The following is a 72,089-nucleotide window of genomic DNA, read 5'->3' on the forward strand; positions in this document are numbered from 1 at the left end:
ATCTGTAATACTTGTCAAAATGAAGAGATGAGTATAGACAGGAGACTCCCTTATCACTGCAAATGTAGCTTGGAAAGTCCCATTTCTCATCTACAGAAGAACACAAGGGTACCAATTTCAAATACAAGCTCTTTGAAAAGCTCTTTGAGTTTCAAATGCAAAAATGTTTTTTTACATTGTCTCTGAGACACCGTCTTAGAAGAAACAGTAAAACACATAATTTCATCAAAAATCTTAGAATATACAAACTGGATGTACAGAAGCCTCTTGGGGCAGTTCTTCAAGCACTGAGTCTTGCAGAAGAAAAGGAGTGAATAGTCAAGGCAACCGTGTTAAAATCCTTACTCATCTCTGGTTCATATAGCCTAGTGGCTTGGTCACTCGCCTCCTACAAAGTGAAACACCAGGGTCACAGGTTCAAGCTACAGCCTGGGATGCTTTGTTAGCTTCTTTTGAGCCGGCAGTATACCCAGGAGGCCAGGAAGGTCAATGACATCCTAGCTTGTAGCAGGAGTAGTGTAGTCAGCAGGACTAGGGAGGTGATTGTCCCCCTGTACTCTGCTCTGGTGAGCCTGCAGCTCGAGTACTGTATTCAGTTTTGGGCCCCTCAGTACAAGAAGCACATAGAGGCCCTGGAATGTGTCCAGAGAAGGGCTAGTAAGCTGGTGAAGGGCCTGGAACACAAGTCCTATGAGGAGAGGCTGAGGGAACTGGGGTTATTTAGTATAGAGAAGAGGAGGCTCAGGGGAGACCTTCTTGCTCTCTACAACTACTTGAAAGGAAGGTGTAGGGAGCTGGGAGTTGGCCTCTTTTCCCAGATAACTCCTGATAGACTAGAGGGAATGAACTCAAGTTGTGCCAGGGGAGGTTCAGGTCAGAAATTGAGACATTTAATCTCAGAAAGAGTAGTCTCACATTGGAATGGGTTGCCCAGGCAAGTGGTGGAGTCACCATCCCTGGGAGTGTTCAAGGAAAGGTTGAACGTGGTGCTTAGGAACATGGTTTAGTGGTTGACATTAGTAGTAGGGTGATGGTTCAACCAGATGATCTTGAAGGTCTCTTCCAACCTCAATGATTTTATGATTCAATGAAAACAAAACAAAACAGAATACAAACCCACATTTCTATGACTATTTATATCTCTTGCATTAACTTGCTGAGAGGGACATTAGTTCATTCAGTCAGCTGAAGAATTGTAAGGAAGGGAATGTGATGAATTCAGGAGTGCTTATAAAAAAAAAAAAAAAACAACAAACATATTAGTGACAGAATAAGGAATTGTGTTAGATTTGCACTGCTGTTGCCTTTTGGAAGGAGAAAACACAGTATTAACAAAGTGTGCATAAGCCAAACAAGAAGAGGTGTGCCAGGCTGCAAATCAAGGAAATAGGCACAAGGAATGCAGATCAGGCAGTCATGAGAGAGAGAAAAAAAAAAAAAAAAAGGCTGAAAACTGTCTTCCATTGTCGAAAAACATCTTGTTGTAGATCATGGAAATTAAAGTGTTGAAAAGCAGCGCAGGACATCAAAAATCTTTACTGTCAAAATGTTGAGCAGATGCTAAGACTTACAGAAAAAATGAATGCTGACACTTCAGCAACTGATGGCAACTGATTGAGGAGCTAGATTAAACAATTCACTGAACAATGTTTAATTAGGCTATAATAAATGCTTGTAGTGATGGTGAGTATTCAGTCTTCTCCAACTCAGAGCTTTTTGCTGACAGCAGTTATCAAGGAAGTAATCTGAATGCCCAAAGTACAGAATTTATATGCGCATATTTGAAACAATGCTTATTACACCTACTATTGAAACAGGCCTGTAGTGCTACAAGAGTAACAGTAGAAGCCTAACTGGACTAGACTTTTTATGTCTAAAACATTTTTGTTGTTCATTTTGGTAAGCACCCTCAAAAGACCAGAAGTGCTTAAAAAAAAGTTAAAAAGTTGTATCTTAGGGTATGGTAGAACTAATAACATCAACAAGTAGAGGAAACTCAGAGGAGATAGGAATAAACTAAAAGAATGAAAGATGTCATGCTTCTTGTGCTTCTTGCAAGTTCATCCTTTCCTCCTTGCTTGTTTTACTCTGGCAACTCTTTTTTTTTTTTTTTTTTTTTTTTTTTTTTTTTTTTTCTGTGTTGGATTTTAGGCAATCACTTCTGGTTCCTAGGAATTCTCTTTCTGACACTTTGACATGCATTTTCAGCAGTATTTAAATCTTTACTGTGCTCCATACCCAAGAAATTTATCTGTTGCCTAACCTTTTCTCTTTAAAGTAGTATAATACAAATAGTATCATACAAACAAGCACTACAGGTTGCAAAAATTAAAATACATGTTGTACAATAGACCCTTCCCTCATTCACCCAATTCTCATTAAATTATATTGAGAAGCCCAGAAAACAGGGCTGGTAAACACACCAGTTAACACACCAGCTATATATAGTTAACACACCGACTATTTGTTGTTTACAGAGTCAGGCTTCTGCATCTCTATGCACTTTCCTGATCAAGGAAGGTGTATACCTTCAACCCCTTTCTACACAGGGATCTGCTTTGTAACCACAGAGTATTTATTTAATTGTTGCTAGGAATAACAAAAACCAGGACCAACAAAAAGTGATTTAGCAATCAGGTGGTTTTTTGTTATTGTTATTTTGTGTGTGTGTGTGTGTGCAGTTTTGAGTTCCACCTTTCAAGGTTCTTGAAAGCATCCAGAGGAGTGTAACAAATCTGACTAAAGAGCTAGAAGGCATGTTCTACAAGGAGAGGCTGAGGATACTCGGTTTGTCTAGTTTGGAGTAAAGGAGGCTAAGAGGTGACCTCGTTGCTCTCTACAACTTCCTGGGGAGAGGAAGTAGAGAGGAAGGTGCTGGTCTCTTCTCCCTGATAACCTATGATAGGACATAAGTGAAGAACAAAAAGCTGCTCCGGGGGAGGTTCTGGCTGATATAAGGAAACAGTTCTTAACCATGAGAGTGTTAAAACACTGGAACAGGCTTCTTAAAGAGGTGGTTGATGCCACATTCCTGTCATTGTTCAAAAAACAATTGGATAATGCCCTCAATAATATGCTTTAACTTTTGATTAGTCCTGAAGAGGTCAGCCAGATGGACTAGATGATCATTGAAAATCTCTTACAACTGAAACATTCTACTCCTATTCCATTCCATTCCATTCCATTCCATTCCATTCCATTCCATTCCATTCCAATCTTCTCCCCTTCCCCTTCCCCTTCCCCTTCCCCTTCCCCTTCCCCTTCCCCTTCCCCTTCCCCTTCCCCTTCCCCTTCCCCTTCCCCTTCCCCTTCCCCTTCCCCTTCCCCTTCCCCTTCCTCTTCCCCTTCCCCCTCCTTTCCCTTCCCTTCCCCCTTTCTTTGGTCTCTAAAGAATGAGAGAAGTTCAACGGTCAGTGGAGAGCTGGGACTATCTCCTTAATACAGACTGCTAATGTTGTATGAGACATCTTTAGGCCATTTAAGACTTCCAGAAGGGTTTGTGGCTATGATGTTCAAATTGCAAGAATTGCTCAAACTGCACTTCTTGGAAGGCACCAAGAAGCCAAACAGGATATGCTGGATCACCATGTGCATCTGTATAAGAAACAGGACCAGCCCTAGTCTTACAATCAAAATCTTGTTTATGGGCAAAGAGGAAGCACACTTTTTGCAGCTATGTAAAATCAGGAAATTATCAGTATAATTAAAATATTGAGTTTAATCATTACTAGTCCATGTCTGACTGTTGCAGAAGGATAATGAATAATAATATAGTTAAAACTGTTACACAGACTCCCTTTCTACTTCTCTTTCCGTTTCTATGCTCACCTTTACCCCACTGCTTTTGATCCTAAGGTTGATGATTTCTTGGGGGGGGGGGGAAGGGGAAGTAGAGGGGGGGCATTAGGGGCACATTATACTTTTCAGCCTCTGGAGTTCTTTGCCAAGAGGACTAAGATGTTAATGTTAATAGTTCCTTATCCGTTGGTCTAAGGTCTAGTTAGGATCTATCTTAAATGCTTGCTAACACACTTTTACATCTTCACTTGGTCTTTGGTCTGCAGCTCCATATTGCATCCAAATGTACTATATATGGTGCCTTTTAGATAATATCCTAGATATTCTTTCTTCTCTTTGTTATTCCTAAAACTAATTTTGTCCAGTTCCTGGTCCAAATTTCTTCAATGATTGTGAGTTGTTTATAATTGTGAGGCCTCTCATGCCAAGCCCATTCCACAATACATACCTGAGCTCCTCTGCAACACATCATGTGTCTCTGCCTCTGAAGGCCTCTGCCATCACACCACACATCACACCTGCCTTTCTCTGCACTATATCATTAAATTAGAGTCATACATGTTTCATTCTGCATAGAAAAACTGCCTGTTACAGCTATCTGTATAAAGCTACAGTTTAAATAACCGAAGATCTGCAAAAGTGGAACAAATTAGCCTTAGACATCTGGTCAGTTAAGAGAAATTGCTGTCACAAGTAAATCATGTAAAATAAAGCTTCAAACAGGTTGACAAAAGTTCAGATAGAGCAGGCCTGCAAATAAATAAATAAATAAATAAATAAAGAGACCTTGCAAGCTCAGCATGAAGCATGCTAATGGCAATAAGCTACACAGTTTCACAAGAGAGAAACGCAGCATTACCGCTAACGAAATGTAGGACCTCACTTCAGCTGCCCCAAAATTGGTGTGTAACAATATTTGAGAGGCTCTTGGGGTTGTCACTTTAATTTCAGTTACCATTCTAGCAGTGTACAGGCCTCCCAAGTCTTCCTCTTACCTGCTTCACATGTGCAGGTATTTTAGACACCCTAGAATATCTCAACCACCAGACTCATTGTCCAAGCAACCGAGCCCAGCCCTACTCTGTTTTATCGTTTCAGAGTGAATTAGCAACTCCCTAGTGTCTGGAGTCCCAACTCATTGCTGCATTAGAATTTGAAACAACTGATTCACTTGTGCACAGTGAATGCACACAAATGCAGGAATGCTAAGCTCTATGGTGCACACTGTACTGTTTTTAGATTATAAATATATATATACTTACATTTTAGTAAGAATATTTTTTAAGCTTTAGAATTTGTGTGTGTGTAAAACATGTAATTCCAAATGATAATGATGCATTGTGTGACTCCTAGTTAACTTCTAGTTTACAGTATAGATTGGACTTCCTTTGTAATTTTCCTTTATGGTTGCAGATGTTTATTCTGATGAAACTTGTAGAATCTTATTGTCCTTCATGTCCTCATCTCTCTGTTAAATTAGTTGTAGTTTCCAGCGGATTAAAAAACTATCCCACTCTGAAGGAATTCTTGTAGTCAAGAAGGCAGTTACATAAATACATGCACATGGGCAGTGAGATAAATGCAGGAAAAAGATATATCATGATTACGCCACTTTAGGTCCTTACAGTAAATGCTACTACCCAGGATAAGGTTTAATACAATTCAAACCGTAAATTCATTTTTTCACACATATATAAAATTATCAAGATGCCCCTAACTAAATGGAAGCTTAGTTTTTGGAACAAATACGTCTTCACCTTGAAGTATCTAATTTAAACGGGAGTATATTGTAGTGTATATCATACAATTAGATACATATTTATGTCCTCAGCCTTCCTTCCTAGGCATCTACTGATTTTTGTATTACTCTTTTGAATTTCATTAAGTTACCTGGAGGCACCATTTTACTCCTATGTTCTTCAGTTTCTCTGGAGAAATCATCACAAAAAGTGGTATGGTATCAGTTCCTCATGGTTTACATACAGTCTTCACCACCAAAATGTAACCTTTACCAGGAAGACAATGCACTGAAATTCCTTGTCATCTAGAGAAGTGTGATAGTAAATAGTGATACTTTAACCACGGTGTGGTAATTGATACTTTATTTAATGATGTTAACAAATATGCCATTTTTTTTCAGGCAGTTTCATTACACATCTCTGGCATATTTGTGAGGTTGGTGGATCAAAGACAGTATTGCTTTCACTAACCAGTCTACACTATCTGTAACAGACATATCTAGTGACCCAAAATGACGATCAGGTGAGTTTGTTGTGATGGATGAATGAACACAAATTACCAGCCTCTTTGTAACAATGCATCTTGATATAGAGTGACACGTAGTGCTATAGCACATCACCCAGAAAATCTGAATCCATGTGTCTAAATTTTCACAAACACTGAATTTGAAAGAGAGCAGCTAGCTTTTCAAAGAAGATTCTGTCAAATCAATTTTTTCTTCGGTGCTGAAAGTAAAGAGTTTACGTTACATTATCAGAGGAGATTTTAAAAGATTTACTGTAGTTACGTGTCTATATTCTGGGATACGTGGGGAGATCTTAAATTGTCACCAGTACTTTCTAAAACATGAAATTGTCTCTGGTCACTGCATATGTGTTGTGGTTGTGTGAGAAGAACCAGAAGATGTATAACAATGTCCCGTGCATTTAATGAAGACTTTGCTTATTCCAAGTTCAGTTTCCATCTACACTACAGGAAATTCAGTTTAACTACATTCATGTCCCACTTTAATGGAATGTAGTGGTTTTGCCCTACCAGGGAGCTGAACTCCACAATTGTTTTCTCACTCACATTCCTCAAGAAATGAAGAAAATATGATGGAAAAGGATCAAGGGGTGAGATAGGGACAAGGAGATCACTCAACAATTATCATGGACAAAATAGACTCAGCATAAGGAAAGATTAATACAATTTATTGCTTATCAATAGTGGACTATAACAGTGAAAGTTAGAAGCAAACTAAAAACACTTTCCCCTGATGCTTCATCTCCGTTGCTCCTTCTGCTCTTCAGTTGCTCTGACCCTGCTCTACATGAGGTCCCTCCCATAGGATGCAGTCCTTCCCAAACTGAGGGCTTCCCACAGGCAGCAGCTCTTCAAGAACTGCTCTACATATGTGTCCATACCACAGGGTCCATCCATCAGGAGCAAACTGCTGCAGCATGGGTCCCCCAGAGGCAGCAACTCCCCCTAGACCTCCTGCATGGACTCCTCTCTGCGGGCTGCAGCTCTGGCCCAGGGCCTGCTTCTGCAGGGGCTCTCCAGGGGCTGGAGCCCAGCTGGAGCTGGTGATGATCTGACATGGGGCAGCTTCTGGATTTTTCTCACAGAGGCCACCCTGCAGCCCCCCAGTATACAAACCTTGCCATGTAAACCCAATACAATAATAAATTAAATACAATGCAATAAGCTAAAATAAGTTAATTGGTTGGGTCACCTTATAGTTAGACAATTTTTAGAAGAAGCTTAGTATTTTCCTGCAAAATGCTTGGTAAGAGGCAAATACATTTAACATTTCTACTCTAAGAGACAAATAAAATCAGCATTTCTGCTGCTTGTCCATTTGCTGTTAAAACAGCTTAGGTAGGGGAAAAAAAGAAAAAAAAAAAAAGATGCATGCTGTATCAAATTAATACATGTATTATAAATAATGGAAGAACTCCTGTGATAAACAGTGATAAATTTAGTGCAAGGACAAAGACATACTTTTTTTAGCTTGCCTATTTTGCTCTAGTAAACTGATCTAATTATTAATGTAAAGAAGGTGTACACATTTAACTATTTGCACCAAAAAGTCTGTTAACTCTTCTACAATGTTTTCCTTTGAAATGAAATGAGGTAAGCATTCTTCTCACACAACAGACCTGATTGTAAGTTTGCATAATAGCTCTAAAAATGAAATCCACATATGCAGAAAGTTATTCCTTTGTCAGGTAATACAAAAGAGTCCTAACCTACTCACAAGTAGTGGATTTTACATGGCAAGGTTTTGGTAGCATGGGGCTGCAGGATGGCCTCTGTGAGAAGAGTACGGAAGATGCTCCATGTCAGATAAGAGCCAGCTCCAGCTGGCTCCAAAAGGGACCCACCGCTTGTTGGAGCAGATCCAGTGAGTGCCAGTTGTGCCTCTGTGAAAGCAGATTTAAGAAAGGGGAAAAAAATTGCTGCACAACAGGAGCTGGGAGAGTGAGGACTGAGAAACAGCCCTGCAGTGAAGAAGGAGGGCAGGAGGTGCTCCAGGCCCCAGAGCTGAAGTTCCCCTGTGGCCTGTGGAGAGGCCCTTGGTGTCCCCCTGCAGCCCATGGGTCCCACATGGAGCAGATCTCCATGCTGCAGCCCATGGAAGAGCCCCCGGTGGAGCAGGTGGATGTGGCCTGGAGAAGGCCGTGGCACAGGGAGAGCCTTCGCAGAAGCAGGCCCTGGGCCAGAGCTGCAGCCCGCAGAGAGGAGCCCACGCAGGAGCAGGGGGTCTGGGTGGAACTGCTGCCTGTGTGGGACCTGTGCTGGAGCAGTTTGCTCCTGATGGATGGACCCTATGGTACGGACACATATGTAGAGCAGTTCTTGAAGAGCTGCTGCCTGTGGGAAGCCCCGCAGGATCAGTTTGGGAAGGACTGCATCCTATGGGAGGGACCTTGTGTAGAGCAGGGTCAGAGGGTGACTGTGAAGGAGCAATGGAGATGAAGCATTAGGGACCGACCACAGTCCCCATTCCCTGTTCCCCTGCACCACTTGGGAGGAGGAAGTGGAAGACGGTGGATGGGGCAATGGTGTTCTCAGCTTCTTTCCTTTGTTTCTCACTGTTCTAGCTTGTAAGTAATAGGTATTAAATTTTATAAACATTCCTATGCTGAGTCTTTTTTGCCCATGATGATAATTACTGAGTGATCTCCCTATCCCTATCTCACCCCTTGATCCATTTCCATCATATTTTTCTCCCTTTCCCTTTGAGGAGGGGGAGTGAGAGAGTGTTTGTGGTGGAGTTCAACTGCCCAGCTTAGTAAAACCACCACAGCTGACATTACAGTATATATAGCAGAGCTCTGACAAACTTAGGTAGCCATGGTGTAAGAGCAGTAGCCTTAAACAGTAGCTTTTATGTTTAAGACAGTTTTAGACTGGGGGAAGCTGTTTTACAACAACACTCCCACTGAGAGCTCATGAGAAGGAAACACAGAAGGAAACTAACAAATAAAATAGACCCAGTCAGAGAATAAGATTTGAGGACAGGCAGTCCTTGTCTTACTACCCTCAGCTGTTGGCTGCCCCCTCTGCCACAAATTTAGACAGGCAGTCACCAGAACAGAACTGCACTTCTCCCACTGTGAACTGCCCATTTTTTTACCCAAATGGTTCAGGTGTACACAGGGTTAGATTATGAAGACTGATGGGAAAAAAAACGGCACTGCATACTTTGGCCTGTCCTAAGTACTCCATCACCTATTTTTCTCCCTCATCCATGAAACTGACTCACATTTTCCTTGGTGAAATTTTCCATTAGATTGTTGTAAAGAGAAGAGAAGCTAAACAATCTGAAGCCAAGGCAAGCCTAGAAAAATCTATGCCCTGTCAGTTCAATACAAAGTCTATAGTCTTGTACTATGGACTTACCATTTAACATGGTAAAAATCCTGTTTCTTGGGCTGCAGCTAGGCATATCCAAATCCATGAGATTGTCTGGGATTCATTCACTGGTGCTGAAACAGCAGACAAATATGATCGCAAAACTGATACAAACTATGGTGGCTGGGTGAGATTTGTGATGACTAGAAAAACAAAAACATGTTATTTTTAAATTTTACAAGGGCAAGAAGGTCTAGTGGAAAATTGTCAGTTATACCTCAGTCCATTTAAAGGCTAGGAGAACAATCTTTTGGAATCCATTTCAAAGGTCACCAGGTAAATATAACTATGTCATTTCTAGAAAAAGGATGTATTTACCTGATACTGCAGGGTCTTGGGATTTGTCTGAACTTGTCTTAGCCTGAGCTGGTATTAGTTTGTTTTAACTGTGACAATAATTGCATAGCAGTCAATGTGCTGTGGTCTGTTGTCTAACTAGTTTTAGCTTCAGAAATACAGTATTATACAGTGGAAGACAAACAAATCAATATGGTCACTGCATAACAAAGATTAGCCCTTTATGTTTTCCAAATATTCCTATTTTTACAGATACTTATTTAAAGAGGAATAGGAAACTGTAAAATTTTCAAATAAATGCAATTTAAAATTTCAGAATGAATAATTCTGAGGGGGGTGTGACAACAGTGATTAGGAGTGATAACATTAGGAGTGATAACATCTGTCTTCCCCAAAAAGCATTACACATTAGAAGCCCTACATTCCTGGAAATGGCTGAACATCTACCTGCTTGCCAATGGGAAGTAATGAAAGAATTCCTTATTTTGCTCTGTTTATGTGCAGCTTTGCTTCTGTGACACCATGTGACTCTTAAGTCAACTAGACTGTATTTTAGAACCAGTCAAGAGGACCACTTTTCTAGCATTGACATCATGTGACCAAGTATCTTCTACATGTTCTGGTCTGAGAACATACAGCTGATCAAAAACCTCACTAAGACAACAAGAATGATTTTAATTTCATCCACATTCTAAACTAAATAATCTTGTTTTCATTAAAGTAAATAAAATCCTCCTGTATCATATATTTATGTAATGTTTCAACTTTCAAACAATTCCAGATGCGTACAGATTATTACAATAGATTTATATATCTAACTCATATATTTAATGTGCTTGATTAGTTTCTAACAAATATAAGAAGACATATACCACAATCAGACAAAAATAGCAAATGGAAAGAATATTCTTGGTGATTTAGCCTGAACTCAGAGTACTCAGCAGCAGTGGATATAACAGGATACTTAAAATAATGCATTAAGACTTAAAATAGCATTAATCTACTGTCATATTTTATTTTTACTATTATCTACTATTGGAAAGGGAAGAGCTAACAGATTATCAAAGGCTAGTAACTAAAGAAGCTTTTGAAATGTCAACATTTGAAACATAATGAAATCAGAAGTTTGGAAAAGATGAAATCAGTGGTAATGAACAACCCAACAGATACGCTCACAACATCTTTCTTATGGAAGGCTAAACACAATGTATCTGAAGGTTATAAATCTTGGCTTTATATTTCATCAGTCATGTCACGTTATAATTTATGCTGTTGAAATATTACATCATGTAATTTACGAACATTTCACAATGTCACAATAATTAAAGAATTCATAGCCGCTCAAAATTACATAATGATTTTAACCTGGATTTAAGATCTTTTGGTATCCAGTGTCTTACATTCATTATTACTATGTTGAAAATATTAAATGAAATCTATTAATTTGTGGGATATCTTACTCAAGGCTTAGGCTGATGAAATCTTTAAAGATGGAAATTCCACATTTTCCTTGTAGATTGAACTTGTGCATCGATTGAAATCCAATTAGATTTTTATTTATTTTCTTCTAGTGAACTATATAGAAATTTCATCAAAAGTTTGATGTGTTTCTTATCTACAAAGAAGTCAATGTTAAAAACTATGGGGTCAGAGTAGGTACTTGATTATCCTTCTCTATCTCCTTTTCTATCATTCCTCATGAAAACCTTGAACCCACTGTCTAATTAGACTAGATTAGATATCTATACTTTAGATATCCTTTTCCTCAAAACTGGAAACCTACCTTATAGTGCAAAAACTTGTAGTTAATGTTGGATGAAAAAAAAAATAATGCAGGAGATACATGTGTATTACACAGGAAAAAAAAAATGCAAGTCCAGAATCAACTCTTTCTTTAAAACAAATATACTATTTTACAAATAAAGATGGAAAAAAAAATAATTGCATAAGGTGTTAAGGTGTCTTTAAAAATTGACTGCGAGCAATTGCTTCTTTCTTTTGAAACTTGATATCATAATCTATAACAGGCACTTCTGAGTGAAGCAACGACCATCTTGCAGGTGATCTTATTCCATAATAAAACAACAAGCTTAGCACCAAGTAAGTAAGCAAGTAATTAACTTTCTGACTTAGGTACACAAAACAATGTTGTCTTGCATGAATTCAAACATGTTATTGCTCTCCCACGCTTGTCTGTCCAGGAGAACTGCAAACTGATCGTGTAACATAACTGAGAGGGCAGGTCTTATTCTAAGGTTACAGAAAATAAAGGAAAAACTTTCAAAGATTTTGTTGTTGTTGCTGGTTTTTAGGTTGGTTAAATTATCATTATTTTTATATTTCTTTCTTTGGGTGGTCATCTTTTGCAACCACAGGTACAATTAACTATCAATAACATGTGTTCATTTTTCCAGCACACAGAACAGAAACAAATTTTTTTCATATCTTTTTTTTGCTAAATGTAAACATAAATACAGATAATAATCACTGAGATTGTTTTAATTATGATCAACTCTGATTTTCATCATTGTCATGCTAATACTTAGATGGGTGGGTTTTAATATTTCAATTTTGTTATTTGATCTGCGGAAATTGAAGTAAAAAAAAAAATAAATTTTATGAACACATGTACTGGGTGGAGTATTTCTAGCAAACATCACCAGACTACTACTTCATTGCATTACTGTAACTCTTAAAAATATATATTATGAGCATGAATAAGATCATAAAAACTCAGCCATTAAAGAGATAAGCAGAAGCATATATATTTATAAATGCCAAATGAAACTGAAATTCATTGAAATGAATTGCAAAGTTTCCAATGTTTTCTATAGATCCAAAATGTGGAAACATTCTAAACTGAGCTGGATATTCGCATAAAGATCTCATTCACAAAAGGCCTTCGGTAGATATTCTATTTATATATTCTATATAAATTCTATTCATATTGTATCATCAAATAGGATTATTACTTAAATAAGTTGACCAAATGATGATGTCTAATGTTTATATGAAGCTGCAATTCAGTCTGATTTGTCATTTGGTTGCTGTGAAAAATATCTTTAGTCCTGAAAACAAATTTAGCCTTGCTGTTCATATCAAGAGTTTCTATTTTCAATTTTCAGTTTAACATTATTAGTATTTTATTAATTATTTTAATATTATTGTATTCTTCTTCTTCTTCACGTATTCAAATTATGTTTGAACTGAAATGAATTCCTTATCTTTTATTTAATGAATTTAATGACTTTTTTTTTTTTTTTTTTTTTAAAGTCGTTAAAATACAGAGGTGTTACCTAGAACATGGCTTGAGACTGCCCGAAGGCTGGTCAATTTTGTACAGACCTTTATATGAATTTAAAATATAATAATTTAAACTAATGGTGACAATATGACTAGAGCTTTTTCTTTGGTGGATGGCAGCTGTCAGAAGAAGAAAAAAAATATATATATTTTCATGTTCTCCTTAAGTAAATTAAGCATACAAGCTGAATTAATAAAGTGAAATTCATATTTTACAAACAATCCCCCCCCCCTTTTTTTTTTCAAAATCCATCCACTGAAAATATTTTATTTCAAGAATTCTGCCACGAGAGGGAGATGTTGAACTATAAATCTAAAGCAATCTTTCCTGACTACACTTGACTTATACATTATTTTGAACAATAAAGATTTCAAAACTTTATATTTTTGCATATACTTATTTCAAGGAGGAATACGACACTGCAAGGGTTACAAATAAATGCAATTTAAAGTTTCAGAATTAATACAGAAGGAAAAATAAAATCTCTGTTGTGTTCTCTCCTTCTCAGCCCCAAAGGGTAAACATTGATAAATGAGTCACAAAAATCTGATTGGATATTATCAATGTATACATGTATGTGTATTAAACAAGAGAATTTATAGTTCATACACCAGTTTTAAAAAGTCATTAAAGATATTGTTATGTTTGTTTGTTTGATTGATTTTTTTTTCCCATTTCCTGTTTGAATCTCTTTTCTGATTTAAATTCTTATTTGGTTATGCAGGAATTACAGATTATGAAGGACATGTGAAGATATTTGGTATGGTGGTTTGTAAAAGAACAGGGCAAAATAAATTATAATGTCTGTAACATGAAAACACAGTCACAGCCACAAGCTGTCTTTGCTCTGTGCCACCACCTGACTCTCAGCAGCCTCATGCTGAGGACCTGTCAGCAACCATGTACAGATTGATCAGCGTTCTCTTTACTAATGGACAAGCAAGCTTTTGCAGAATTTATATTTCACTGATCTGTATTTAAAAACTGCACTCCTCCGAATGATATCTTTATGAAGCAGGGTAATGAGTGGAAACACATTACACTGGATGAAGAAAACAAGGTTTCTATACTCTGAATATCTCTTAATATCATTAAGAACACTGGATTGATTTTTTGATGATATTTTTCATGGTTTGGTACAGTGTTATAAAATTGAATATTAATGAAAACCACGAGTTGTTACTGTGAAAGACTTGAGTGTGCTTAATGTTGACATATTAGTTAACACTGATTTGTCAATTACTTGTTTATATCATACTATTTAAGAAATCCTGATAAATGGGTGTCTTTCCAATTGCTGCAGGGTGAGAAACGTCTTCAACAGAAATTAATGGGTGTTTCTCCTGTTTACTTAATTGTTAATCTTACTTATCTTTCAGCAGTTGACTTTTAAGCAATCCCACCTGGAAAAAAATAACAATAACACCTGCCTGGACAGTAAAATAACATTTAACTGCAATGCTTGTCTTTAAAATCACGTGTGCATCTATGTATATCTTTGTCTATGTACGATTCTAATTTTTAATTATCCACATTACATTATTTTCTTTTGTTGCTAAAAGTTAGAATTCAAAAAAAAAATATTATTTACTGCAATTAATTTCTTATCTATATAAATAATACACGAAGGTATTAATTTTCAGGCTCTTGAACAGTTGATACTTCCACAATTAAGAAACAGGCATGAAAAACATGAGCGATTAAATGTAATTCACACAAACACCATGATGCTGACAGCTTCAAAAGAAAAAAAAAAAAAAAAAAAAAAAAGCAGAAACATAATTAATTTAGAAGTTTGGAAACAAAATTTGGCAGCATTGTGAGGATGGAAAAATACAGTGTATTTTTTTTTCCTGCTTACTGCCACTGAGACAAATGTGAATGATTCAGACTGTTGTGAACTCGTATACTGCCAGTTTTGATTATCTGTTTTTCAGACAAGAAATATCAAGTAAAGTAGCATTCATGATATACATTTTATCTTAAAATTACATTTTTCAAAACTAGATTAGGTCACTATTTTCCTTTGTGAGGACACCAGTATCCATGTTACTCCAGATCATCCATAAATATTAGGAATAAACCAAAGATGAGCTGGCCTTGGTGTCATCTGCAAACTTACTGAGGGTGCACTCAATGCCCTCGTCCAGATCATTGATGAAGATATTAAAGAGGACCGGCCCCAGCACCGAGCCCTGGGGGACGCCACTAGTGACTGGCCTCCAACTGGACTTGGCTCCATTTACCACGACTCTTTGGGCCCGGCTACCCAGCCAGTTTCTAACCCAATGAAGCGTGCGCCAGTCCAAGCCAAGAGCAGCCAGTTTCTTGAGGAGAATGTTGTGGGAGATGGTGTCAAAAGCCTTGCTGAAGTCAAGGTAGACCACATCCACAGCCTTTCCCTTGTCCACCCAGCGCGTCACTTTGTCATAGAAGGAGATCAGGTTCGTCAAGCAGGATCTGCCTTCCATAAACCCATGCTGACTGGGCCTGATCGCCTGCTTGCCCTGCAAGTGCCGCATGATGACTCCCAAGAGGATCTGCTCCATGAGCTTCCCTGGCACTGAGGTCAAACTGACAGGCCTGTAGTTTCCTGGGTCTACCCTCTGGCCCTTCTTGTAGATGGGCGTCACATTTGCTAGCTGAATATTTTTAATATTATAATATTCATTAACCACAAAACAGAGAAATTTTGGAAGACATGGACTAAAGATTTTTACACAATAATACTACATGAATGCAATGAAAAATTAAGAGGTAGTGTCTGTATGTATGAATTGAAACATCATCCAAAGTCAACTGAAAAATGTGACGGTCTTAGTGATAATGATTGAGATCGTTATATGACAGTTGAACAAAATGGTGTTATATTTTGTCTATTGAAATGATACTATTTCAGACTAACCACACTGTCTATGAAGAAAAGAAAGCTATTGTGGCCCTCAAAATTAATGTAGCTTTGATATCTTTGATAGCTTTGAACTATCCTGATAAAACAGAAAGCTTAGACTGCAGCTGTAGATTGTCCCCTCTGAGTTTACTCTGTATAGTTTGTAACTTCAGCCTGATCTCTACAAAAACTATTTATTGTGAGACACCCACAAAGGAGATTAATACAGGGAAGCCATAGTTTGGAATACTACCCTTTCTTTGATGAAGATAATCTAGATCTATTTTCACTCTGTTACAGAGACCGATTAGCTGACACCTAAAAATCTTCATTCATATAACAAGAATATTTTTTACATTCAATGACAGCAATAATTTCAATCTAAGAGTTATATACCAGTTCTATGTTTACTTTGATGAAAAAAGGAAACTACACATTATTAGAATCTAGGTATATGTTTGGAATATGTTCTATAAATTTTCTCTTTTGCCACTTCTTTCAGGATTTGGAATCAAGAGGATATTACATTACACTCTGTAATTACACTCTGTAATTTTGCACTCATGTTACTGATATATTAAGGAACATTAAAATCTTAATAGACTGTTTTTTGTTTGTTTGTTTGTTTGTTTTTTTCTCTTGCAGTGAGACTTTAAATTATTCTATGGGTCTTCGCAGATTCATAGAATAGTTAAGGTTGGAAGGGACTTCTGTAGGTCATCTGGTCCAACCCCTCTGCTCAAGCAGGGACAGCTAGAGCAGGTTGACCAAGACCATGCATGACCAGACAACTTTTGAAGATCTCCAAGGAGGGAGAATCCACAACATCCTAAGGCAACCTGTTCCAGTGGTCTGTCACCTGCACAATAAAGAAGTACTTCCTGATGTTTAGATGAAATCTCTTGTGTTCCAGTTTGTGGCCATTGCCTCTTTTCCTGACAGTGGGCACCACTGAAGATAACATGGCTCCATCTTCTTTGCACACTTCCCTCAGTTATTTATACACATAGATAAGATTCCTGCTGAGCCTTCTCCAGGCCAAACAGTCACAACTCTCTGGTCCTTTGATCATACTGGTGGCCCTCCACTGGACTTTTTCAAGTATGTCCACGTCTTTCTTGTATTGGGGGCCCAGAAATGGACACAGAACTCTAGGTGTGGCCTCACAAATGCTGAGAAGGAAAGGATCACCTCTCCTGACCTGCTGGCAATACTTTACCCAGTGTGTTGAAGAATGCCATTAGCCTTATTAACAGCAAGGGCACATTGCTGACTCATGGTCAACTTGCTGTCTAACAGAACTCCTAGGTTCTTTTCTACAGAGCTGCTTTCCATCTAGGCAGTTCCCAAAATGTACTGGTGCATGGGTTTCTTCTTCCCCAGGTGCATGGCTCTTCTCTTGTCCTTGAACATCATGAGATATTTATATCAGCCTACCTCTCCAGCCTGTCAAGGTTCCTCTGCATGGCCCTCTGGTGAGTCTGCCACTCCCCCCCACCCTTCACCCCCCTTTTGGGTAATCCATAAATTTACTGAGGGTGAACTCTATCCCACCAACCAGACTGTTAACGAAGATGTTAAATCGGACTGGATCCAGTATTGATCCCTGGGGTACTCCGCTCATTACTGGCCTCCAATTAGAATTTGTACCACAGACAACTACCTTCTGGGTCTGGCTGTTCAGACAGTTTTCAATCCACCCCAGTGTCTTCTCTGCACTCATTCCTAAACTATAGAGAAGATAAACACATAAATAATCACAGTTGAGAAAACTGAAAAGCATCTGAGTGGTTGCTGCCATTCATGAGCATGTAGCACATATAGCATGTACATCTTTATGTATGTGCATGGTAGACTTATATAAGATGTAAAATATCAACCAAAAACTTATGTTTGGTTTTGGTAAGCATATGATCTTCATTTACACAAAAAAGCCTCCAAAGATAAAATGATTTTCCATACTAAAGCTAGATAATTTATTTTCTAGTTAGGACTGAAAATATTCTTTAAGGATACTGTAAACTCAAATATATGGTTCTGTTTTGGAGTATTTATCTTATTGTTTCAAAATACAGCTACAGCCTGGAAATAGCAGGGGAGAAATAATTTATATTTATTCAGTTAGGTTACACTACACATTGTACAAAACTTTTTATGAATTCACTGACCACGTTCACTGTTATTAATTGGTGATTACCATATCGTATTATTTTGATGAGAAAAATCTAACCCTGATATCATGCAGAATACCAAACCCTGCTATTGACTCAGTAGCTATCTTACTGGTAAGCTCACACCTGCTCACATTCTGTGCTTTACTGAATTCCATATGGCTTTGCATGGATGCCAGTATATGGTCAGTAGTAGTTAGGTCTTTAAGTCAGAGTCAGAAAAAAAGTCAGAATCTTCCTTTACTATGAGTTCTAAACAAAATTTCATCTACAAAATCCCAGGTGAAAAAGAGATTAATTTAACTGGAAAAGTTAAGTGTACCTAAAAGGCTTTATACATAAGAAAGGTACATAACAAGTAGCATTTAATACAATAGATTTTTGGAAGTAGAAATATGTCTATATTAAAACCTACTTTATTTATCAGTGCTGATATGCTTCTTTTCCTGAGGAAAAGTAAAGGTGTGTAATAATATGACCACAGCAATCAGATGGACTATCTCAATGAAGCAAGTCACTGCTTTACTCTATTCTAATCTCCTTCAGTAATAAAAAGAACAGCAATCTCACTCCTCCTGGCCTACTTTCTGTTTTTTCTTTACTGGAAATATTCCCACCCCTGTCCGTATCCCTCACCCCTGAGGAAACTAAATTGAATCTTTTTTTTTTTAATAAAGAAGCTTATTTCCCCCTTTCCCCACCTTTTCAGGGGCAAAGTGACTGATTCTGCTGTACTAATGTCCTAGATAACACAGGCAGCACAGATGCAAGATTTGAGCCACAAAGGTCATTTCAAGATAAGATGCTGTATATGAATAAATATGGATATATGTTGTATGTGAATAAGAATTCTTACTGTCACATAAGATTCAAAGGCTCAATTTGTCTGTATGTCTGACTGAATAAAAAAAAAAGCAGTAGTCAGCATCTACCTAAATCAGAATTGAAAAATAACACTGAAGAAGGTTTTATAAGCCTGTCCCTATTTTGGAAATAGAACAGTAAGATGCCTCATGAATTTGATGTTAGAATAATTTTTTTTTAAGAAGGAACTTGACACTTTTTTTTTTTTTTTTTTTTTTTTTTTAATAGAGAGAAATCCCCTGGAAACTTTTAAAATAGTATTCTTTTAATTTAGAAAATTGTACACTTTTTGTTCTGATCATTACTTTTTCTTCTATCTAATAAATTCATTCTATAGTGGCTGCACGACCTTTATATTTTTAAAAGTTACATTCTAGAAACAAAGAGATATTTTAGAATAGAAGCCAAAATGAAATTGCTGGCAGTTTGTGTGTTCTCCCCACTTAGACAGAAAAGCTTTTTAATATTGCTGAAGTGAGGGCTAAATGTTTAATGGGCTCTATTTACCCCATGAAAGTAATGTGAATAGAAACAAAGAGTATGGCTACATGGCGGAATGAAAAGTTGAGAAAACATATTCAAATAAATAGCTACTCTATTAATTAATAGCATCTGAGAGTTTAGATGCAGGGATGAACTGAACAATAATGGCCAACTTGCTACTAAAAAAAAAGACAGTAAAATAAATAAATAATGAATAAATAAATAAATAGATAATCCAAGTATTTCAGGATGGATAAAAGAGCATAGATTTGTAACTCCTTTCCTTATTGGTATCTGTATCAGGTATATTCATTCTTCTTTATAGCTTCTGCGTTTCACATTAAAGCCCAGTTTTCTTGCACTCTTTTCTATAATAGTACTGCATCTGGGAAGGGTGAATTTGCGTACAGATACCTAGAGAAAAGCTGAGGTAAGGAGAAATTGTTTCCAGTTCTTCCACTTCCTGAAAAGTCTTACTAGTCTGCTATTGTGCAAAAGAAGAACGCAGCCACTAGGAACTTAGATACAGGTACTTTTTTGTACCTCTGCGTTGTAGGTTAACCCTGGTAAGCAACTCAGCTCACCCCTCTTCTCCCTGCAGTGGTATGAGGGAAAGAAAAGAAAGAACAAAAGCAAGAAAATTCATTGGTCAAGACACAGTTCAATAAGCAAAGCAAAGAGGAAGAAACAAAAATCTCTAAAATGGGATGCCAATGCAATCAATCACCACCTTGCATAAGCAGACCAATGTCCAGCCACTGTCTGAGCAGTGTCTGCCTTCCCAAAAATGGGCCTGTTGTAGTTTAATCTGGCAAGCAGCTAAGTACCAAAGAACTGGTCACTCTCTTTCCCCAGGTGGGATGGAGGACAGAATCAGAAAGGTAAAAGTGCAAGAACTAATGTGTTGAGATAAAGACAGTTCAATAGGTAAAGCAAAAGATGTGTGCAACAGCAAGGCAAAGCAAGGAATTAATTTGTTATTTCCCAATGGAGGTAGATGCTCAACCACTTCCAGGAACGCCAGACCCATTCATTACCAGCAACAGTTTCTTGGAAAGACAAATGCCATCATTCTGAAAGTCCCTCTCCCCCTTCCTTCTTCTTTACCCCAGCATTTGTTGCTGAGGATGATGTCATATGGTATAAAGTATTTCCATGGTCACTTTGGGTCAGCTGTCCTGGCTGTGTCCCCTCCAAATCTCTCACATGCCTCCAGCTTATCTGCTGGGAGAGCAGAGCTGAAAAAATAGAAGTGTAAATATGGCTCAGCAATAACCAGATCACTGATGTGATTTATCAACACTATTTTAGTCACTAATCCAAAATGCAACACAATACAGACTGTTATGAAGTAAATCAAATCCCTCTGAGATAGACCCAATACATTTTGTTAGCTACCAACCTGGGAAAATTATTTAGGATAAGATTTGTCTTAGGGACTGCAGTTGCCTAAAAACTACTTGTCTAAGCTAAGCTCTAGATTTCCCACTGAATGACAGAAAGCAATAGAGACTTCCAGAGTGATACATTCAACATTTTAAGATGCCAATCTTATTTACAGTTTTATAGATAAGATGAATAATCACTGATTTGTGCATGAATTAAATAAAGGACAATAGGACAATAAACTTAGGTTGAAGTAATGACATTTTAGAGTGAAAATTAAGTGACTTCAGTACTGTACTGAGAATTCTGACTGATGAGAGGTGTTTCTTTCTAGCAAGATTTACAACTGAATACTACTTATGACTGTAGAGATCAAAAAAAATCTTTGACCCGTGCACACACTGGTTTCAGTCCCTATATTGCGTAGTCAAAGTTAGAGTTCAGAGTATAAGTTATTACCTCTATAAAAGACATGCATTTTCAGAAAGAAAAAAAATCAAATTCAAAACAGAGTTTAAATATGAATTGATTAGACTTGTGTTGGATCTATGAATTTTACTGAATATATACATATGATCCTCAATTGAATTCTATGGCTAGTTGCAATCTGGTGACATTCCAAACTTGATTGTTTACTGCAGTATTTATTTACTTTTTTTTTTTTTTTTTTTTTTTTTACAAGTTGTCTGATACAATGTATGTTGGCTGTATTTCTGTGGAAAAGAAGTATCAGGTAATGTACAATTAGTTTATGCACAGACATGCATTATCATGAATAATCTTTGGCACAGTCAGCACACAGATACTAATTTGTGTCTAATAGGGTACTAATGTCAAATATCAATGCATTATTCATAGGCAAAAGAAAAACAAACTGTTTTACACAATAGTTTCGATATTTCTTGTTTTCTAATTGAGACATAGAAACAGATTAAAGAGAACAATTTTTTACCACTGGAAAAAAAAAAAAAAGTAAAAAAATATAAACATAAGTAAATTGTCATACCTTTTGTTTTGTTTGTTGATTACTGCATGTTTAGTGATTATTTTTTCTTTGTTTTCCTTTTCCTGTAAAGGGCTTGTAACATAGTACTATATACACACTTTTGTAACTCTATGAACCGCTGACAGTTGAATTTCAAGTTAGCACTTCATCTGAACTGTTAGTATCTTAGACTGTAATTTGAAAAAGGACATCATGGTACATCACAAACTTGTACAGCATGTGTGTTCATGCTTCACCATCTATCTTAGGAACAGAACACCACAAAGATTTTCTTCTATTATGGTGTGGTACAGAGAACAAAAAAGTTCTGTTATTTATTTTGAAAACTTTACACAATTTGGTTACCTATGTAAAAGTAAAAAGAATGTACATAGCATAGATAAACCTAAAAGTATGTTCTAATGTAATCTTTTTATTCAAATGTTGGTTAACATATACTGAATGGATGTCCACAGTAACTAGAAAAGAAGTCAATGCACAAAGAAACCAAAAGAAATTCCTCTTGACTTCACACTGTGTTTTTCTCTTCTACCTGACAAACAGGTGCTTTGCACCACTTGGCTGTTAACAGTTTCACTGGCTATGTGGTAGTAGAGAGGATGACTTCATTCTAAAACTACAGTAAAATTACTGTAAGGTTAATGGACAATAATGCTTCTGGGATTGCAAAAGTTGCTATAAAAGGGAGCATAGGTAGAATATTAAAGAGGTTTTCAGGCTGATAGCATGTTACATAAAGATCAGATCACTTACCAGATGTCTGGTGGAAATACAGTACAGCAGAGAGGAAACAGACTAGGACATTCCTGTGTAAGACAGCTTCCTGACACATCTGGTGAGTGAGCCAGCTAGAGAAGTGAGCCCTGCTGGACCTTTTGCTTACAGAGAAGAGCTTGTGGATGATATGAAGGTTGGAGGCTATCTTGGGCGTAGCAATCACAGAATAATAGAGTTTTCAATTATTGGAAAAGTAAGGAAGGGGTTAGCAGGCCTGCCACCTTGGGCTTATGGAGGGCAGGCTTTATTTTGTTTAGGTGCCTGTCTGGCAGAGACCCTTGGGAGGTAGTTCTTAAGGGCAAAGAACTCTGGGAGGGCTGGACACACTTCCAGCAGGATCAGGCCATTCTCACGTGCCAAAAGATGAGCCAGCAGGGAAGATGATTGGCCTGGCTGAACAGAGATCTGTTTCTAGTGTTCAGGAAAAAAAAAAAAAAAAAAAAAAAAAAAAAGAGAGAGAGAGAAGAGTTTATGAGCTTTGCAAGAGTGAGCAGGTCACTCAGGAAGACTACAAAGATATCATGAGGCTATGCACAAGAAAATTAGAAGGGTCAAAGCCCAACTGGAGCTTAATCTGGCTACTGCCATTAAAGATAATACAAAATGAATTTATAAATACATTAGCAACAAAAGGAGGACTAAGGAGAATCTCCATCCTTCATAGGATGTGGGGAGAAAAATAGTGATGACGGATGAGGAAAAGGTTGAGGTATTTACTGCCTTCTTTGCCACAGTCTTTAGAAGTAGAACCTGTTGTTCTCTGAGTACTGAGCCACCTGAGCTGGTAGATAAGTGTTGGGGAGCAGAATGAAGCCCCCATAATCCACAAGGAAATGTTTAGTGACCTGCTGTTCCACTTAGATGCACACAAGAATATTGGGCCAGATGGGATCCACACAGTGGTTCTGAAGGAGCTGGCAGAAGTGCTCACCCAGCCACTTTCCATCATTTATCAGCATTTGACTATCAGAGAAGGTCCCACTTGACTGATGGTTAGCAAATATGATGCCAATCTACAAGAAAGGACAGAAGGAGGATCCAGGAAACTACAGGCCTGTTATTCTAATCTTGGAGCCAGGGAAGGTCATGCAGCAGATCATCTTGAGTACTATCAGACGACATACAGGACAACCAGGAGATCAGGCCCAGTCAGCATGGGTTTACAAAAGACAGGTCCTGCTTGATGAACCTCATCTCTTTCTGTGACAAGGTGACACACTTAGTGGATGAGGGAAAGGTTGTGGATATATTCTACATAGGCTTCAGTGAAGCTTTTGACGCTGCTTCCCACAGCATTCTCGTGTGCTTGGATGGATGTATGCTTCATCAGGTAAAAACTGTCTGGGTGACTGGATTCAAAGAGCTGTGGTGAACAGAGGTAAATCCAGCTGTCAGCTGGTCACAAGTGGTGTCCCCCAGGGCTCAGCATTGGCGTCAATTCTCATAAATATCTGGACAAGGGGATGCTAATGGTCTGAAAAAGGGGGTAAAGTGCACCCTTAGTAAGTTTGGAGAAAACATCAAGTAGGGCCCAAATGTTAATATACACCAGGTCAGGGAGGCTCTACAGAAGGATCTGGATGGACTAGACTGATGGGACAAGGCCAGCTGTATGAGGTTCAACAAGGTTAAGTGCCAGATTTGCCTGGTTGTCCTGTATGTCATGTGATGGTACTCAAGATGATCAGCTGCACTTGGGGCATGACAGCCCCATGCAATGGGGTTGCATACAGGGTACAAGAAGAGTGGCTGGAAAGCTATGCAGAAAAAAAAAAAGAATCTGGGGGTAGGTCCATTTTGGTCAATGGCCACCTGAATATAAAATAGCAGTGTGCTCAGGTGACTGAGAACACCAATGGCATCCTGGCTTTTATCAGAAATAGGACTAGGGTAGTGATTGTCCCCCCATACTCTGCTCTGGTGGGGCCGCAGCTTGAATACTATGTTCAGTTTTGGGTCCCTCACTGCAAGAAAGACTTTGAGGTGCTAGAATGTGTTCAAAGAAATGCAATGAAGCTTGTGAAGGGTCTAGAGGATAAGTCTTATTAGGAGCAGTTGAGGGAACTGGCTTTATTTAGCCTACAGATAAGGAGTCTCAGAGGAGACTGTTTTGGATGTTGTATTGATATGGGGTCAGTCTTTTCGCCTAAGTACCAAACAATAGGACAAAAGGAAATGGCCTCAAGTTGTGACAGTGGAGGTTTAGGTTGGATATTAGGAAAAGTTTCTTCACTGAAAGGGTTGCAAAGCACTGGAATAGGCTACTCAGGGATTAATTGATTAATTATTTAATTTGTTTATTTATTTATGTTTTATTATTTTTATTTTAAATACCCCCAGTACCCCTGGAGGTATTTAAAAGACATGTAGATGTGGTGCTTAGGGACATGATTTAGTAGTAGATTTGACACGAGGAGAGGAGAGGAGAGGAGAGGAGAGGAGAGGAGAGGAGAGGAGAGGAGAGGAGAGGAGAGGAGAGGAGAGGAGAGGAGAGGAGAGGAGAGGAGAGGAGAGGAGAGGAGAGGAGAGGAGAGGAGAGGAGAGGAGAGGAGAGGAGAGGAGAGGAGAGGAGAGGAGAGGAGAGGAGAGGAGAGGAGAGGAGAGGAGAGGAGAGGAGAGGAGAGGGCAAATGGAGGGAGAGGGAGAGGGCAAATGGAGGGAGAGGGAGAGGGAGAGGGAGAGGGAGAGGGAGAGGGAGAGGGAGAGGGAGAGGGAGAGGGAGAGGGAGAGGAGGAGAGAAAGAGAGAGGGGGAGGGGGAGAGGGAGGGGGAGGGGGAGAGGGAGAGGGAAAGGGATTCACCTGTTCCAAAATGCCGACTCATATCAAGGAACATTTCCCAGTTCAACACCAAAAGTTATAAGCAAGACAGATTCTCTCAGAACAAGTTAGAAGATTTTAACTTTGATACTAAATTCTTCCTACACTGTGCAGAACCATGTGTTCTCTGTGAATGAAAGAGAACTACAGAAGAGATTGAAAATCTATTGCACAGAAACTGAAGAAGGAAATAATGTATATTAAAGAAATTTTTATACCTCTAGAATAAGCTAAATAATGCAATTATTAAAAAGGAATACTGAAGAAGAAATGACTTGGCATCATCTGTTTCAAAAATAAAGGCTATTTACAATCACTGCATCATATTTCATGAAATGGCTAAGAAGACACTATTTCATACAGTCATGTTGCTGAGGATAGTAAGATAAAATGGATTGTGTTTGTTTACTCCAGCAAGAAATGTAAAGGAACATTTAAATCCACGTTTTCAAGCATAATCTATAGATTTTAAGCCTAGTTTCTATATTTGAAATTAATATCCCTTATATGGCAAACATTCTCCAAAGCAGTTTAGAGGTGGTATTTGTAAGTTATGACTGAAAGAACATGAGAAAGCTTTCTGTTACTTCTCACAGACTTCCCGTTAGTCTTCAGAATTTTCCTGAATGGAAGGAATGAATTGTTAAAACCTTCATCATCAAAAGAAAACAAAGTATTCCAAAAGAACCTTCCCAGGCTTTTTCTGGTCATACCAAAATTTAGAATTTATGTAATTCATTCTTAGTTGTTTCCGCTGTAATATATACAGTTATAGAAGCCTGCACAGCTTACCATAACACAGAATTTAATAAAGCATGTTACACAGGATTCAGTCATCCTCTGGAAAGGGTTATATACAAGGCCATTCTTAACAACATTGTAACTTAAATCTATATGAAAAAAAATCATCTTATATATAAGAAATAAAACTCAATACCTGGGGGAGAGTTCTGTATAATATATGTATAGTTGGAATGGTATAGTCTCCTCATTTCTATGTGGAGATGCAGTATTTAGTGAAGAAGAGGAATGATCTAAAAGGTTTAGGCCTTTTTGGAAGAAGGGATGACAATTTTAGATTTTATTTATACAGCTTCACAAATTTTAAGATTGTCAAATCAATTGATAAAGGTGAATGTTTAAAGTGGAGAATGCAAAATCCATGTCAGTTCAACCCTGTCGTGTACATGGGCTTTCAGAATCATATTCCTTATAATAACCTACTTAATGATTCTTAAATTTTGGTAGAAAACACACCAATGGCCATATTTTTATACATCTGGTGAATATATTATAAGGAATGGCAAAAATTATCAATAACCATTCTCTGTTGTTTTTATTTATGTATTATTAAGAAATGGGGAGGTGTTAGTAGTTGATTTGTGGAAACACTTTTGTGATCAGGTTTTACATTTGTGGATATTAACTTAAAAGCAGAGCAAAATTATTTTCATTTCTGATATAAATATATAGAGAGATACAGATATCCCCCATCTCAAACATTCAGCTACAAATGAAGTGCAAGTATCTGTAAAATATTCAGTAAAAATTAGGAAGAATTTGACTTACAAATTATAAAATCAAAATGAATAAAGAATATCATGACAGACAGATGAGAATCTTTGAGCCTTAAAACACTTGCATTCAAGATATAATTGCAAGATTTATTAAAAGTAGCAACATGAAATAAATGACGTGTTGAGAAAAAAAAAAGAAGAAAAATCAAATTCTTACAATTTCTTATGAATATTAATCTGTTGTTATTATTTTGCAAAATTAAATATTTTATCTGTAGAAAGTTAAGTACTAAAGAATTCATTCTAATAAGCCAATATATATATATACACATATACCAATATATGTGTATCTTGGACAAGATTTTTGGAACATTATGACACTGCCCTTTCAAAGGCCAATGAAACTTGGAAACCTCTCAGCACAAAAGGAGTTACTGGAATCTGACTGGTATAGAGCCTCTAATAAACAATCTGTAAAGTAATCAAAGACATGACATGAAAAACAAAACAGAAAGTGTATGCTCTACAGGATAAGTATGCCCAAGGAACAGATCTGTTGGATCTGTTCTACAAGATAAGTATGCCAAGGAACAGATCTCACCAAACAACAGATTTGGTCTGTGTTTTTGTGGCAGTAGGACGAACAAGGAAGTAGTATTTGTAGCATATAAAATCAGCTGAAGCAGTGCAGGAAGGAGGATGAAAATGTTCCTTGGATGAATGAAACATTTTGCCATAGTCCTACTGTATCTAAATATATTAATACCTAACACAGAATACATGCCTTTAAGATTGTACCCCCCCACACACACACCCCTGTCCCCCGACTAATTTTTATCAAATAAATGTTTCAGGCAAATAGAATAGAATCTCACATGGATGGACACCAACACACTGTACTAACATCTGTAAAACAGACAATTAGAATCAAAACAGTTCTCTTCCTACAAAACACAAGTGGCAGTTTTAAAAAGGACTGACTGTAATCACTGTGCAAGCATTAGCACTAATATTCTATATATATATATATATGTTTTTTTTTTTTTTTTTTTTTTTTTTTTTTCAGAAATAAAGCATGTAAAACTGTAAATCCTCATCCCTATCCCAGTCAAGCTGGGTTGACTAGACTAAGCTGTACTGTCTCATTTATATTTTTGAATAACCTTTCATTGTATTGTGATAGACATATTTTACAGAGGACAAAGTGCTCCTTGTTGTGTGTTTTGTGAAGTGTATTAAATCTGTATTTTTTTTCCATTTTTAAAGCAAGCATTTGCAGATATAAAATAAGTGCAAGATCTGTCTAAGAGAACAAAAGGCAAGAGCTGCAGCAGACGTTTACTGTGTAGCAAAATCATCCATTAATAACAATCCGCAAGATATTTAGCTGAATTTTACTTTCCGAGGTTCAGTTCAATAAGGGAAAAAAAAAAAAAAAAAAAAAAAAAAAAAAGGAGGTGAGGCGAGTTTCAGGAGAAGGAGGAGCTGATCTGTCTCAAGGTGGAGCTATATCTTGTGTTAAATGACACTGGCAGATTAAAGCTCTCTGATGGGGAAGGGCTTAAAGGCTGAGTCAAAAGCCAAGAAGTCTCTTTATTTACGCCTACCTCCCAGCCCCTGGCAATCTGACTAATAACAAACTGAGCTAACAAGAAAGACTAGAAACAGCAGAGAGAACATAGAAGCAGCTTGGATCTAAAAATCAGACAACACAAGTGATCAAGTAAAGCCCTGCTGAACATCTTGTTTGTTTACTGCATCCAAATGCTTGCAAACAGTTAACTATATGCAGAAAAGTCAGCATAGCTGTGAAGTATGCTGTGAATTTTAATTGAGGAAAAAGGACAACTGATTACAGGATGGTTTAATGTGCACTCTGTCTGGAAGATTTTTTCAATTGAAAGCTTTGTACTTTGTCTTCTGAACAAGGATTTTGACTTTATGGAGCTGTAACGTTACCAGAGCTTGCAGCAAAGAAACTCAGACCAAAGTGTGCATTTTTCACAAAGAAAAATCACATTGCATTCAAACAGCTGCTCCAACTGTGTATTACTGGGTATTTTGGGCAGTTTTACAGCTGTGCAGGTAAGAAAAAATCTAGTTAGTTCATAAGTTTAGAGTATAAGAAACTCATTTCTTATCAATTGAATTTATTTTTCTGCATGACTTAGTATAACTTTTATGCTGAACGATGGCTGTTTACCCTGTATTGCAAATGGTCTTCCAGGTGCAATCTGTTAACAGTGTATGTGGATAGTTGAATGTGTATATTAAGAAAACACTGATCTGAAATCAGCTGAAGGTGGGAGGGATGTGTGTTTCTTTTTATTTTCTGAAGTGAATGAATGGTCTTAAATCTGACTGTGGTTCTATTCAGAATTTAATAAACATTCCTGAAAGCTTTTAGAAATCACCAGTTCCAGGCTGGAGACTTTAAAATTCCTCAACTTGCATTTTTTAAGTAGATGAATTAAAACAAGCAAATAACAAAACTTCAAGAAAGAAAGAAAAAAAAAAAAAAAAAGCTGTTATTGATTATTATTTGGCAAACATTTGACTACTCCTGAAAGTATTCAACTTTCCCTTGTAGAAAGGACTGTGACATTTTTAGTCTTTTAGAAAGCATATTGAAAAAGCTCAATTACATTATGCAGCTAGTAATGACTTTTATGAAAGTAGATAAAACCAACAAACGTAAGTTACCATGTAGTTTGCTGAAAAATCTCACCACATGAAACAGAAAAAGGTCAGCCTTATTAAGTTTTTAAATTAAAATTTATTATATTGTGAATTCATTCAGTAAATATTGATCTAATGGTACTTGCAAGTGGTTTTTATTTTACAGTTGTAGCCCACTGAGAGTTTCATTACATATTGCTGAGTGTTCAGACCAAAACAAAAGTTTTAAAGGGGAAAAAAAATCTTATTAATTTTTAGCATGTGTCTATTTATGTGTGTGAGAATTCTAGCAGTGTTGCCCACAGAAGTATGATGATGATTAAAACGGGAATGTTTTCCAATTGGTTACAAATGTTGCTACTTTCATCTTTGAGAAGAGGGATCTCATTTTTATAAACAAATTTTTCAATATGTATTAGAATGCAACATGCTTTTCAGATTACCTTTTCTTTTTTTTTTTTTCATTTACATTTCCTCTGGGGCTTTGTAAATACAGTTTGAATTCAATGCAGCTTGAAACTAGAATTCCTATGGGGTGAAAAAAAAAGTGTGCAAACAAGTACAAATAGTCATACAATAGGTTTAAAGATGGCATCTGTGTCAAAAGGCTACGTTCTTTTTTAATGTGGTTCAGAAGAAAAGATATTGATGCATGTAAAGCATGAAAAAATATGTAGTATACCGTGATCCTAGCATTATCCTGCATACATTGAAGTAAAGTTTTGGCATGTTGTAGCCTGTCCCCAGTACTTTTTGGGGTGGGGGGAAAAACTTAATAGAGATTATAAATATTAAACATGGGCAGCTGTAGTTCAAGGACTATTGTATGAGACAAATATATATACATATTTGTTTTACTGAAACAGAAATAAAACACCATATATTTAAAGGCACTTTCTCATACTATGAATTGCAGTCACTGCTTTTAAACTCATACATCTGCTTCAAGTTATCAGAAATTTCTAATGGAGGAAAAATACAGTTCACTCTGCAGTCATTTACTGTTGTGTTTTGTTTTTTTTTGTGTGTGTGTGTTTGTTTGTGTTTGTTTTTTATGTGTGTGGTTTGTATGTGTAATGCTCATAAGAGAGCAATGAAGTCCTTGCATACTTAAATCTCTATATCTTACTGTAACAGAAACCTTGAAGTGTTGCTAGTAACAAAGGTATTTGATTGTTTAAACTGTATTACTGAGAAATGACAAAACGTTTAGCCACACTATAAGAATATTCACACATATAATTGGATAGATTAATTAATCTTTCAGAAATTAAGACATCAAATGGTTAATTCTGTAATGATGTTTTTTTTTTCTGTAGTGACATTTTGTATTCCATGTTTTAATAGTTTACTTTGAAACATCATGTGACTTTTATTAGCTGGATTTTTTAAGAAACAAGCTTAGTTCAGTCCTAGAATGAATAAAGCACCCCAAAATTATTGTTGTAAATCTTCCAGTCCACTGTAAGATTTTTTTTTTTTTTCTTTTAGGAAATGTGGAAATATTTATTTTAATTAAAGATTATAAACAGAGATTTTGCTCCATCTCATAGATCAAGAAATATCTTTGTTCCTGCTAATTAGACAGAAACAGAATTTTCAAATGAGGTGTAGCATAATCTAATTTCAAACGATAACAAACATTTGATTTCAATGTGTAAATTTTGCTCCTGACTTCATAGTTGTACTGTAATGATGCATTTCTCTGGTATTGCAGAGTTTGAGATCAGTTAGACGGCTGACAATTTAAGTTACATAATGTATTTGTGATACTGGTGATGACTTGTAAGTAGAAAGGCAAAGTCAATTATGTGTACATTTCAAAATATTTGTGTTAATAATTCTAATAATTGGAAGGAGCTTAATAAATAGTCTTAAAAAAAACCTGTTTGCTCCTTGTCTACTTGTTTCTTCTGAAATGTACTGCATTGTAAACTCTCTTCTTTTTTCTTTGCATACACAATTATTTTGTGTGCATACCATACACTACTAAAGAGGCTTAAAATGTTTCTGCCTTCACTAAATATACATGAACTAAACCATGCACATTAAAATTTAATTAGAGGAAAAGCAATATTTTATCTACTTACTTTTCAGTCTGGGGGGGTACAAGAATTGCAGAGGAAGGACCTTTTAATTTACATACATAATGCAGAACCAAAGGAGAGATTCCCTGTATCCTGCCTGAATGGGCTTTTGCTTACAAAACATTGTTGAACAAAAACAAATCTTTTATCTCTCTTTAACAGCTGGACAACATTACGTTGAGCTTAGCAAGATACTGTTAAAATCTGCAATGCTATATGGTGACACAAAGAAATGATCCAAAATATATTAGCCTTGATATAAGTTGCTTGGGGCAGTAACTTACTATTTCTGTCTACTGTCAAAACATATGGCATATAAATGGTCTATGTATGATATATAAATAAATACAATGCATTCCTGATTATCTCTTACTTAGGTGTATCAGCATGAAAGTACTGAAGCACTCGTCCTTATTACTGTGTCTATTGATTCAGTATGTTAAACAAAATATATTTCTCTCTGCTTAGAAAATCATTTAAATGCTTTGCAGGATATAATAATGCTAGAAAAAGTGAGGCAGGTCAGTGGCAAGCACCCCTCAACCCCCTGCCCCCTGAAAGAAAGAAAGAAACACAAAACCACAAATTGTGAAATCATGACTCTTTTTTTTCTCCCCCTTCCCCCCCCCCCCCTTTTTTTTTTTTTTTTATAGAGTCTGCTGGGCAAGATGAAGCTCTGGATTCTTACAGTATATTCAGTTCTGGTTGCATCTGACCCTTTCCAGTCAGAGTCTTCTTTTTCTTCAGTCAGAGGATCTTGTCAGAGTTTGTGTTCCTGTGAAGAAAAGGATGATACCATGATTATAAACTGTGAAGAAAGAGGCATCAAGATGGTATCAGAAGTAAATGTCCCACCATCACGGCCTTTCCATCTTAATCTGTTAAACAATGGCCTGACTACGTTACATGTGAACGATTTTGCTGGCCTTGTTAATGCTATCTCTCTACATCTTGGATTTAATAACATCGCAGATATCGAGCCTGGGGCTTTCAGTGGTCTCAGCCTTCTTAAGCAACTTCATATCAATCACAATTCTTTAGAAATACTAAAAGAAGATACATTTAATGGATTGGAAAATTTGGAGTTTCTTCAAGCAGACAACAATTTCATCACAGTGATTGAAGCAAGTGCCTTTAGCAAGCTCAACAGGCTTAAAGTGCTTATTTTGAATGATAATGCCATTGAGAATCTTCCTCCGAACGTATTTCGTTTTGTGCCATTGACCCATTTAGATCTCCGTGGAAACCAATTACAGACACTGCCGTATGTTGGCTTTTTAGAACACATTGGTAGAATACTAGACCTTCAGTTGGAAGACAATAAATGGGTCTGTAACTGTGATTTGCTTCAGCTGAAGATATGGCTCGAAAACATGCCTCCTCAGTCAATTATAGGTGATGTTGTTTGCAATAACCCTCCAGTTATCAAAGGCAGCATCTTAAGCCGGTTGAAGAAAGAGTCACTTTGTCCTACTCATCCTGTCAATGAACTTGAGGATCCTTCAGGGTCATTACCGTTGGTTGTAACCACCTCTATTGGTGATAGTCACCTATCAACTAAGGTCATTCCTATCCTGAAAGCTCCTACTAAAGAATCAGGTTTAGTGCTTCATACTTCAAAGCCAACTACTCAATTCCCAGGAATCTATTGTCCCATTCCCTGTCACTGCACCAGCCATATGCTCTCAGGAGTTCTCATGCACTGCCAAGAGCGAAATATTGAAAGCTTGTCTGATTTAGGACCTCCTCCTACAAATCCTAAAAAGCTTATTCTAGCTGGAAACATTATTCAGACATTACTGAAGTCAGATCTTGTGGACTATGCTAGCCTGGAAATGCTTCATCTGGGGAACAATCGTATTGAAATCCTTGAGGAAGGATCTTTTATGAATATGACTAGACTGCAGAAATTATATCTCAATGGCAATCATCTTACAAAGCTAAGTCAGAATCTCTTTCTTGGCCTTCGGCACCTTGAATACTTGTACCTTGAATATAATGCCATCAAAGAAGTTTTGCCGGGGACATTTAATGTGATGCCAAAACTTAAGGTCCTCTACTTAAATAACAACCTTCTGCAGACTTTACCACCCCATATCTTTTCAGGGGTTCCACTTACAAGATTAAACCTAAAAACAAACCAGTTTGCTCATTTGCCTGTGAGCAATGTCTTGGATGAACTGGATATGCTGATACAAATTGAACTTGAAGACAACCCATGGGATTGTACCTGTGATTCAGTTGGGCTGCAAAAATGGATACAAAAGCTGAGTAAGAACATAATGATGGGTGATATTTTTTGTAAATCTCCAGGACACCTAGAAAAAAAAGAACTGAAATCTCTGAACAGTGAAGTATTGTGTCCAGGTTTATTAAACAGCCCTGCCCTACCATCTCATGCCAGTTTTGTGGTTGTGACAACTTCCACTACTACTACCAACACTGCAGACACAATCCTGCGGTCCCTTACAGACGCTGTCCCACTTTCTGTTCTAATACTAGGACTTCTAATTGTGTTTATAACTATCGTATTTTGTGCAGCAGGCATAGTTGTTCTTGTTCTGCATCGGCGGCGAAGATGTAAAAAGAAGCAAGCAAATGAACAAATGAGGGATAGTAGCCCAGTTCACCTCCAGTACAGCATGTATGGGCATAAGAAAACACACCACACAACGGAGCGCCCAGCTGCAGCTCTCTATGAGCAACGTATGGTTACTCCCGTGGTTCAGGTCTATCACAGCCCATCCTTCAGCCCCAAACACATGGAGCAACAAGAAGAAGGAAGTGAGAAAGTAGTTAATGATTCGAAACATCTCCGCAGAAGTCTCCTGGAAAGAGAGAATAGTTCACCTCTTACTGGTTCAAATGTCAAATATAAAGCTACAGATCAATCTGCTGAATTTCTGTCTTTTCAAGATGCCAGCTGCTTGTATAGAAACATTCTTGAAAAAGAGAGAGAACTGCAGCAACTAGGGATCACAGAGTACCTACGAAAAAATATTGTCCAGCTCCAGCCTGAAATGGAAGTTCATTATCCTGGAACACATGAGGAACTGAAGTTAATGGAGACACTAATGTACTCCAGGCCAAGAAAAGTTTTTCTAGAACAAACTAAAAATGAGTATTTTGAACTCAAAGCTAATTTACATGCTGAGCCTGACTACCTGGAAGTCTTGGAGCAGCAAACATGAAATGATGCATTGGGCTTGGCCAAATTTCTCTAATTCTATTTTAAGTTAGAACCATTGTAAATAAGTGCCTTATAATAACAAGTCAACAGTCAGAACTTAAGCACAGCAGTAATCCTAGCAAAAAAAGAATAAAAAAGAAACAACAAACAAACAAAAACAACAAACAAAAATAACTCAGGGATCACTGTGGGAAGCCATGGGGTTGTGTGCAGATAGTATCTTACCCCCAGTTAAACATGACCTGTATGACTGAACTGTGGGAGGAAGATTGCTTATTGCAATACTCCTTAACGTGTTTTAAAGGTGTGTATGGCACTCTTCTTTCTGTACCTAACCTATGGAAAAATATTTGTTTCTTGTACTCCTTTTCTGTCAAATTAATTACATTCCTTAAAACAAACAAACAAAAACACCTGTGTGTGTAGTCACAAGGTTAGAGTGTATTGGTTAGGTATTAGCATATGCACTGAATATATGGCCATTGTCTACAACAACACCTAACATACCCTTGTAATAAATATGAAAATTTGAAAAGTTGTCATACTAAATGTCAGTTAAAAGCAAAAGAAAGATTTTTGCATATGCACCCATACATCCAGAGCCTTCAAATACTTAATATTTACATGGAACTTCATCAAATATGTTCTTTATCAACATGAGGAAGCAAAATATCTATGCTTACCCAACATCTTACAACAAGAAGGAAAAAAAAAAAAAGCAAGCCTTTGCATACTTTCCCTATCTGATAGCTTTACTTAAGTTTGGACAATCTTTTCTTAAGCTGCTGCTAAAAAATATTGTGCATCACTGGTGTTTCAACTCATAATCATGGGCAATTTGAAAAGCTACTGAGAATCAGCTGTAAATATATTGCTGTGTTTAATAAGTTTCATTTTTTATATGTCTATCAATATATATAAATAACTTCTGTACTGGCTTTAAATATACCTGGAGGGAATAAGTTTGCTGTGGCTAGGAGATTCCAGGTGCAAAAGCAGGTCCTGACTGACACTACCCAAAAGCAACTCCACTCCTCCCTACAACAAAACAGTTTTGTGCAACTGCAACAAAACACATGTATGAGGAACAGTAATAGTATTTAGATGTTGTTTGTACAAAAAATATGTTATATTTTGCAGAATCTAGAAGAAAATAGTGTTGTGGGAAAATAGGGAAAAAAAGTAGATCACTGCAGATTTATTTTTGCAATGAATTCTAGCTAGATTTATATTTACTATTTATTCTGTATAATTTTGTATTATTGTTTTTTATTATTTTTTATTGTTTTTTTTTTTTCAACTCACAAGAAAAGAAAAAGCTTATTCCTAGCTGCCTTTTAAGCAAATCAAGGAACTCTTTCAATGAACATGAAATAAAGAGTATTTTAAATGTCTTTTTCTTAGATGTCACTTTTTAAAGAATAAGGTCGCAACTTCATGCACAAGTTTAGAAACTGATCAGGAATTTTCAGAGGACAAGGCTTCTCACTCTTGCCATGTGGACAGGAGCATCTTGTCTGGAGTGCAGTAGGGCCATTCAATTTCTGTGCATGGCTGACACAGTGCCAGAACACAAATTATGATCTGCATTTATCTTCTTCTAAACAAATCTGTGGTAAATTGTCTATGCATGAATAACATTTTGTTTCCTAATTTCTATTTGTAGAGCTAAGTATCAGCTGAATTTCTACATATATATGCCAAAATTGGCACTGAAGTTTTGATAAACTAAAAGAGATATGTTCTTTAGTTCATCTTACTGCTGATGTCTTATCTATTTGTATACATATATGTGACTTCTTTATTTTCTTTGCACATGGGTACATAGGCTGCTGACAGAATTTTTTCCTATGCTGTATACAAAAGTCAAATTATCAGTTCTTTCAAATTTGCATAGAGATAATTACATCGATGGTGTTATCCTAATTTTTGTAACCCAAGGATCTGACCACTTGTTTCTGTTAACAATTCAACTTCCTTATTAATATTCTTAAAAAGTCATCACTTTGCTATGGAAATCAACCTTCTTAGCTTCCAAGAATCAAAATGTTAGTTATTAGAAAATAAGTATTCTTTCCTCTTTCTACAGCTGAGAATAATTTAGTTTAGAAAACCTCTGTATTGAGGAAGCGTAAATCTGGTTGCAATATGTTTTTTCCTTGCTATCTTTATTCTAGACAAGTGAAGGTAATGCTAAGTATTACTTGTGGAGGTAAAGGTGAGACAAAGGGGAAAATACAACTACTTTAATTTTACATTAACTTAAGTATTTAGTGTTATTTTAACTGTCCTTGCACATCTTCAAGGACATGTCAGAGAACCTATGGAAACCCCTGCTTTCATCTAGAGGGGCAACTGAAGAGCAGGTGAGATGGCTTAGAGAACTAAAATTATTCTAATTGTCTTCATTTAACTAACTAAATTCAATTCTGTAAATAATCTATTAAGAAACAATGAAAAATTGAATTCAGTCAATAGAACTGACAATAGAAAGCTTTGAATTTTAAACAGACCCACAAATATCCTTCAGTGAATTCTCAGAGATCTTAAATTAATGTGGAAAAAAAAAACAAACAACAACATATATGGTATATAAAAACAGACTTTAGCATTTCTGTGTCATTTCAGTAGTCATTTCCATTAGTAAAAAATGGGTGTAAAAATAATTCTCTGGAATGGGCAAGATGCAGGGAAATGATGAATCAGACCCTCAGGCTTTGATTTAAGAGAAATAGTTTTAGACTAAAGACAATTGCCACATGCACAGATGTCACTTTGCTTAGCTGCTAACAGTTACTTGGCAGAATGTTGAGGACAACTGTGTGGCAAAACATTTTTCTGCATTGCAGTCTCAAGGAATAACAAAAAAAAAAAAAAAAAAAAAAAGCTAAATTCATGTCAAAGCAACTCAGATACACAGCTGTATCAGAGCATCACTCAGCAGAAGTAAATAGAGATTTAGCTTTTAGCTTTCCATCAGCAGGGTGATTCACACCATTCGTTATATTAGGGTGACTGTACTCTGTGGTAGTCTGTAACGCTGCAAGTCATTTTTCAGTATCCAGAAGTCAGTAGAATGTGGCATGTCATCCATTTTCCTATCATCTGTCCCTGCTGAACTGCCACGTAGTAAATGTTTGTATTACAAAGTGAGAGCAGGTCTGTCTATAGACTTTCCTCATAATTACATTCTCAGACAGTGACTTCCTACATGAGGAGATTTTTTTTTTTTTTCAGGAGGAAAATTTATATTGCCATAACAAAAAGGGATAAGAATTTGGCCTTATATGATTATTCTTCAGATGAAGAATATCAGTATCAGCTGATAAAATCATAACATAGGGAAGATATTATACAACAAAAGAAGGATGAAGTATGTGTTCCCAAAAGTTTCTTGGTAACTTATTTTGATTATATTAATTAGCAATGTGTTCCTAACACATTGATACCATCCTTGATACCGTCTCAACATAAGCAATGTGTTCCTAACATTGTTACTGATGTTTCTGGAAAGTTGGGAGTGGTATTCAGATTTTGTTGTTATTCCTAAAGCTATGCTCTTGTATTTATTTGCTTATTTATTTTCCAATGACAGACACAGTAAGTGATTTTACACATTTCACTTACCTAGAATAATGAAGGCTGGAAGGCAAAGCAATGTTTGACAGTCTGCAATGAAGTGGATCCATTTTTTTCCTGTCAGCACTACAGTTTGAGGAACGATTGAGTTTGATTGAGTGGAGGAACAGTGTACAGAAGACAGGTGTACTTTGCAGCTATAATATTGTTGTTAGGGTACCTCAAAGTAATTAACATTAACATTTTTCCCCTTGCATTTGAGTGAATAAAATATATTAAATAACGATATAGACCTGTTCTCTAAATAAAAAACATAATAAATACATCTATTGCACTAATTTATTTTAACCTGCTTTTATATTTCCAACTTCATAAATGTCAAACATTCTCATTTCTTCCTGCTACAGGTATTTTTCACACAGACTTTTAGTATTTACTTAGTAATATATTTGTATTACCTGCAGTGATGTCTCTTTAAGCTTATGAACAGAAAAAAGCAACACCCCCCAAAAAAACAAACAAACAAACAAACAAAAAAACACTTTTCAACAAAAAAATGTGAATTTGCACATAAATTATTTATCTATTCTGAAATAGTTCAATAATTTCATGCGTTCTCTATTCGAATGACAGATCATCCTTTCTATAACCAAGTTGTAAATTGAAAATAAGTTCATACTTTTTCTCTGTGATGTGTTAAAGCTACAAGATTTGAACTTAAGCCTTTTCACCTTCAATAACTGATTTTCTGATTGGAATCAGAGAACCAGGTTCTGGCCCTTCTCTTTATAAAGAAGTCCTCAATATAACCCCAAACAGCAGCTCTTCATAATGTGACCTACGTAGAGGTTGCTGAATGCATAGGTTGCTAAACTGAAAAGATAAGTTTGACTTGGAGGGGAAAACACTTTATCAAGATCCATTTCTGTTAATGTGAATAGAACATGGGTATTTACTGCAATGAAAACATTATTTCACAGGGCATAGTGTTAAGGGAAAAAAAAGAGAGACTGAGTCTCAAAGTCAGCATCAGAAAGAATTCTGGATTATTATTTTGAGGATGCAATTTTCTAGAGCAATATATTTCATCAGCCACACCACAATAATCTGCACATTTCAGGTAAATGTCCTGAAATTGTTACAAGGCTAAAAACAATCAAGCGCTTGTCTTAATTAAAAAGATCAACTGAGACACTTGCTAAAGACTTTGTCTATTTCTCTTCTCTTGTACTGCCCAAATATAAAATACCTTTATTTCCATTAATGAATTTCCATCATGGACAAATCCTGCTCTGCCATAGACTACACCCTAGCACTAAACTGAAACCTACTCCATGGGGAAGTTCTGTGTGTGTGAATTGCCTTCAGTTTTCAGTTCCTCTGCCACTTGATGTTTAGTTTACCCTACTGGATTTGGGACAGGGAAATGGATCTATTACAGAGCTTACTATAATTCAAAAGATTTGTCCCTCTTTGATTTTCTGAAGTTTATGATATTCTTGATCTTGTTCCAGGAGATGGTATCAAATACATTTTTTTGTTTGTTTGTTTTTGTTTGTTTTGTTTTGTTTTTGACTTGAAATAGAAATGAGCTGTAGATGGGATCAATATGGTGAACTTAACTGCCATACTGAAAAGATATAGCATGGCATTTTCTTTCCTGCACATCTCCTAACAGTCTTTTGGCTTCTTGACACAACAGAACAAATTCTTAAGAGCCACAGTCTAATGGAAAGCAGTTAACATCAAGAAGAAAGTAAAACACCAGATGCTGCTCAGTTTTATGAAAGCAAGATGTGATGAAAAAAAATTTTTAATCAGTTTCAACAAGATTGAGTGCATATGTTCCTCCTACTTCTACTACAAGGACTACTTCTACAGTTACTTTTAGTTCCTGTTATGGAATGATAGCAGAGAAAAGAAGAAACAACTTAGTTTCATATATTAAGGAGAAATGTTATTTATTGTAACTTTAGCTGTTCACCTTTGTAGATCAATTCATCTAGATTATTTCATTTTGAGACAAACTATTTTAGGAAATAAGTATTTTAAAAATCTTCCAGTTGTAATTTATTACCTACTAAACTCCAGAGAAATATATAAATTCAAATATAAAGAAATCTAGACCCCCCTTTATACATCCAGAAATCTGTCCAATTAAATGTTAGCATAAAATTGCTTTTTAAAATAAACTATAACTTTTATTTTGTTACTTTATAAAACTATTATTTTTAGTTTTGAATTAAGAGCCATCCCAGTCAGTATTTTTGCATTTTTTAATTGAATGCCAATATAACACTTTCATAATTATACATATTTGGGTTAAATACATATTAAATATTTCCATACTAAGACATATTAAAAAACAATACTGTCAAATGTAATCTGACACCCACCTCTTCTTTCTCTTTGCAGAAACAATGCAGTTTGCTGTGAAAAAAACAAAAACAAAACAAAACAAAACAAACAAACAAACAAACAAAAACAACATTAGTGGGGAGGAACAAACAAACAAAATTATCTTGTGTCTTCATGACTTATTTTGTGAGTGAAATATTTTGTATCCCTATCCCTGTGGTGCAGTATGTTCATACATTTCATAGGAAGTATCTAAGAGGTTCAGACTAAAACAATTAAAGACATGACACTGTTAACACAAAGGAGTGGATTAATTAATAGTCTATGTAATCGTGTTCTTTTGTAAAAAGGTAGTTGCAACAACACTTTTCAAAAGATGCGGTGTGTCAAATTTCCTTTGATTATATCTGCTAAATTGGACCCCAGTGGTCCTCTTACATCTTTATGAAACTTGGTAAGATGTGAGATTCAGGCTGCCAGTGCTGGGCTAGTTCACGGCCATCCAGACACTCTGTATGCTTGGATATTTAGAGGCCAGTAAAAAACCTCTAAGGTGATGTGTTGAAGTGAAAGAGATTCTGAGAAACAGTTAAAGATTTAGCTGGCTCTTTTCATCTTGCCCAAGATGTTCAACATTCCATAGTATTATATCGTGTGACTTAAGGATGAATGTAAAATACTAATAAATCAGAAATGTAACATTTAGATGTCACTGTTCACAAAGGGTAAATGATTACATGAGATGCCATGGAATGAACGTGAAGGTAGGGAGACTTTAACAGCCTCATGTGTTATGGAAGTGTTTTTAAGTACACTTAAAAATAACACTCAGTATAACTCCAGAAAAGTTGGTAGGGGAGAGGAGATTTTTGTCTATTGACCACTCATGAATACAACATTTCTGAAGGGAAATGCTCTTCTGAGGATAGCTAACGTCATGCTTCCATACAAGATATTACGAAGGCTGAATAATTTTCTATAGTTTCTAACATAATCTTGTATAATAGGCTGAAATCTGTCACTGCTCTAAGCTCTAAAGCTTCTGTGTCATCTGAAGTCAGCAGGACTTCTTGCATACCTAGATTCCATGGTTATTTTTACTCATAAAAATGATCACAGAATAAATAGGATTTATTTTTTATTTATTTATTTTTTTATTATTTTCCTACATAAAATCAATCCTGTAAAGAAAATGATTCCTTCTGAAATTTTCATTCATGTCTTATTCCAAGGGACATTAAAGCTAAGCAAATATGTCTTTCAGATCTGGATTTATGCATCATTGTATTAGAAGTCTATAGTTTTGCCTGCACAGATACATATACATGTAGACTTAAAAACTGTGCAAAAACTTAGTGGTGTTGTTGCACCATCTTTGATCAGCCAACATGAATTGTGAGCACGAGACCAGCTACCATTCTTAAATTTAAAGCCAAGCCATATATATTTGAGGTTCTGAAGATTCACTTGACACTGCTTCCTGAAAAAGTGAAAGCTATGTCTTTTTTTTTTTTTTTTAAGTTCATTTTCTCCAACAGATAAGCATGTAAAGAAGATCACAGTGTAGGTTATAGAGGTCAATATCAAAAATAAACACCTAAAAGATATCTGGACTTTAGGAATAGCCTTCTTCACTAATGGAAGTAGTGCAGCACTGAAAAAGGTTACACAAAGTGTCTGTGGAATCTTAATCCCTTGGAGATTTTCAGGATTTTTCTGTACATTCTCAGCTGGTATACAGTAAGCAGCAATGCTGCTCCAAGCATCAGGAAATTGGACTTTACAACCTTCAGAGATCCCTTCCAATCAGCATTTCTTTGATTTCAACATGATTTTGCAAAAGATTTTTGAGGGCAAAATAGAAGGGTGTTTCTTTTCTTTATATACATTTCCTCAATATGAAGTTAAGCAAAAAGGTAAATACAATACTCACCAAACACTGAAATGAAGTAAAAACTTCTCAGTTAAGTCCTGTAAGATACAGAGAAGCAGTAATATCAAAGCTGCAACAACTTAAACAGTGCTTCTCTGATGTTGGTCAGAATGCATGTGAATTGTGGTTACCTGAATTTATTGTTTAAAGTATTTTTTTACTTGACATATTTTAAATCTCTAAATAAAATACTGAAACTATCTTAAATCCTTGACTGATTCTTTATTTATTTTCCTTTTTTTGTACTAGTTCAAAAAAAGTTCGGCCGGCAGCTAAACACCACGCAGCCGTTCGCTCACCCTCCCCCCTCCCTCTCTGGGACGGGGGAGAGAAATGGAAAGTGAAGCCCGTGAGTTGAGATAAAGACAGTTTAATAAGACAGGAAAATAATAATAACAAAAAAAATAATAACAATAATAATAATAATAATACAATGGTGATAATAGGAAAGTAATAATAATATGTACAAACAAGTGATGCACAATGCAATTGCTCACCACCCGCTGACCGATGCCCAGCTTAACCCCGAGCAGTCTGGCCCCCTCCCCCCGGCTAGCCACCCCTATATATTGTTTAGCATGACGTCAGATGGTATGGAATACCCCTTTGGCTAGTTTGGGTCACCTGTCCTGGGTCTGTCCCCTCCCAGCTCTTACTGCACCCCCAGCCTGCCCGTTGGCAGGACAGAGCAAAAGGCTGAGATGTCCTTGGCTTAGTATAAGCACTGCTCTGCAACAATTAAAGCATCGGGGTGTTATCAGCACTCTTCTCATCCTAAGCCAAAACACAGCATTCCACCAGCTACTAGGAAGAAAATTAATTCTGTTCTAACTGAAACCAGGACATTCAATTAATGAACTGTACGAAGTTCAACAAGGCCAAGTGCCTGGTCCTGCACCTTGGGTGCAATAACCCTAAGCAGAGCTACAGGCTGGGAGATGAGTGGTTGGAAAGCTGCCTGGCGGAGAAGGACCTGGGAGTATTGGTTGATAGTCAGCTGAATATGAGCCAGCAGTGTGCTCAGGTGGCCAAGAAGGCCAACAGCATCCTGGCTTGTATAAGAAGCAGTGTGGCCAGCAGGGCTAGGGAAGTGACTGTCCCCCTGTACTCGGCTCTGGTGAGGCTGCACCTCCGGTACTGTGTTCAGTTTTGGGCCCCTCACTACAAGAAGGACATCGACGTGCTCGAATGAGTCCACAGAAGGGCGACGAAGCTGGTGAGGGGTCTGGAGAACAAGTCTTACGAGGAGCGGCTGAGGGAGCTGGGCTTGTTCAGCCTGGAGAAGCAGAGGCTCAGGGGCGATCTTATCTCTCTTTTTAAGTACATTAAAGGAGGCTGTAGCAAGGTGGGGGTTGGTCTGTTCTCCCATGTGCCTGGTGACAGGACAAGGAGGAATGGGACAAAGTTGCACCAGGGGAGGTTTAGGTTGGATATTAGGAAAACTTCTTTACCAAAAGGGTTGTGAGGCATTGGAATGGGCTTCCAGGGGAGTGGGTTGGGATTCCAGGGAAGTGGTGGAGTCACCATCCCTGAAGGTCTTTAAAATACGTTTGGATGTTGAACTTAGTGATATGGTTTAGTGGAGGACTTGTTAGTGTTAGGTCAGAGGTTAGACTCGATGATCCTGAGGTCTCTTCCAACCTAGACAATTCTGTGATTCTGTAATGAACCCTGTTTTCTTGAAATACTGTTTTCAAAGGTGGTGATAATCTTCGTTTTTCAAAGGGTCTTCTAGGCTTTAAAAGGGCCCCTTTTAATATTATTAATATTATGTATTTAATTAATATTATGTATTTAATATTATTAATATTATTAATATTATGTATTCTGATTGTCAAAAAGTCAAATTATTGTGGTCTATGTGATTAATGCAAATTGTAAATTAAAAAATATTTTTTACGTAAAATGCTACTTTGAATCTTTCAAATTATGGAACAACAGCTGGCGCAAGGTTTTTCAGAGAAAAGTTCTCTATATCTGTATCTATCTATATCTATAAATCTATATCTATATCTATATCTAATTCATACAAATATATTTCAATGGTAAATAAATAAATAGATAAAAATTCATGTTTCTCTTAGATCTATAGTCAGAGATTTTGACTGTATTTATTTATTTATTTATTTATTTATTTGCTTATTATTCTTTTGGCAGCAGTAAGCTTAGGAAGAGTTTTTCATACTCCTAAAATTCCTTTGAAACTCTATGAATATTCAAGATATAATAACAGTAAAATATGCTATTTTTTATTAGAGGTGTTGGTGGGACTGTCAATATTAGCATCAAGTTTCTTGTTAATTGCTGTAATCCTCTGTGAGTCTACGGTAAACTGACTTGTTAGCAGAAAAGACACAATACTTTATATTCCTTGTAACAACGCTTAGTTCAATTAGTTCTGAAGCAGACTTTTTTAGTTTAGATGGCCACTGGAAACTGATGAAAGGTGTGGATGAAAAAATAACGTACTTCAAATAGTTAAGTAATGTTTAATGTTACTATACCTAACAAATTATTCTAAAAAGATTGTATTTTCAGTTTGTTTGCTGTGTTCCCTGGGTGATATTAGATGTATGAACAGCTTTTATATACTCTGCCTCACTTGTCACTTAGCTAGGATCAACTTTGTAACTGTATCAATGGAGTTTTAAAACCATATGAAATTTCTAGGCTTTGATGAATGAAGTAAGCATATTTCTTGCTGATAAACACATAATCACAGATATTCTATCAATTCTCATCAATCCAGTTCACTTTCTTTGTTACTACCACCTTACTTTGTGTCATAAACTACTGAGGGTAATACTGTGTCACTTCCTTTTCTCCATCAAAAATGTAAGAAAGACTAGAAATATGAGTATTAGAAAACCTACTGATCAGATAAAAGTACTCAATGGAACTATTTAAAAAGACATGTATCCACATGTTTTCTCAAATAGAAGTGTCTTTTGTTCTAGTTGGACTACAGGTTATATCAGAAAATAGCTAATGCCTCTTTTTAAAAAACAAAAACAAACAACAACAACAACAACAACAACAAAAACAAAAACTTTCAACCACTATGTTTTCTTGGAGTGTGTTGTCAGGGAGAAGGTGGTATGGGAAATATTAATGTTGAGCAGTAGAAATATGTAATGGATATAGTAGAAATATAGATATAGCAGTAGAACTATGTAATCAATATCAGACCTCATTGATTTAAATGCATTGCTTCATGCTAGTTTTAATTAGTAGTTTTATAGTCCTTGCACAGTATCTGCTATCCAAAGCTAGATACTTTCATAACAGAAAAAGAGAAAAAACGCATGCAACGATATTTGCCTTATTCCTACATTCTTTCCCAGGCATATACTTTTGTCTTTCTTGGAGAATGAATGGATCTTTGATTTGACCTGGAATGTCTGTCACTAAGTTATTGTGTAGAGTCACTGTGGAACCAATTTTTTCAGGCAGAATTGTAATTAGAAATGTTTTTATTTTTAATTATTTTTAATGGACTTTTTTTTTTTTTAATTGGAAATTTCTAAGAATTATTGTAATTATGTATTACATTAATCTTGTACCTCTGAAAGGTACACACCTGTATATGTTTCTAACAAAACAATTATTTAGCCAGAAGAGGAAGTGAAAGATTCAAAATCAGAGAGACTGTTTAGTCAGAGGGACTAAATACATAACAGACTATGCAGAGAACAACAACAACAACAAACTTTAAATCTTTTCTTCCTTCATGACTTTTTCTTTTCTTTCTTTTTTTTTTTAACCCATTGTTTTCATTAAAACACCACCTATGTTTTTTCAGTCCTCGTTGGAACTTCCTCTTAGAAGTGCAACTGAGGATTCACTGCAGTACTTTGCATTAGATCAGTTATGTTCCTTAGCCTGTTTACGTATTTCTTGTCAAAAAAAAAATAAATTATGTGGGAAAGGAATTTTCAAATCTTTGTGGGTGTGCATTGTCATATGTAGGTAGAAAACAATTACATTTGTGTTTGACATTAATGTCAGATAATTACAGGTCCAATGTCTAATTTTATAGTTTTACATTGTAGAAGTAAACTTCTTATGCTGATTTGCCTTTTTTTTTTTTTTTTTTTTTTTTTTTTTTTTTAATATATCACAAACTGTGTTTTGGTCTTGTTGGCAAGTTTTCAGGTGTCTGCTGCTTATCACTATGTAATGGGGTAGTCTCCATCACGAGCTTTTAAAAACAGATGGGTAATGTTCTAATATATTTGCTAGCCTATATCTTATTATTTACGTTCTTTTCTCTTTTGGAGTAAAAACCTCACAATACGAATTATTAAAACAGTTTGTATAGATGGGAGAGCAGGGGAGGAACTATATCTCAAGCTGGCTGGGAATTTTCCATCAAAGTAAATTTGATGGAAAAAATGTGTTTTCAAAAAAAAAAAAGTTTTTAACACAGGAAGACTTTTTTTTTTTTCCATAAATAACTTTTTTTTTTTTTTTTCAGTTGAACACAGTTGTCAATAATCAAATCTTTCAGCTTGTCAAACTACTCTGTTTTGATTTATTTCTACTTTATCCACATACGTGTATAGTCTTTAATAAAACCCCATGGAAATTGTAAGAGGTGAGCCTATGACTTTTTTTTTCTGTTTAAAAAGTTTATTAATTGAACATTTTCCATTGTATCTTTATAATTTCCCATCTACCTCTATTTCTGGGAGGCATGGCAGCACAAAAACAGTAGTATAAAATATACAGACTTCAATATGGCAAATATTATGGTGGTTCAGTATGAGTTTTAATTGTTGTGACAGTCAAAATGTTATCAGGCAAACGAAAAATAATGGTTCATATTGGAATTATATATATACATAAAGTTGAACATATTTATGAACAACTTTTCATAAATATTTTACCTTTTTTATTTTGTCTTTTAATGCAAGTTCAAACAGTGATGAAGTTCAAAATTTTCTACTATTTTTTTTTCTACTAATTCTACTAATTGTGTGAAACACAGCAAATAATTTGCATAGTATAAGATTATCAGTTCTCATGAACTGATAAGAATGTTAATTACATAGTTTGGATGCCAGACTCTTAAAACACACACCTTTCTGGAATCACCCATACCAACAAAATTCCAGGCCTGTAAGCCTCTGCACTGGCAGCTCTTGTATTAGTTGCAGATGATTCTTCTGACTCACTGACAGATACCACGAAGCAGATGACCTGCAACGTGTATTTAATGTTCATAAAGCAATGAAAGAGCCTTGATTCCCATGGCCTGGAACAGCTTCTAGTTACGGATCAAAACCAATTCTCTTCCAACTAGTTTAGAGAAATATGTTATGTGTATAAGAAAAATAAATATGTAACTACTGAGAGATGTCTATTTTGATTGAGAAAGTATAAAGTCAGCCTCTCTGTAAAGAGATAGCCTTTTTTTTTTCTTTGTTGTTTTTCCTTCTTAAAGGACCTAAGTAATAATAACTATGTAATTTTCCTTGGAATGAAGGAATGCTAAGTATAATGATAATTTAATGATTTCTCTGCAACTTATTACTGGCATTTTGTGTAAAGGTAGTGATTCTGGTTCTTTTCATTTTGCATAGTGTGAGTCAAGAGTCCAATACTATCAAGAGTCCAATTATCAATGAATTTAAAATCATACAAAAATGGATAGTCAAGCAGATATTTCAAGTATCTGACAAGTGATAGTTTAGTAACCTGAAGAAACACTTTCCACTTTAATATTTGTCTCTTGCAGAGGATAGTAGTACTTTCTTTATCACTTAGAAAAGAAAATGGAGAATTACACATGAAAAACAGAACTAAGAGTAGTAACATTTGGACCATCTCTCCCCTCCTTTTCTTTTTCTTTTTCTTTTTTTTCTTTTTAAGACCAACTGTTTTAAAAACATAAAAGAAGAAGCCATTTCTTGTATCAATGTTATATAATTATTTCTTAATTTCTGTTTGAACATCACTCTTTTTTCCCACTACCATCAACACAACAGGGGAAAAAAAAGTTTTAAAAAAAGTAGTTCTGTTGTTCTGCTATCACGTATCTGTTGGGGAAGTATGTGTGTATCTCTATTTATTTACTTATTAATCTTACTTATTAATCTTTCTTATGTTGTTGGTGTAATGAGGGATCAGTTTTTATACTCCAGTATCCATTACATATCTTTGTCAACTATACCTAGTAAATATGCTAGAATATACAATTTTTGTGTACAACCAAGTTAAACTTCAAATTAGGGAAGTTTAATAAGCAATTCCATCTTTATTACTGGGTTTGGATCATTTGTGTAAAAGAAGGATGTGGCAGTGATGTAATCCAGTTACCAAAAGCTATTCTTTGTAGTGCACGCTTGGCGTATTATCAAAGATGAAATCCCAGCACTACAAAAAACTATTACAGATAGTTCCATTTATTAATCCAGTAGCCAGACAGAGGCAAGACTACCTCTTCACTGGCTGAACCAGTAGTGAGGCTGTGCACATATCCCCAGTTGGTACACGTACACCCAGCACACATACACATATACACGAGGCCAGCCACACAGTTCAACACAGGTAAAAGAAAGTGCTCAATGGTTTCATCTCGTTCCTCTCTGTATCTCATCAGGAGTAAGGCCTGTTAGTGGGAAATACATACATAAATATATCATATATCTGAAAATATACATTGAAAATCGTTCTAGTAACTGGATCTGGGGACTCAGTCACCCCAGTTGGTGGCACCAGAAGCCCCCAGCCTCACTCCCACTCCAAGTTGCCAGTAGCAACTGTCTCACTTGTGGAAACACACAAATGTCATTCCCACAGGCAAGCTCCCACAGTAACTAACTTTAGACATCCAATATATCTACTACTGATTGTGGTGGTTGTGGAGGCTGTGGATGCCCCATCCCTGGAGGTGTTCAAGACCAGATTAGATGAGGCCCTGAGCAACCTATCTAGTGGGTGGCAGGGGTTTGGAACTAGATGATCTTTGAGACCCCTTCCAACCGAAACAATTTTATGATTCTATGATTCTCTGATAAAGCTCTCAGATCATCAGTCTACATAGCAGCAGGCAGCTGGGGTGTGAGCATTCATGCTTCACAGCCCTACTCCACCTGCAGGTGTTCAGATGCCCTTGCGCGCATGTACACACACATGAACACACATGGACTCTCTTTGCCCCGCCCGTTGCCCACAGCAATTACTCTTAGACACAGTCTACCCAGCAACTGGCCCTTGGATCCTCTCAGATACAACTACCTCACAGACAGACTGCACACGCAGATGCGTCTGAGTCCACCTCCAAGCCCCACAATACTTGGCTTACATCTTCTGATCCCTTCAGAAGCCAATTCGTAGACCCTCCAGTCTCTCCAGTATCCAGCACAGATTCATACGTAGGATCATATAGAACAGCTTGGGTTGGAAGGGACCTTAAATATTGTCTAGTTCCAACCCACTTCCTATGGGTTGGGATGATATCCACTTGATCAGGTTGCCCAGGGCCTCATCCAACCTGGTCTTGAACACCTCCAAGGGCGGGGCATCCACGACCTCTCTGGGCAACCTGTTCCAGTGTCTCAACCTCTGAGTGAAGAATTTCCTCCTAACCTCTAATCTAAATCTCTCCTCTTTCAGTTTAAAACCATTCTCCCTTGTCCTAGAATTATCTGCCTGAGCAAAACATTGCTCTCCGTCTTTTTTATAAGTCCTTTGTAAGCACTGAAAGGCAGCCATGAGGTCTCCCTGGAGCTTTTTCTTCTCCCGGCTGAACATTCCTCTTTCTCTCAGCCTTTCTATATATAGAGGTGCTTCAGCCATCTGATCCACTTTGTGGCCCTCCTCTTCACCAGCTCTAACAGATCCACATCCTTCTTGTGCTGGGAACCCCTTTGATACCTGCCTCCCAATCTGCTTATCCTACTTGCAGATTAGTCTTGAAATTCATTAACCATCACACACTGATATATGTACCCACATAATCAACCACTACAGTTTCTCTGCAGTTGCTGGCACCACAGATAAAAAGGCTGCCAAGACCTGTGGATCAACTCTAGCTCCTACACTCACATCTCCATAGATTCCCTCACAGACAGAACAGAGAACCTTCTCACCTAGAAAAATAGTAATTTCTAGTGAACAATCAAATGGAAAGTGAGCTCCAGAAAATAAATAAAAATAAAATAAAAATAAAAATAAAATAATAATAAACTCTCCTGTGGCTTCCACAGTATAGCTTATAACTGTGGGAATGGTATAGCTCTGCCTGTAACTGCTGTCTGCACCTGGGCCCTTGCAGGGGCAGGACATATCTCTCTTAAGGATTTGTGACAGACATGGCTGTTTGAAGTTTGTTGGAGCCAGCTGTAGCCAGTTCCCTGCCCTCCCCAGGAGCTGATGTGACTAACCACGCAAGCAGAGCTGCCCTTCTCTTTAGGATCTCCAAAGGCTGCTAGAGAGAAATAGCCTAGCAGAGCTTAGCCCTCCCTCCCCTGGTGAGGCAACCAGTGAGGACTGGTGGGTGAAAAATGCATGCTGAAAGTTCTCAGGCCAGGGGAATAGGCACCACCCCCATCAAAGGATGGTGCCTCCCAGGTCCCCTTCGAGGGAGCTCCCTTTTGCTCCTCCCAGCAAAGATTAAGCAAGGCCATTCTCCTCTTGCAGTAGTTCTTAAGGTAAAACAAAGACTCTTTTTTTGTTTTGCTATAAATATTTAAACTGTTGTTAGTATTTTCTGTATTGCATATTGTGGAACATTATTTAGAATAACAATAAATTGTTGTGTTTTTAGCATGTGTTTGGTTTTGCCTATAAGAATATTTCAGTAGATAAATAGCTTTCTGTCGAAGTTCTGCTTTTTCATGTGGGGAAGTAGAGAGGGAGGTGCTGATCTCTCTCGTCTCTCTGGTGACCAGTGATAGGAGATGAGAAAATGGCTTAAAACTATATTAACAGAAGTTCAGATTGAATATTAGGAAAAGGTTCTTTACCAAATGGGTGGTTGGGCACTGGAACAGGCTCCCCAGGGAAGTAGCCATGGCACCAAACCTATAAGCCTTCAAGAACCATTTGGACAATGCTCTTAAACATATGGTTTAACTCATAGATATCTCTGTGTGCACTCAGGAGCTTGATTCAGTGATCCTCATGGGTCCCTTCCAATTCTACATGTATGATTCTAAGTAGACAACCAGGTAGGCATCAACGGAGTTAAGTAATATACTGTACTACTTAAACCAAGAAGTAAGACTTGAGCACTGAGACAGCATTTAGACAAATTAGCCATTAGGTTTTACTTTCACCAACCTCTAATCAGTAAAATTGAATAAAGGTTGAAAATGTCATGACAAATGCCTTCACTTTAATTCTAAGAGCACAACTTGAAATAATCTTTCATTGGATCGTAAGGCACACCGTTGTTTATTTATTTATTTACATTTTTATTTATTATAGTTATTAAAAATGTAGTTTTGCTACAGCAATATATTTTCTTGAACTAATGTTTAATGGTTTCCAAGTTTGTTCAGAGCAAGAATCCTTACCCCATTATACATCCTGCTTTTTATGTTATCAACATGATTTTTAGGAAAAAAAAAAAAAAGTTTGTATTTCCCCAGAGCTTATACTGTTCACCTTCATTTGCTTCTAGAACTTAATTATTCAATGAAAAGACTACATTTTGAGGTTTTCAAATTAAAAGCTACTTATCCATACACACAGAGGAGTACCTCATATATGTTGGGGCATAGTGCAAACAAAGGCATTCATTCTAAGAGGAGGCTGAGCAAGGGTCAAATCACAATAAAGGACCTAAGGGCTCTCTGATTTAAGCTTCTAAACAAGGTAAATTTTAACAAACCTCAGAAAATTACAATACTAATTAGAAATAACTGAACCTAATTGTTTACGAGTAGGACTTTTTAATACTATTACTTTTAATTCAATATGGTTGTCAACATAGATATTATATTTTTCAGTCCCTTCTCCCTTAAATGTCTCAGTCTCTTCTCCATTAAATGTCTGCAAAACACCCAGAAACCTGTAGACATTATGTACTTAGTATAGGATACAGATATTACTGCATAGTTCTATATATTAGTAGATAGCGCACTATACTAATCTAGAAAATTCATAGAGCATACAACCTGAGAAAGAATAGGACCAGCAAGCCATTTGAATGCATTAAAGGACCAGGAACTATTACGGATTTGCAGTTCCTGGAGTACAGTCACTGGGAGTTTAAGTAAATTAATTTATACAGTTTCTGTGACTATTAATATTTTACTGTTCATATTCATTCAAACTAGCAAAGACCTTTTTGAGACTGAATATTACTATAATGAATAAGTATTTTAGCAAAGATTATATTTATGAAAAAATGTTTTATTTATTGTTTTAATATATGGAATAGAAGTTACTGAAATGATAGCCATAAGCTCTGTTTTGCTTCACCGAGTGATAGCGTCCACGTGAAAAAGAGAGAAGAAAAAATAAATATATTTGCCTTTGGCACTTGTTCATCCTGACTTGCAGAGGTGAATAGGATAAACGAAGCAGCAGACAAAGATTTGGTTATTTGATACTTTCCAAGGCCCTTTGCCTTTTGATAAAGCTAACCAAAATGACAAAAGAGAGTCTTCAGAGAGATTTTCATACAGTTTATAGCAAATCAAAAGAAAAAAACAAGGTGGTGGATGTGGGGGGGAGGTTAACACCCAATCTTGTGAGCTTATTGTAAGATCCGACAGGCAAAGGACATTTTCTCTGGTTAATGGGCACGTTATAGGGGCCCATTGTAAAGGTTGAGTTTACAGTTATAATAATAAAAGTGTAATCCACTCTCTCAGAGCTAAATCAGCCCCACACTACCAATGAATAAAATTTAGCTTCATGGTCTTCGGTAGTCATAAGGTAATTATATTATGTAAATGTGCATTTGAGGACTGAAAAGTAAATAGTTCAATTCTAGGATGAGATTTCTTATTTCAGTCAAAATTTGGCAATTCCCTAACTTCACTTTTCAGTTGTTTAAAATGAGTACGTTTGTATTTGTCCGGACACATAGCCTGCTATTTATGTAATTGGTTCTTTGCAGACATGAAAGAGAATGACGTTCATGCTCTGTGAGAGAATCTGGATCATTCAGCAATAAAACACAGGCCTTTTTCATTTAAGTTACAGGAAAGCTTAAGATAAGACAAAGCAGCTGTACAGTGTTAAACCATTTCTTTTATTAGAGTTACTCTGTAATAACAACAAAGAAAATGTATTTGCTGTCTATTTACTTACAGCAGAAACAACCAGATGTTTGAAAGAAATAAAAGATAATGTACAAATATCAAATCTAAAATATATATGCATATACATACACACAAAAGCATATGTGCATGCAGATAAATATAAATTAAAAAATAATAATCTTTGATCCTTTGGACAAGTGCTAGTTTTTCTTTGTTTATATTTTGTTGCTGTTGTTGATGTTGAGGCAGAACATTAAACTACCTAACTAGCAGCAGAAAAAGATTAGTAGGTAGCAATTCTGTAAAAAATGAGCATTTTCAAAGTGGTTCATGAACTGACAATGATTAAAGAAAACTCCACTTTTGCAAAGAAAAAATATGTGGAATAAATAGCAATATTTTCCATTTGTTCAAAACCAGAGGCCTCAGCTGAATTACTATTTTCAAGTTTGTGCACCATAATTTAAGAATTTAGAACAGCCAGAAAAAGACCAGAGGATAAAGAATAGTCATTGCCTAGAAAATATAATTTCTGTAAAAAGACTGAATGAGCTGGGACTGTTTATTCTAACGAAGAAGAAACTATGGAAAGAACATGGTGGTAGTTTATATAATACATGAAAGTATGCTGTAAAGAAGAAACAATTTCTTAGGAAAATAATAATAGTCTTCAGTTCTAATTGCGGAAAATTAGGTTAGATGTTACTAAGAAACCCCCATGGAACTTTATAACAAAGATAGCAGAACATGTAAATAAACTGAGAGGTTCTTAAATCTCTGTTACGGGAGGTCTTACAGGAAGTAAGTAGGACAAACAGCTGTCAAGGCTATCGTGTGTACAACTAATTCATCCTTGGAGCAGGAGTTTCACTTCAACTACTTCAAGTCTTCTAAGATCAACAGTGAGGTTTTTTGTTTTGTTGTTGTGTTTGGGTTTTTCTTTGTTCCATCAACAAAACGTTTCACTATGATCATCACTGATGCATTTTTAAGACATGACCTTTTGTCTTACAGTTACTGTGACTAAATGTATGCATGCAATGTAATCTAAATTCTGAAGGCTAGACAGGGAGACGCAGTATCATAGGTGTACTATAGGTGTACTATACAGGTGTTCTTCATTATTCCCTTTATTACAAGAGGAGAGAATTCATGTTCTTCTCATGGAAGAATACTTAATTCAAAGCTCAGCACAGTGTAAACTCACTGGACTCAGTGATCTCGGAGGTCTCTTCCAACCTAGATGATTCTGTGATTCTGTGAATCACTTCCAAAAGCAAGTGAGATGATTAATTAGCAGGTACATTGCAATCCACTTAGTATATCATAAAATCATACATGTAGAATATCCGGAGTTGGAAGGGATCCACAAGAATCATTGAGTCCAACTCCTGGCTCCACACAAATACCAGACCATACATCTGAAAGCACTGTCCATACGCTTCTTGAACTCCAGCAGGCTCTGTGCTGTGACCACATGCCTAGGGAGCCTGTTCCAGTGCCCAACTACCCCCCAGTAAAGAACCTTTTCCTAATATCCAACCTGAACCCCTCCTGACACAATTTCATGCCATTCCCATGGGTCCTGTCGCTGTTTACCAGAGAGATGAGCACTTGTCCCTCTGCTCCCCCTCATGAGAAAGCTGTAGACTGCTCTGAGGTCTCCTCTCTCCTCTACTCTGAACAAACCAAGTGACTTCAGCTGATCCTCATATATCTTGCCTTTTAGAGCCTTCACCATCTTTGCAGCCCTCCTTTGGACACCCTCTGATAGTTTTATGTCCTTTTTACGTTGTGGCACCCAAAACTGCACACAGTACTCGAGGTGAGGCTGCACCAGTGCATAGTAGAGCGGGACAATCATTTCCCTTGACCGACTAGCAATGCCATGCTTGATGCGTCTTAGGATACACCTTGGCCTTTTGGCTGCCAAGGCACACTGCTGACTCATATTCAACTTGCTGTCAACCAAAGCCATCAGATCCCTTTCTGCAGGACTGCTTTCTCATCCCACAGTTGTTATATACAGTTGTTATATATGTCCCTTCCCAGGTGCAAAATCTGGCAGTTCTTGTTAAACTTCATGCAGTTGGTGATCGACCAGCCCTCACATTTTTCAAGATCTCTCTGCAAGATCTCTCAAACTGTGAGGGAGCCACCAGCTCCTCCCAGTTTAGTGTCATCTGCAAACTTACATAATACACTGCCAAGTCCTGCATCCAAGTTACTTGTGAAAACATTAAAGAGTATGTTTCTCTTAACACTTAATGTTATGTTTTCATGGACTTGTTAAACTGTACTATCATTCACGCTGTTCAGTGCTAGCTGTTTTTTTAAGCCTCAGGTGTGTCCCCTGACAAATGAGAAGTCAAAGCTAGAACGTGTGCTGCATAGATACGTATTTGTACAATAATTACTGTCTCTAATTAAAAACAAACAAACAAAACTCTTTCAGATGTTCTATCTTTTTATATATAATGACAGATAATGTTAGACTACTGAGAGGAGTGCTGATTTCTTGTTAGATCAAAAGTTTTAATTTGTGCTTCATGAAGGATTCATTGAAATAATTTATTCTAGAAATAGAGATATCAAGGGTAACTGTGAAATGGTCTAAATCCATAGAAAAATAAATGAGATTACTTCATGTGAGACCTTAGTGGGTGAGTGGTAAAAAATACCTTTTTGGTATGCAAGTGTTTTTTGTTTTCTTTTGTTTTGTTTTGTTTTCTGCGGTCTCAGCTATTCCCAATTGGTTTGAAAACATTTTAGAAACTGCGTCTGACAAATTCTAACTGTTTTTCCATACTCATTTTGGTGATACGGAGTTGATACTGAGTTTCTAGTGCTTGGTTTTAATCATTAGTTAGTTGTGCTTCCTTATAAGTTGTTTTTTTTTTTTTTTTTCCTTGAAAATTGAATTACTGTAAATGGTTTGTTTTTCTGTTAAGCATAAATATAAAGGAGAGATTTGTCACCATTAGGGATGCTTGGACTCTGTCATTAACATTTTTTTTCTTTGAAAGGAAAAGTTTTACAAATGATGGATGCTAAAGGTTATGTATTCAGTTTAGAAGAACTTTTTGTGATAATCAGCTTTATTTTGTCCCAGAAGAAAAACACATATACAGATTGTATTTATTGGAATGGAAATACAACGCTTTGATGTAAGTCTCGTTAGAAAGTAAAAAAGAGACTAAACCAGACACAGTGGTTTGTACAGACTGCGTGTTTCCAAATCTTTTTGACATTCTGTCCAGAAGAATCAACCAGGCAACCAAGGGGATTGAGAAGAGACTTCCTAAGTGATTTTAAAAAGTAATACAGTTTCTTAATTCATCAACTGTTATTAAATTAGTTTGCTCCCTCAACTGTCACCTCAGGTTTCATTCAAACAGCATTCTACAGTAATATCTAACCGCAGGACATGTATTCACAAAACCATTTAAAATGCATCTTTTTTTTGCAGATGTTCTCTGTGTATTCTTCCATACAACAATTTCTTTTTAATGACTGTGGAACAGCAATACTGTTAAGAAGATAAGATTAAAGAGCATAAATTATGTGTTTAACTTAGGAATTGTTTAGTATATCAAATAGTTGGGCATGTCCTTCTCCTTCAAAGCAAGTGCTAATATAATTAACGAACTTTCCTTTTGAAATGAACAGTACATTAAAAGAAATTTTACAAGTGTACATATGCATAAAATCTATTCACAAGCATTAATGTGTGCATACTATATTGGATTTATATGGCAAGGTTTTGGTAGCAGGGGGCTGCAGGGGTGGCATCTGTGAGAAGAGTCGAGAAGATGCCCCTTGTCTGAAAAGGGCCAGTTTGAGCCATATGCAAAGGGACCTGCTGCTGACCAGAGCCAAGCCAGTAAGGGAGGTTGATTGAACCTTAGTGAGAACAGATTTAAGAAAGGGAAAATAAAATTAAAAACAAACAGCAACAACAACAACAAAATGCTGTACAACAGTAGCTGGGAGAAGGGAGTGAGAAACAGCCCTGCAGACACCAAGGTCAGTGAAGAAGGAGGGCAAGGAGGAGCTCCAGGTGCCCCAGAGCAGTTTCCCTGCGGCCTGTGGAGAGGCCCCTGGTGGAGCAGCCCCCTGCAGCCCATGGGTCCCACATGGAGCAGATCTCCATGCTGCAGCCCGTGGAGAAGTCCCTGGTGGAGCAGGTGGATGTGGCCTGGAGGAGGCTGCGGCCTATGGAGAGCCCCTGCAGGAGCAGGCCCCAGGCTGGAGCTGCAGCCCATGGAGAGGAGCCCGTGCAGGAGCAAGGGGCCTGGGGAGAGATGCTGCCTGTGTGGGACCTGTGCTGGAGCAGTTTGCTCCTGGGGGATGGACCCCATGGTACAGACCCATGTTGGAGCAGTTATTTAGGAGCTGCTGCCTGTGGGATGCCCATGCAGGATCAATTCAGATAGGATGGCAGGAGCAGAGGTGGAGAGTGACAGTGAAGAGTGATGGAGATGAAGCATTAGGGACTGACCACAGCCCTCATTCCCTTTTCCTCTGCACCGCTTGGGGGGAGGAGGTAGAAGAGGGTGGGTGGGGGAAAGGTGTTTTTAATTCATTTTTAGTTTCTCACTGCTCTAGCTTGTTAGTAATAGGTAATACATTTTATGAATCTCCCTATGCTGAGTCTGTTTTGACCATAAAGGTAATTGCTGGGTGATTTCCCTGTCCTTATCTCAACCCTTGAATCCTCTACATCATATTTCCTCCCTCTTTCCCTTTTAGGAGGGGGAGTGAGAGAGTGGTTATGATGGAGTTCAGCTGCCCAGCTGGGTAAAACCACCACACATGGATACACTGTTTTCTCTTCAATGCCTTTTTACACATCCTCATCTGTACTGAAGTCCTCACTTCTGTTCTCCTTCAGATAATGGCTGAAACCTTATTTGCTATTACACCTCCAGAAGATTTTTATAAGCTTGTCACTTCTATTTTTGATGAGTAAAATGTTTTGTTGTTGTCATTGTTTTGGTTGGTGTTGGTGTGTGTGTGTGGATTTAAACATTTATATTTTGAAGAATGTTGGTTACCATGCATGCTACTGGACAAAAAAGGCTCTTCCTCTCCCCGTTTCTTTCTCAGTCTTAAGAACCAGATGCATGATCTAAGAAATCTTACCGTGTAAGAGATAAGAGATTGAATGTTCACATCTACCAGTTTGCCCAGTTACTTTACATCCTGACACAATGCAGTGTTCTGTAAATTACATTACTCTGTACTCTGTAGTCGTTTATAATTACTGGGCAAAATTTAGAGAAAATTATTTAAAGAATTCATAACTTCAGATTAACATTACAATAATTCTTCATCAGGAAAGGAAGAAATGTTTGGAAACACTACTATTAGGGATATTTGTGGCAAGTGGAGATGGTGCAAATTTAGCAGCCTGATAGAAGTTAGGCTCCCTGCCCCCAGTTCAACCAGTAGGAAGGCTGAACATGTATTGCCAGCAGGTCTTCCCCTACACAAATGCACAACACAATGCACACGTATATAAATATGTATACTTACTTGGCCAACATTGACACACTCAGTACGCACACAAACACAAGCAGTGCTAATGTTCTCATCCAGTTTTTATCTTTGCTTGATTAGGCTGAAGGTCTGTTTGTGGGAAATATGTATGCATGTATGTAATATATATATCTGCACTGTGGGTTCTTCTAGCAGCTGGGCTCAGACATTCAGTCTGCCTATTTACAGCTCCTGAATTCCATTTTCCCCAGTTTCTGGCACCTGGACATACAAGGTTCTTAGGCAACAGAACCGCACACAAGCACACACAAAATAAATGCACCCGCAGCTGACCCTGAATGTTCAGCCAATCCCATCTCATCCCATATCTTTGCTCTTCCCTCTAGACACACATACACACACAGACAAAAACGTATAAAAATTGGCACCCTAGACCCCAGGTTCCCACCAGCAGCTTCATGGGACACTCCTGGTCCCTCTAATACAAAGCTCACTCTTAGAAACCTATGATACTGAAGCCACTTTGTTAGCCCCTTGTGATCTTGTTAGAAGTCATACACACACTTGTCATGAACTTCCTCCAGTTCTTGGCAGCACAGACAAACGGACCCCTATGACCCAAGCTCTCATTTGTGGAAATTCTTTCCTGGGAAAAAGAGTTGTACTGATAGCCTATAAAAGTAGAATGTCTAGGATTTGGAGGGGAAAGACTGAGGGCACATGTGAGATGTAAAAAGGCTTTGTATGGTTTTATGGTCACCTGAATTTATTTGTTTCCTGCACATAATTATTTACCTTCCTCTGAGTAGTCACCTTCATATCACTGGTTTCTGAATTCATTATTCAAATTTGCTTTATTGTTATTAATACTTAAAAAAATAAGACAGAATATAGGCCTTAAAAATATGCATCAGTTAAACTCTTCAAGCTCTGAAATGTTTTTGTTTCTTACTAATGAATCATTATTATTAGACTTCCCCTGCTATATTTATCATAAATTTGCCTTTCTATATAAATTGCATTAAAAAATTACTAGTTCCTCAAACTATTTTCATATATTATGCTTCTAAACTATAAATACTGAATGTAAACATCTCTGTAAGCTTGCATTTGCCTCTCCTTGTTTTAGTGTAAATAGAGGAAAATAAATTGTTTATCAAAATCTGAGTGTTTCTGTGGCTTAATTCTGTACAGCTTTTCATCAAGTGTCATTATTTTTGTGTATGTACACAAAGTACAAGTAATACTAAACAAATAGTTTTTGTCCAATTCACATGACTGAACAATGACCTAGAAAACAAAGAATCATTACTGTGATGTTTATGAGAGGCCTCCCCAAATATAAAGCATTTTGGAAGACTTGCTTTTTGTATTACTGGGGTTTGGTTTTCTTTCTAAATATGATACTCCATATGGTGAACCAAAGCTTTGAAATATTGAATGTAATATTTTACAACTTTTCCAAAGTATGTTCAGGCAAATTACCTTTAATGAATGCAATATAGCATGTATCGCTTCATAATTATAATCTGATGTGAGTTAAACAGTTAAGCCTGGCTTCATGTATAAAGCTTAGCTAAAATATTGAGCTCGTCTTAAGTCACAAAACTTTCTTTTTTTTTTTTTTTTTTTTTTTTTTTTGTAATGACAATGAAATCTAAATGAAATCTAATCAAATACTTTATACTAAAGCTTTAAGCATCATGAAGTCCATCCCAGACTTCATCTCTTGGGGGAAGGAATATATACGTATGTGTACTTGTCTATCCCCAGGCTTTTATAGATAAAGATGTATAGATACCTCCAAATTTCGTTTCTGTCTGCCCATAAGCTACACCACTACATTACATGTAGCGAGTGAAATATTACCTATAGTAGGTAACATTTGATTCTGGCTTAAGCATTATAACAAATGGAAAGTAGAAAACATGGACATATGTATACTAGCAAGAAAATGAACAGTAACACAGAGACAGAATAAGTAATAGCAATGCTACAAAAAAAAAAAAAAAGGCCTAGAGCCTATGTCTATATATTTAAACAAACTCTCCATATCAGGAGAGTAACTAGAATATATAAAAATTATTAGAATATATTTTAAAATGTTTCTTTTTATTTATTAAAAACAGCATACCATTTTATCCATCTTGCATATTATTATCAAAACAACCATTACAGTGAATGTAATATATCACTTTTGTATGCAAATTAGCATACAAAAGCAATGCAAATTATACATTTTTTATTTATAATTTTTTAATTCCTTTGACTAATTCAGGCAGGATAATAAAGAAGAACACACAGAAAAATAAAGTATGGCCAAATTTAGAGGAAAGATATATAAAGGGTCTGTTTTCCCTCCTTTCTGTGGAAACATACTTCTTCCTTTTCAACATAGGCAGGTGAGGAAAAGTGAGCCAGCCAAAGCTACAAAGCTAGTAGAAAAAAACAGCATGTAGAGGTACAACAGAATGTACCTCTATCATTCACAGAGTTGTGACTAATCCATGGGCAAATCATCCCATAGTAAATGACACCTGAAGTTTTATTAATTTCTAGTAAATTATCTGAACTTCTCCTCTCCTCTAAGTGAAGACAGAGCAAAGACTAGGGACTGTGAGACAACAGTAGCAAAGTTACTAATGTTTCAGTGGGTGAAGGTGGGCTGCAGGGCATCATACAGGGACCTTCACTCCACACATCATAGTACTGTCTGTGCTTCATTAGGCAGGGCATATGTAACTCTGAAAAGCAACTTGAGATTTTTTATATTGTTAGGTAATGATATTTAATCTATTGCTTTTCACGCTTCAGATCTTTTCTTGTTTGTGTTTCTACCAAGAAAAATTCCAAGAACATTCTTCCAGACTTGATAAGATGCAAGACTTTTCCCCTTACAGAAGCAAAATCATCTTGTTTATACAAAAGAATAAATGATAATAATGTAATTTTTGTCTTATTATGTGGATCAGATGACTTCAAGGTCACATCAAAGGAGAATACAGTTGTAAAATAGTAGGTGTAGATAATAAATGTAAAAAAAGTCTAGAGATAAGCACTAGATAAATCTATTATTGAGGACATTTCCATGTCCTTCTTCTGCTGGGTGCCCCACAGCTGAGCACAGCACTCTACATGGGGTCTCACAAGAGTAGAGAGGGACCTCCCTCTCATGAGACCTTGGATCTCATGAGAGCAGAGTAGAGGGGGACCTTACCTCTCTCACCCTGCTGGATGTGCTTCTTTTGATGCTTCTTTTTTTCTGTTTAAGCTTGGTCAGGAACTCCATGCAATTTTTGCCCAATTTCCTCTTTGTTGGGATGTATTGTTCCTTTGAAGGAGGTGATCCTGGAATATTAACAAGCTTTGTTGGGCACCTTTTCCCTCCCTGTCCCATTGTACTCCACCAAGCAGATCCCTGAAGAGCGTCAAGTCTGCTCTCCCAGTGTTCAGGCTAGTGAGCTTGCTTTGTGCCTTGCTTGCTGCTCTCAGGATCCTAAACTGCACCATTTCACGCTCACTGCAGCCAAGGCTGCCCTTGAGTTTCATATTCCACACCAGCCCTTCCTTGTTGGTGAGAATGAGGTCCAGCACAGCACCTTTTCTCATTGGCTCCTCTATCACTTGGAGAAGGAAGTTGTTATCAGTGCATTCCAGGAACCTCCTGGATTGCCTGTGCCCTGCCATGCTGTCCCTCCAACAGATATTGGGGTGGTACAAGTCCCCTATGAGACCCAGGACTTGTGAATGTGAGGCTGCTTCTCTGTCTGTCTATAGATTTCCTCATCTGCTTGGTCTTCCTGATCAGGTGGCCTGTAGCATATTCCCCCTATAATGTCCCCTGTCCCTGCCCTCCCTGTAATCCTAACCCATAGACTCTCCATCCTTAAGCTGTCATCTCTTTATCCATTCCCATGCAGAGCTCCATACACTCCAACATCTCATTGACATAAAGGGCAATGTACAGTGCAGGGAGGATGTTTCCCCTTTATCTACTTTTCCTTCCTTCCACTAGTTCCCTATGAATTAACCTCTTTCTTAACATTACGTTTTATAATTATTGAGAGGAGACTCAGTTTCAGAATAGAAAGAAAAAATTAAATGTGTAGATGTAGTTGTCTGTCTAACCAAAAGTTAAGATCAGTGTAGATCTTGCTAATACAGTCAGCGGAGCCCAGAGACTAGTCTGTTGATCAAATATAGGTGCTTACTTCAGTGTGACATATTTTCCCAGTCTCTATTGTCTTAAGTGACTGACTCTCCCCTAACTCTAAAGGAAACCTAGACAGCTATCAAAGCTAAACATTCTATTAGGTTACAAGTTAAAGAGTCAATTTTCCTCTGGTTTAATGGATTTAAAATTCTCTTCTGTCCACAAACCACCTTCAGCAGCAAGAGTTGAAGAAAGTCATCGTGACATGATATTTTCACAACAAAACTCACAAAACTTGCATGGCTTTTCAGGAAAGATGAAGAATAATTTAGCGATTTTTTTTTTTTTGCTAAATTATTCCTCAAATTGCTAATAATTGAATAAATAAAGTAATAATTGCTAAATTATTCCTCAAATATTGCTAAATAATTCTAAAAGGGAAGGTTGAGAAGGGAAGATACAGTGACTTGGTGTCATGGTTTTGTCTGGGATATAGTTAATTTTCTTCATAAAGGCTCATATGATGCTGCATTTTGGATTTGTGATGAAAATAGTGGTGATAACACACTCAAGTTTTAGTTGTTACAAAGCAGTGCTTACACAAAAACAAAGACTTTTCTGCTTCTCATGCTGCCCTGGTAGTGTGGCAGCTGGGGGTCCACAAGAAGCTGGGAGGGGGCATGACCAGGACAGCTAACCCAAATGGACCAAAGGGCTATTCCATGACATCATGCTCAGCAATACAAGCTGGGGTGAAAAGGGAGAGGGGCATTCCAAATGATGGTGTTTGTCTTCCCAAGGAGACGTTACATGAGCCCCCCTTTCCTGAAAGTGTTTGAACATCCTTCTGCTGATGAGAGTAGTGAATAAATTTACTTACTTGCTTTGCTTGCATGCACAGCTTTTTCTATACCTAGTAAACTGTGTTTATCTTGACCCACAAGTTTCCTCACTTTTACCCCTTATCCTGCATCGCACTGCAGAGGAGTGCATGAGTGAGCAGCTACATGGTGCTCACTCATGCCCACCTACCACCTGTGTTAAACCACAACAGTTGGCCTGGTTTAGACTGAAGAGGAGAACACTGAAGAGGAACCATGTTAATAATCCTTAAATAGATCAAAGATTGCTGCAGTGACAAGCAGATCAATCTGTTCTCCAGGCTGTTGTGGAGAAAGCAGGAAATGAAACAGTTGAAGTTAAACACGAATGGGGAGTTCAAGTCTGTTCGTGTTACTCTGACCAGTGGCTTGAATATGAGCTTAACCTGGGCATGGATTTTTAATCATCTGAATTTGGGATAAGCTGAGTTTTAGTCTCTATATTGATTACATTAAACTGAAGCTGATTGCCTCAGTGGATCCTATTTAGAAGGGAAAAAAAAAAAAATTGAAAGCAAAGTCTTATGAAAAAAAAACATTTCTTTCCACAACAGATTTGAATGATTACAATTTGTAATATTTGTTGACCCCATAATTTCTTAAAAAACAAACAAACAACAACAAAAAATTAGATTGTCATTGACATTTAAAAGATAAATAAGTATAAATCAAATAAAACTTTTTATTTAAAAATAAAAATCAAAACATCTATGATCTCTCTGCCTCTAAGCTTCATCTTCTGTATAGTTAGTCATAATTCATTAACATAATTAACATAATGAAATAGACATAATTAATTAGTCATAAGTAATAGGGTATTCTAGTCAATATGGCTTACTATGCAGTTAGAACAAATACGTTCCCATTTAATTATATGCTGTGATCTTACCTGTTCACTGTTAGTGTATTCTGATTTGTCACTTGCTGTTTTTCTTCCTGTACACACACAATCTGTCTCTTGAATTATACCATTTAGCAACTGTTACACAATTATTTCGAGGACAGTAGTGTTACTAAATAGATTTTGTCATCTTATTTACCTCATTTTGCATAGGCTTTTGAAGTTAAATGCATGCCTAAGATTTTCTTGAACCATTTTCGCTTACAGACCAACTGTCAGCATAAACAAAGCTATCTGTGCCAAGACATGGGTGTCTATATTTAGAATGAAACACCCTTCTTATTTTACAGAATGATAGAATCATAGAATGGCTCAGGTTGGAAGGGAATATATAAAACAATTTGATTGTATCTCCCACCTTATTAATATATGGACTGCAATGCATTTTTCTGCCGAAGAACCACTGAAATGGTGGTTTCTCCTTAGAAATAGACACCTCATTACTAAATAAAATTTTACAATTTTATATGAATATACAGTAGTATGAAACTAAAGTTATTGCTTCCCACTTTGTGCTGGTGCAGCCTCACCTTGAGTACTGTGTAAAGTTTTGGATGCCACAATATAAGAAGGAAAGCTATTGGAGTGTTCAAAGGAGGGCTATAAAGATGGTGAAAGGTCTGAAGGGGAAGATATATGAAGAACGTCTGAAGTCACTTGATTTGATCAGCCTCCAGAAAAGGAGAATGAGGGGAGACCTCATAGCAGCTTAGTTTCCTTATGATGAGTAAAGACAGGGAGGCACAGATCTCTTCACTCTGGTCACCAGTGATAGGGTCCAAGGGAACAACATGAAGCTATGTTAGGGGATGTTCAAGTTGGATATCAGAAAAAGGTTCTTCACTGAGAGGGTGATCGGGCATTGGAACATGCTCCCCATGGTCATTGCACTGAGCCTGCTGGAGTTCAAGAAGCGTTTGTATTATTCTCTCACACATGGTCTGATTTTGGGTTGGTCCTGTGTGGAGCCAGGAATTGGACTCAATGTGCTTTGTGGGTCCTTCCAACTCAGGATATTCTTTGATTCTATGAAGACTAATAATGGATAATTTTAGTCTTCATATACAATACAAATACCAATTATGAATGGGTAAAAATACAGAGGTACAGCTTACTCAGACTATTTTCTTACTATTATTCTGACAAGATTAAAAAATGTAAGAATTGTATCACAGAATCACAGAGTTGTAAGATTGAAAGAACTGTAGGAAAATCATTGGAAAAATAAGTTAAAATTATAGAAGAAAATGACAAAGCTTGTTTTCTAAGGTCAAGGGTTTTTTGTTTGTTTGTTTTTGTTCGTTTTTTTCTCTTTCTTCTTGTTGATTATTCTGTGCTTATGTTGTGATAATCATATTTTCTCAGACTATACTATGCCTATCGTTTTGCTTTGCTTTCTGAAAACAGAAATGAAAATATGGAATTTCTCCTTCCTAAAGATAGTGAGTTATCATAGAAGTTTTTTACACTGACAATGCTCAAAGTGATTCTTATTTCAAATAAAAAGCCATCTAACTAAAACTAAATTTCAGAATCTGTAGATTAACATGACTTCACATTCACGTGCAAGATAAAAGGTAAAATGCATACTGATTAATTTTGGTTATTAAAATTATGGTCATTACCTGTACTTAATTTTCCCTGCAAGACTGTACCTTTTATTTGTATGGGATGTAGCAAGATTCCCTTGTAGTCTAGTAATTTCCAAGCTTTCACTGGTGCACTTGATCAAAATATAAAACACATTATATGTCAAATGTATCCACAGTGGCAGGCGTTACTACATGATTTGAATTGCTTAAGTGGGCCCAAAATCCAGGGGCCATTCTGATTTTACAGTCACGGGTTGATTGAATAAAACAGAAAAAAAAACTAATTAATTATAGATTGAATTCGTATATTAAAATTTGAATTAATATATCTGGACAATTTCTGCTCTGGATTTAGCTTTGAAAGGTGTAAAGGCCAAATCAGGATAAGACTGAGTACATTCTTTGCATTGCTGGCATAGTTAGGAAGAAAGGCTTAACCATCTTGTGGGCATGGTCTGATAATTGATGGATTAGCTCTCTAAAAGTCAGCTATTTAGCCTGCATAAACTTTCCTGGACTTTTTCCAAAGTCAGTACAGAGTGATAAGCCCTCTAGCACATTCTTTAGCAGTGGAATGAATTACGCCTACATATTATGCCTGGCTTTTGAAGACTTATATATGGAAAAATGAACCTCACTTTTTTTGGTTCTAGCTGGATTCTCCTCTGGCACATTCTCTGGCATTTATATGTATTTGTACAGTACATGCAAATCTATGAGTTGAATTTCAAAAGGAACACCGACACCCCTGTGCTGCTATCTTTTGGAGGGGATTGAGAACCCTTTGTTAGAAACCAAGACCCACTACACACTGCACATGGAGAGGAAAAGGCCTGAAGATAAGACCAAGAGATACCAGCACATTGATGTTAAGTGATGAAAAGCAGAAGCCTAAATCCTATGCCATATTGATGACTGTTATTTCTAGAGTGAAAATAGGTGTGTGAAACAACTCTTTCAAAAAAACCTGATACTTTCAGAAAATAACCAGTTAACTCTGGTCTCATCTGTGTCACAGAAAAGCAATGCTGAATTTAGCACATTTTTCCCTCCTCCTGCTTAAGATGAGCTATTAAGTAATGAATAACTTTAAATTATGCAATTAAGAAGAAAACATTCAAAATCCAACACTGTGTTTTGGTAAAGAGATCTGAAGGAGGAGGTAGTTTTTCCTTGTTTCCTTTGCTCACAGTCTTCTTGATGGTCCTTTAGATTAAACTTTATTAGAAAATAAAACAATATAATAAATTATTAGAAAAGACATGAGAAATCAAGGTTTTTAATCTCTGATCAATGTTGGAACTCAAAGCTTAACAGACAAGTTTATATTTCCTTTCTTTTCCTGGCCCACTGAATCTTGAATCATTCTGCTAACAGGCTCTTCAGAGAGAAGGAAAGTACTACTACTCTTTCTTCTACCTAACTGATAGCCTGCAGTTTAGTGCTTAAGTGACTGTCATAAGGATGAGAAATTTACATTGCAATCTTTCATGCATGGAGGGAAATTGAATCTCAGGTTTTTGTTGCATGAATAGATATTTCAACCTGTCAGGTTTGTTTAAGGGGACTTTACAATCTTTCAGAAAAAAAAGTATTTTAGAAAAATACAGCTGCCTTAACTACATGTTGTTTCATGTATTATTTCTTAAGCTGGTTCTTTTGGAAGCAATTGGGTGAACTCCATTCAGGCCTACCTATATGAAAGCAGATAAGCTGTTCAGGATTTCTAAATTGGAAAAAGTTAGTAATAACAGCTGTAGGGCCAGATTTAGTATAATCTCCTTTCACTTCAGTCACAGATGAGTAGTCATTACAATTTTGGATTTAGCTACCTACTTTCTGCTTGTTTGTTAGTGTTTGGCTTGCATTTTCAATGGGAAACCTAGCCCCAAGTGTAAAAAGAATCTGTTGTTTTATAACAGATTTTTACCCTCAGTAAATTTGCAGATGACATCAGGTTGGGGGAAGTGTTGATCTGCTGGAAGGTAGGGAGGCCCTTCAGAGGAACCTGAACAGGATGGGCCAAGGCCAATGAGATGAGGTTCAACGTGGCTAAGTGCCAGGTCCTGCGCTTTGGCCACAACAACCCCATACAACACTACAGGATTGGGGCAGAGTGTCTGGAAAGTTGGTCAGAGGAAAAGGATCTGGGGGTGTTGGTTGACACTTGCCTGAACATGAGCCGGCAGTGTGACCAGGTTACCAAGAAGGCCAACAGCATCCTGGCTTGTATCAGGAATAGTGTAGCCAGCAGGACCAGGGACGTGATTGTTCCCTTATACTCTACTCTGGTGAGGCCGGACCTTAAGTACTGTGTTCAGCTTTGGGCCCCTCACTGCAAGAAAGGCATTGAGTCCTTGGAACATGTCTAGACAAGGGCTAGGAAGCGTGTGAAGGGACTGGAATACAAGTTCTGTGAGGAGCAGCTAAGGGAACTGGGGTTGCTTAGTCTAGAGATGAGGATGCTCAGGGGTGACCTTCTTGCTCTCTACAACTACCTGATAGGAAGGTGTGGGGAGTTGGTGGTTGGCCTCTTCTTGCAGGTAACTAGTGATAGGACTATAGGGAATGGCCTCAAGTTGCACTAGGGGAGGTTTAGTTTGGAAATTAGGATAAATTTATTCTCCGAAAGCGTAGTCAGGCATTGGAACAGGTTGCCCTGTGAGGTGGTGGCATCACTGTCCCTGGCGGTATTTAAGGAAAAGGTTGGACATGGTACTTAGGGGCACGCTTGAGTAGGTGATATTGTTGGTAGGGGGATGGCTGGACCAGATAATCTTAGAGGTCTTTTCCAATATTAATGATTCTATGATTCTGTGATACTGAATAACTTTACCACTTCACAAAAGGGGCCTTTTTTTTTTTTTTTTTTTTTTTTTTTGAAAACAGCATTCCCTAGATAAATGAATGTGGTGTAAAAATTTTAATTATATTTGCTCTTCTATTTTCCTCAAGAAGAAGTAAATATGTTCTTTATTTTGTGTTGGTTTTGCTTGCTTGCAACTTTTTAAGAGGTTGAATTGTGTTATTTGGAAAGATGTGTATTGAAAGCTATCCAAAACTATACTAAGTCACACAAAACTCAGAAAAATTTTGCTCTGGGGGCAGGTGGATTAAAGGACTTGAACTCTGTCACCAGTTGCAGTCTTTGAGTCTTCTGAGGATCTGAGCAGAGGTTCAGTTCCTTGATTTGTGGAACTGTAATAGTAACTGGCTTGGGAGGGAGTCAGAGAAGGAACAGAAAGCAGAAACTCAGAAAACAGTTTTCTGAAAGCCAAAACATAGAAATGAAAACCATTGTAAGGGGAAAAAAAAAATCGGGGGTGACAATCAAATGGAAAGGGTTGCTCAAATCCCAGTCCAACTTTGCCTTAAATACTTCCAGGGATGGCGCATCCACAATTTCTCTGCCCCACCTTTTCCACTGCCTCACCACAATCACAGTAAAGAATTTCCTCCTAACATCCAATCTAAATCTGTCCTTCTTCAGTTTAAAACCATTACTCCTTGTCCTGTTACTAAACACACAAAATAAGAAACTGTCTCCTGCTTTCTTGTAGCCCCCCTTTACGTACTGGAAAACTGCAATGACATCTCAGTGGAGCCTCCTCTTCTACAGGCTGAATAACCCCAACTTCCTCACCCTGTGAGGTGTGGGTTGAGCCCCTCGATCATCTTGGTGGCCCTCCTCTAGACTTGTTCTAATATTTCCATGTCCTTCTTGTGCTGGGAGCTCCATGGCTGAACACAATATTCTAGGTGAGCTCTCATGAAAGCAGAGTAAAGGGGGAGAATCATCTTCCTCACCCTGATGGCCATACTTGTGATGCAGCCGAAGCTTTCTAGACTGCAAGTACACATTGCTGGATCATGTTGAAATTTTCATAAGACAACACCAAAAGTTCCTCTCAATCTGTTCTCAATCTGTTCTCCACCCAGCTTGTATCTGTGTTTGGGATTGTCCCAGCATAGAGGCAAAACCTTGCACTTGGCCTTGTTGAACCTCATGAGGTTCGCACAGGCCCACCTCTCAAGCCTGTCAAGGTCCCTCTGGACAGCATACCTTCCCTCCAGCATGTCAGCCACACCACGCAGCTTGTTGTCATTGGCAGACTTGCTGAGGGTGCACTCAATTGCAATGTCCATGTCACCGACAAAGATGTTAAACAGTGACTGTCCCAATACTGACCTTAGAGGAATACCACTTGTTCTCCACTTGGACATGGAACCATTGACCTCAAATCTTTGAGAGTTAACATCCATCCAATCCCATACCCACCAAGGGGTCCATCTGTCAAATCCACATCTCTCCATTTTAGAGACAAGGATATCATGCAGAACAGTGTCAAACACTTTTCACAAGTCCAGGTGGATGATTTCAGTTGTTCTTTAGCTATCCAGCAATGCTGTAACCCCATCATAGAAGGCCACCAGGATTGTCAGGCATGATCTGTCCTTAGTGAAGCCACGTTGTCTGTCACTGGTCACCTCAATATTTTCCATGTACCGTAGCATAGCTCCCAGTAGGATCTGCTCCATGATCTTGCTGGGCACAGAAGTGAGACTTGACTGGCCTGTAGTTCCCTGGTCTTCCTTTTTTCCCTTTTTAAAAATGAGGGTTATACCTTCCTACATAGTCAGTGGGAACTTCACCAGACTGCTATGACTTCTGAAATATGATAGACAGTGGTTTGGCAACTACATCTGTCAATTCACTTAACACCTTTAGATGCATCTCATCAGGTCCCATGGACTTGTGCACCTTCAGATTCCTTAGCTGGTCTCAAACCTGATCTTCTCCTAAAAAATTGACTAAATTTTCTATCTCAAATAGTTCTGAATTATAAATATATATATTTTTTATTTCATCCATTATTTCATCCATTTTTGAGACAAAATTGTTTTGAGGATTCATTGTTTTCCAGTGGGAGATTTTTTTTTCCCTCCAGTTCTACTAAAAATATTTTGTACCTAAAATTATATGTAAATATATATATTACTTATAAATATATATTATAAGTAAATATAATAACATAATAATTACTAAAATTAAGTGTA

The 72,089-nt window shown here is 37.0% G+C and overlaps 1 protein-coding gene and 1 long non-coding RNA gene across 4 annotated transcripts; one reads left to right on the forward strand and one right to left on the reverse strand.

Annotated features, from left to right (window-relative positions):
* Nucleotides 1-28,490: 28,490 nt before the first annotated feature.
* SLITRK6 (SLIT and NTRK like family member 6) lies at nt 28,491-42,980 on the forward strand. Its single transcript, XM_005017484.6, has 2 exons — nt 28,491-29,039; nt 32,374-42,980. Exon 2 carries the CDS (start codon nt 32,389-32,391, stop codon nt 34,909-34,911), a length of 2,523 nt encoding a protein of 840 aa, XP_005017541.2. The 5' UTR covers nt 28,491-29,039; nt 32,374-32,388; the 3' UTR covers nt 34,912-42,980.
* LOC140001297 (uncharacterized) lies at nt 32,363-51,551 on the reverse strand. Of its 3 annotated transcripts, none has more exons than XR_011806376.1 (5): nt 51,171-51,551; nt 42,781-42,818; nt 40,886-40,919; nt 38,538-38,615; nt 32,363-32,495 (listed from the first exon to the last, which is right to left on the reverse strand). It is a non-coding gene; the product is annotated as an uncharacterized lncRNA (long non-coding RNA). The 3 variants fall into 3 exon arrangements; XR_011806374.1 differs by lacking the exon at nt 51,171-51,551 and adding an exon at nt 43,278-44,540; XR_011806375.1 differs by lacking the exon at nt 51,171-51,551 and adding an exon at nt 43,248-44,540.
* Between the last annotated feature and the right edge of the window lie 20,538 nt (nt 51,552-72,089).

This window comes from Anas platyrhynchos, chromosome 1 (assembly GCF_047663525.1).
Source record: "Anas platyrhynchos isolate ZD024472 breed Pekin duck chromosome 1, IASCAAS_PekinDuck_T2T, whole genome shotgun sequence".
NCBI lineage: Eukaryota > Metazoa > Chordata > Aves > Anseriformes > Anatidae > Anas > Anas platyrhynchos.

Coding starts and splice junctions, on each gene's coding strand:
- SLITRK6 (XM_005017484.6), top strand. CDS start 32,389: ATGAAGCTCTGGATTCTTACAGTATATTCAGTTCTGGTTGCATCTGAC.